The following is a 72,089-nucleotide window of genomic DNA, read 5'->3' as shown; positions in this document are numbered from 1 at the left end:
GTAATACTCAAGATCTCCAAAGTCAATTTTAAACAAAGTCTCAACTTGCCTTTCTTTTTTGTTCCTGTATTTTTATAGAAATTAATAATTGCAAACTTGGTTTTGCATATTTAATTATCTGAATATAGGTGTTTAGATGTAGAATAACCAGGTATGTGAGCATAATTGGGTAATTGGTATCAAAATTACATCACTTCAACATCATGTAATAATTAAAGCATGTTAATTCACCTAACATGTGATGCTGTTTCCTAATGAGCAGATTGTTACGCAACTTAAAATCAGTGGTGCAAGGAAGCCAGTACAGTCAGCTACACCATATCATTAAGACATTTACTGCCAATACACTGTACTGGAAAAACACATTTTCAGAACTGCAGGGCTCTCTCGGGAATTGCACAGGTGAAAGGAGCAGAACATGGGGCCTCTGCTCTGAGGAGCCAGTGCCCCATGCCAGCAGCTCCTCCGGTGCGGAAGTACCATCCCCAGTCCAGCCCCCAGCCCTTCTACACAGCTAGATCTCCTGTCTGGGGGTCTATGCAGCCTCACCAGAGGACAGGGCTGTGGATGTGGCTGGGGGCAGTACAGTCCCGCCAGAGGAGCTGCTGGTGTAGGGCAATGGCTCCAAGGAGTGGCGGCCCCATGTTCTGCTCCTTTTGCCATTGTGGTTCCGCTGATAGTGATTTCTATCCATGGATATCTGCATTCATGGGTATAAATTTGTATCCGTGCAGGGTTCTAGTCACAGAACATTTTTGTGTGTGTGTGTGGGGGGTAGAGTTGGCAGGTCAGTACCGCACCAGTATGAGTTAAAATCTACTTGTACCACTGATTATAGTTTAGGTTGAATAATTTTTTTTAAAAGGAAATCATATAAAATATGCATGAAAAATGTTGTCTTTCATGACTTCATACTCTTGAGCCCATTCTCTTCAAATGTGATAACACAGTCTGTTTCTCAGAATTTAGATAAATCTGCAAAGGAATCCACATTTCAGGAGAAAAGAAACCAAATGATTCTTGAGTTATACACATGCAGAATTTCTCATTTGGAACATATAGTAGGAGGTTTTTGTTTATTCTTTCAACCATGTCTAAATAGATTTTCCTGATACTCATATATCACCTCAAGGAACAAACTAATCATGGAAATTTTAACCCAGGAGACATTTATTTGAGGGAGTCTGAACAATTGAAAAAGGAGGTTTATATTGCACATTGCATTTCAGCCTTACCCCACCTGTTTTAATAAAGCTTATTAAAGTCTTATATGATTTAATGTTATATAAACTATTACCATTTTCTTTTTATCAGAAGATCTTAATTAAACATGTTTTCCTTTATTCCATACATATGCTGGATCTGTATGGTTGCCTACATAAAAAGGTCAGCTATAGCTTATTTGCTGTATTTTTGAGGATTTTTCATTGAAATGGGAGTATTTAAATGTGGAAAGAGTTTTGTTATTGCTTTTACATGTAATCTGATTAATTGCATTTGTCAGTTATCTGATTATATTTACAGCATTCCAGAAAAAAAAATGACACAATTGACAGGTGTTAGGCTAACTATGGTAGTGAAGTTCAGTGTCACTGTTAATAGCAAACTGTGACACCTACTAATTGAGTAAAGATCACAGCTTCCAATGGGTAATCTAAGTTTATTTGTTATAATTTCTGTCAAGAGATCACAGTCTTTATACTGCTTTTGAGTTCATGCTGATATTGATTAGGAATGAGAAAATAAAAAAAGCTGGGTTTATATTTCTTTCACCTCCACTACACTACATATGCCCTTGGCTGGCTTCAAGATGTCCCTGTTTCCTAGTTAAGGGCTTCAAGGATATCACGAACCATGATTACTTCTGCTATCCGCAGGTGTTAGAAAAGCTTTTGTTATTACTTTGTTGCTATAGATGTTATCAGTGCTCCTTTTTCTCTTCACCTTTGAATAAAACAGGTTTATGGAACAAAACGTCCATAAGAAGGACAAATTCTGTATTTTCCTTCTCTCTTTACCTTCTTCTTGCTGTGCTCTCTTATCCTACTTGCCCCATTTAATCCTCTCTCTATTTCTCACCAGTTGACTAACTTTGTCAAATGGGCACCAGGAATGAAGAAAGAGTGCTAACCTTATCTGCTTCATTCAGCATTAAGTATTACTTATCTTCTCTGCCAGTTTCAAAATAAATACTTCTATTAAAAGAATACCTGAAAAATTATGATTTTTTTTAATTGGGACCAAAGCAGCTCCTCCTAAGCCAATCAATAATTAGTGTGATAAAAATCTCATTAGAATGCCTGACCTGTATCCTAATTAAGAAAAAGAAGTTCACATAAAAATCTCCTTACAGCAGGCTCATTATGTACCCTGATCCTTCAAAAACAAACAGGCTATACATCATGTTGGGCAGACCTTAATTCCATTTGCTGTCTTTCTTAAGTGTAATAGAGAATAAGTCTAAACACAGAATGCTAGGTTCAGTGCATCTTCAATAGAGCTAAATTGGTCTCATTCTGCTCTTGATTATCTGGATAAAACTCCTATTGTAATCAATGGGATCAGATAGCTCCCTCTAGAATCTGAAGTCCCCAATTTCATAGTTACCTATTCTGGAACATTCCTGACGAAGACAAAACAAAAATGAAAAACAAACAAACAAATCAGGAGTGTGTCTGTGAAGGTCTATGGAGAAGAATTCCAGAAGTGGTAGGAAACTTGGAGAGGCATAAGTCATTCATTGGAGTAAAAGACTGTATGAGAATCCTTCAACAGGGCTTCATCTTAAGACCTATGGTGAAAGCTGGAGATGGAAATGGCCTGTGATGAGAGAAGCTATGTGGACACTTATGCTTGTTGTTGGGTCAATAAATGAATCTTTAAAAGAGTGTAGGAAGCTCCCCTCTGCATCTGAAGGATTTCATAGGAAGAGCTTATGGATATAGAGAAGAGGAGTATGGTCTGGGGACAGTTAAGGACTGTCTTGTTTTGACTTTTCATTACTCTAGAAGAGTAATAGTTTATCCCTCCAAATGAACCATAATCTAGTCACCTATCAGCAGAGGGAGACTGTGGACCGGTTATGGGAAAATGAGACATGAATGGCATGAGGCTGGAGAGATAAAAGGTCTGTGAGTCCATAAGACTCTGTTATTTCATCCTATTTTACCCTTCTTTTGGTTTGCGTACACATGTATATAATGGCATTAACTGTGGATTTACATTGAGGGCTGCCCTTTGGCATTAGAGAACTGGATATTTAAGATGACTAACTGCCTGTAATGACTGAGCTGAAATAAAGTAATACAAGATATCAATGTAAATTATGCAATTACGTTAACCCAAAACTGTCATCACTTCCTTGGGGAGCAGGGGGAAGAAGGAAAGGGGAATGGAATGATGTGAAATTCAGCTTTGAGGTGGAGCTGCACCATTATGACATAACACAGATTTTTTTTTGCATCGGTTACTACCAAAATCTGGGTCCTCCCTTGAGTCTAATAATTCAGCTTGGGACAGAAAGACCAGGTAATTGGATCAAAGATGGAATCCTTAACCGGGGTCCTGTGAGACTTGAAACATCATGATCTGGACCTTCCTATGTCAAATGTTACCTGAAGAGGCTAATCCCAGTTCAAGTTGTACACATCAGGGAGGTGGTAGATATTGGAGGTGCTTAAATATTTTGTAAAGCATTACCTTAATCTCACTACCTGCATTCTTTCCCAGGCTTCACCTCTTCTCCATTTCATCACACATAAACCAGTTGTCCTAACTCTGAAAGCTTTTCACTGCTAAATTCCACCCTCTTGATCAAATCTAATATGTTGCTGAGACTTCAAGCTCTACCTCTGCTCTTTCAGTAATGCTAGTCTTCATTTCCCATTAATCCAATTTCTTCTCTTTTGTCCATATATTTCCTTATGTTTGGAATAATTTCCATAGAAGACACTGCATTATTCCTCAAACCTCTCTATAAAATTACCGCTGCTGTGATACCTACAAAATGGTAGTTATTTAGCCATTTTCAAGGGTGCTGACCATGGCATTTCTTATCATGACACACATAATTTATTTCACTCTTAGAAGAGGTTTTTTTTTCTTCTCCACCTATTTTCTCATCACATTCTAAGAGCACAGTGTCACTGGGTCAGGGATTGTCACTCTTAATGCATATGTTTACTATGTCTAACACAGTGGTGCCCTTATCCCTGATGGGGATTTCTTAATTTTACTTCAACAGAAAGAATTAGTTTGGGGATAGGTAGTCAATTAGCCTCAGATAACTTTCATGTACCACAGCTTTTTTCTGTGAGGATGGGTTCACTTGTACAAAACCAATGCTTCCATGTTTTTGGCAAACATTTATTTTTAGTTGGGTCAGACATTATTACCCAGTGGGGTTGTGCTGGTAAGAGATATGATTAAATTAATCCTGATATTTCCATTGTTGTCTCTGATGTGATTTTATTTTTTATCGCCCCTCCCCACCTACCAGTCCAGGCACAGGGTCAAGAACAAATATGATTAGAGATACTCCATATGTTATGGTCTGGGATGGAATTTCACTACTGTGCACAGCTTTAAGATTTTCCAGTATCTTTGTATGTGGAAAGGTCAGGATGAGGAGACCTCAGTCTGTCAGCCCAAATCCTAATTTGACCAGGGAAAATAGTGGCACTTTATCTTGGAGGATTGAGCTGTGAAATAGAATGTGATTGGAACTGAATCGGATGAGTTGTTACTCCCAGATAAATAAAGAGTTTTTAGTAGTTGCTCAATAAAGTTCTGGCCATAGCTTAAATCAATCTAATAGTGTGGAGTTTTGATTTATATTATGCTGTCTCTTCAGCAGCAACAGCATTGTTGTACACCCAACAGCCTATGCAATTCTAGAAAGAAGAAATCTCTTGCATTTATATAAGTGCAGATAAGCATACAGCAAGAATGCCTTTCTCACACTAAACCTATCAATAATCTTGTAAAATGAATTGTGCCCTCTGGCCATTAGGAGACTATCTGAAGAAGATAAATGCTATATAAGGTTGTGGTATCTCTGCCTCAAAGCTGCCTACATAACCCAGTAGTCCTGGGGACCACCATGGCTGGCAGTTGCCCCCGGTAATGTATATACCTTGGAACTTCACTGCCAGTAAGCCAAGGGAGAAGGATGTATGTGATGGCCACAGGATTGCCCATGGCTCCAGAGGATTTCATAGTTTGGGAGTGAAACCTCTGGCATTTTTAAATTTGGGAAAAATAAGCTCTACCTCTCCAACAAGAGAATATAGAGTATCTCTGAGGCTTCTTCCTGCATACTCTAATTTTATGAGGGTTTTTTTTCTGTGTGTTTGTTGGGGGGGCGGGGCTTGTTCTGAGCACCTGATATCTTGTCCTATGAAACTTGCTTTGAGGCATTCTGCATTGGTATGCCTTGCTGGCGTACAGTGACACTGAAAAGATTTGTCAATTTTGCCTAAGACAAGTAGGTACCTTTGCATTTGAGTATTTTATTCTTTCCTAATATTTTCTATAGCAAATACTGTACCTCCCATCTGCAAGAAAAACAAGAACTAATTGGAATTCTTACTTAGGAAACTGTGAAGACTTGGGGTACCATTAAAAGCAACAAATATGAAGATCCTAAAACTGAGACACCCATTCAAAGTGCATTCTCTGAGAAAATTTCTGATGAAGTTTCTTCATAATGATTGCCAAACAAAACTGGCCTTTCAATGAAAAATCCACATTTAAAGAAGATAAGAAATGTTGACATTAAAGATGGCATGCTCTCCATAGCTTTTCCCCACCCCACACATTTCTAATAGATTAAAAGAATAGCACATATAATACACATATTCTAACTTATAACATTTAAATATAAAATTGGAGGATTGCTAATGATAAGATTAAATGCTTTGCTAGCTATATTTTAATGATTTGTAATTATGGATAGCAAATGAGCACAGGAGTAGTAGGACTTTAGCAAAAGTCTTGCGGGCATATTTTTGGTTTTGTCAATTCTTCTTTTATATAGAATTGCTGATCTTCTTAAAATTATATTGTTGCTGACAGAACAAAGGTAATATGTTGGGTTGCAAGATGTAAGTAAGAAGTACACTGGGGTAGGCAACCTATGGCACGTGTACCGAAGACGGCACACGAGCTGATTTTCAGTGGCATTCACACTGCACGGGTCCTGGTCACTGGTCTGGGGAGCTCTGCATTTTAATTTAATTTTAAATGAAGCTTCTTAAACATTTTTAAAACCTTATTTACTTTACATACAACAATAGTTTAGTTATATATTATAGACTTATAGAAAGAGACCTTCTAAAAATGTTTAAATGTATTACCGGCATGCGAAACCTTAAATTAGAGTAAATAAATGAAAACTTGGCACACCATTTCTGAAAGGTTGCCGACCCCTGAAATACACAAATTTAATTATAAATTTTTTTAAAAAACAACTTTTTCTGGGAAGGCTGAAAACCAGAGTTATCTACGACAATTCTACCCAGAAAATCAGAAACCTAGCAGAAAAAAAAATGTAGAATTTTGGTAACTGAAACTTGCATATGCATCATAAATGGGTTACCTAAAACCTAAACATTTGATATGTTAAAAGCCCATTGAATGAAGATTAATCTGCAATGTCAATGTATAAAAAACCTAAGTGAACACGGGCCAAACTGGAGAAACAGTAGACCAGAAACTGAAGGACAGAACTGAAGGACTAGACAAAGGAATCAAAGAGGTCAACAAATATCATGGAAAATGGAAGGGTTTCCCGTTGCCTGCTGGAATGTGGTAACTTGGACCCATTTACCAAATCTGTTTTGTGTGTTATTATCTGTCTGGCATACACGTATGTTCAGACACTACAAGTAGAAATAATTATGTATGAAATTTTATAAAAAAGGCCAAAAATTGATTAAGACTAAATTGAGTGGACTTGTGACTGAGTTTCCCAAATTTTACTCCCAACATGCAGTAATGGAAAATAATATCTCAATGTCCCACTTACTGAATTCAACTATTTGCTTTAGTGAAATTCACCCATAGGGCAACTAGCAGAAAGCTCATCTATACACTTAAGTCCCCTATAAACCATGAGAGTTCATTGCTGATGTAACTGAAGTGAAACCAACTAGGATGAACCAGATCTTTAATTTTGATCAAGTGACACTATTCACATTCCTATTGCAAAAAAAAAAAAGTGCATTATACAAGGCTTATACCATAATTTGTTCTTGAGTTTTGTTTTGTTTGGGTTTTTTTAAGCTAATATTTTTATTTTCCTTTATTTTCCTTTTGGACTTTTCTAAAGGAAATGCATAAAATCATCTCTTTTTTGTTGTTAATTATAAGACTTAATTATGTCTCAATTACAAGTGGCACTTCATATTTGAAATTTCTTATTTATGAAACGTATATTACAAACCACCACTCTCTGGGATTGTCAACACTATTGAGGCACAGCTGCAGTGCTGCAGATGCACTGCTGTAAAGCTTCAGGGTAGACACTTGCTATGCTGACAGAAGGAGTTCTTCCATTGGTGTAGGTAACACACCTTCCAAAGAGGAGGTATGTAGGTCAATGGAAGAATTCTTCCTTCCATCTAGTGCTGCCTACACCAGGGTTTACATTGGATAAACAGCGCTATGCAGGGTTGTGGATTTTTCACGCCCTTGGGTGATACTGCTGGGTTGACAAAGCATTTTAGTGTAAATCAGGCCTAAGAGTCACCTGGAATCATTCAGGTTCTGATATAAGATCAAGCATGGGAAATGCCATGAAATGTCTTCCAACAACTCCTTGGGAAAAAAATCCCTAGAAACAAACTGCTTTCTGTTAGATCTTTATAATGTCTGTTAATTTACAGTACCACATGGTGAACTCATAGAATGATTTTATAGTCATTTCAATTAGGGGAAGTTGAAAAATGTCATATCACATTTAGAAACAATCATGTGATGCGACTGTTCCTTCATTTCTCCAGATTGCTAGCCCTAAGGTTCCTGCAGTGATCAAAGCTATTTTAGTAGCAAAACCACCAGAGTTCGTAAAATGGTTCACTTTGATTTGATGCAAATCTGCAGGGCTATATGTAGATGGCATTATTCGGGATAAGTTGCAGACATCCAAAGGAACAAAAGGAATAATAGAGTTCTCTGCAATTACAGATGCATCTTTTACACACACACACACACACACACACACACACACACACACACACACACACACACACACACACACACACACACACACACACACCAGTTAAACCTCTAATGCTATGTTTGAAAAGTATACTTTTCTCATTCCCAGCAAGACTACCTTGCTGTGGAATTTAAAGAGAGGAAATCAATTGTTAATTAGTTATATTCAGCACATAGTAAGTGATATTTCTTCCTAAGCTGTAGTAAAGAAGACTGTGATACTAAAGATGCTGCTATCTAGGCCCATTGTAACCCAAAGCCATTATTTTTGAAGGAAAGTATCGCAAACAGATGCATTAAATATGATGATATAATAAAAACATCATTGTATTACCTGGTCAATGCCAAAGACAAAACACATGAAACACTATCTCAGAATCTATTTTCCATTCTAAAATGGCAATGTGAATTTATAATGAATCCAGGCATTATAAGCCATTTTCTAAACAAATTTAATTAGAGGTAGGCTCAAACCAATGCCCTGGATCCAAATTTATGTTTGAGCAGGGAACTTGGATTTGAACGATTATCTTCTGAAATACAATGGTGTCATGTTGATAATATTATGAAAAGACTCAAAACTCAAGAGTTACATATGAATGCATAGTTTTCATTCTGCCCCCTAGTGTATATGTATTCCTTTAAAGCCTTAAAGTACATGAACACATATAATACTATAGTACACGCAAATAATAATGAATTTTCTGCTGTATTACAGTGGCTTATCTAAGCTTTACAGAAACATACAGACATCAATTCAAAATTATATTTTAGTTAAATCTTACAGGAAGTTGTTTCTATGTTTCCACTGGAATCTGTCTACAGTTGAAGCTGTATGTAGATGTCACCAGATGCTATTTACTCTGTGTCAGTTGATAATGGTTACTTGTACAACTCATGTTAATCTTTTTCCAAGCAATAAAAGGCCATAATCTGCTCTGAAAAGTAGCAATCCTGAAAATTTCTAATGATAAAACTCATACATTTTTAGTTATACTTAAAATTTTAAAATTAGAACACTGCTTTGATCTAAATACAACCATCCACCTTCTCTCTTCCTTTATCCCTCACAAAAATTGGGGAAGGTGTTTTCAACTCCCCTGCCCCCAAGAAAAAAAAAGAAAAAGAGTTGTTTGGATCCAGTGTTGTATTTCAGACCGAGATTTTTAATAAGGGGCCATCTTTGCTTAAACACTTTAAAGATTTTTCATTTAGCTGAAAATATTTGTCTTACTACATATTTATATGGCATTTTTGGCTGACAACAATATAGTGAGACTCAGGTAAAATCAGGTTTCCTACAGAGAACACTCATCTAAAGTTTTAGTATATATTTCTCTTCTGAGCCCTTCCAGAGAATCTCTTTCTTATGAAGGTATACATTATAAAATCTAAAGCATGATATCATTGCATAATGCATTTCAGGTTGTAATATTATAATATATCTAATGAGACTATGCTGAAAATAGTCATCTTATTTAGTAGGCACCTATTTCCAAGAGCTTCATTTGTGGTGGTGATGGTGTGGTGGACGGGGAAGTGGGTTGGGATGCTCTTAACATATAATGTTGCCAACTCTTGCAATGTTTTTACTGCTTCTCAAAATATTGGGGATATTTCTTAAAGCTCCAACTTCTGGAGTCAAGTGATTATGTGAGAATCTCGACTCTGATTTTTGTAAGGGCCTAGCCCTCAGTTTGATGAGTAAACATTTTAAAAAATGAACCCTAAAGGCTCAGAAACCAGAAAGTGACATTTCAAAGCCAGATCCATGATTTTACAGTCTGACTCATGAATTTTTGAATACTTGAGGTTGATAATCCAGAAATATTGCCATAGAAATTATATAATAAATCAGAAAGCTTTAAATTAAAAAAAAAGAACTTATGATGTTCTGGATTTTCAGTTAAAGTTCCATAAACATGTAATATTATGCAATTGTAGGCTCCTCAAAAGCTAGTTATCATTTGGCATTACAATTAGAAGAGATCGCTAAAGAGAACAAAACACAATTAAAACTGTAGTTATTACACTTCATAGAATTCCAGAAAAATAATTATAACATAATGTTGTTTTAAACTGCTGAGACTATTCTGGTAACAAGCATTACATGAAATAAATTCAAAACAGTTATAGAGGACCTCTATTGAGGATGAATGGAAGAACTTTGGAAGAAGTTTAATTTTAAAGATATTCCATGAACAAAGGAGGACACAGATAAACTTTATCACAAACTTTGTGGTGCCACAAGTTATCGTGGCCATGAGCTGTTAGCACTAATGTGAATAAAAATCAGAAGTTCAAAGGTACTACTGCTTGGAACATCTAAAATCTAATCATACTTATGTGCTTACATTTTTATCTAGGTACTTAATTTCAGGCAGTTACATTTGGAAAATCTTGCCCATGTTTTTTAATGAAACTTATTTTTTTTATCACAACTTTATTTCAAAAAATGAATTCCACAGCAAAATCTGCATCCATGTAATTGCAGATACCCAATACCCTGCTCATATGACTCTAGGCAAAACCATTCAATTCTGAGGACAAAACATATGCATTATAATTTAGATAGAGAAACCCTATCAATTGTATGAGTTTTCAAAATATCAAAATTTGTCACTGGATATTTGACTTGAGACTATCAAAAGCAAACAAGCAGATTTTGAAAATCTTTCTATTGGCACCATAGGCTTTTTTGACTTTCTACCTAAGACCCAGTGTCAGTTACCTACCTCTAATGCAGGGCAACTCAATTACGCTGGATGCACTGAAGGAATGCCATATCTATCAAATTTACCTAATAGCCATTTTAAAACAGGAAATATCATATTGAATACCGCATGCAGTTCTTGTCAACCCTCTTTTAAAAATATACATATTGGAATTGGAAAAGGTACAGAAAAGGGCAACAAAAATGATTAAGGATAAGAAACAGCTTCAATGTGAGGAGAAATTCATAAGATTGGGAATTTTCAGCTTGGAAAAGAGACAGCTAAGGGGTGGAATGTGATAAAGGTCTATAAAATCATCACTGGTGTGGAGAAAGTAAATAAGAGAGTGTTATTTACTCCTTCTCATAACACACAAACTAGTGGTCAGCATATGAAATTAAGAAGCAGCAGATTTAAAACAAACAAAAGGAAGTATTTCTTCACACAACACATAGTCAACCTGTGGAACTCTGTTCTATAGGATGTTGTGAAGGCCAAGACTATAACAGTGTTAAAAAAAGAACAAAAGAGGTTTATCAATGGCCCTTAGACAGAATCAGCAGGGACTATGTCTCTAGCTTTTGTTTGACAGAAGATGGGAATTGGTGACAGGGGATAGGTCACTTTTTGATTACCTGTTCTCTTCATTCCCTCTGAAGCACCTGACACTGGCCACTGTCAGAAGATAGGATTCTGGACTAGATGGATTTTTGGTCTGACACAGTATGGCCATTCTTATGTTCTATGTAGGGACTTTTGGGGGGAAAGTCATCTAGACACTCGAGAAGCTATCCAGGATGAGTTAAAAGCCACAGAGCTAGGGGAGAGTATTGAGAGATCTTGGGAATCTGTTGGTGCATAAAGAGGGTGACAGGAACTCCTAAAGAACAATGAGGAAGAGAAGAAAACCAATAGAAGTGAAGTAAGTCCAATAAAAAATGCAATAAAATGGCTTAAAAAAACACTTCAGTGATAGCACAAACTGTCACAAATATCCACTGGGTTTGGAAAAACGCCTTTTGTTATTGACTATCTTGAGGACCCTTATGTCTACTTATATGCTATCTATCATCACCTTGAGCCCCTCCAAGGACTTAGGGGTTTATTTTCACAACTTCCGTGTAAGTAAGAAAGCAGTGATATCTCTGTCATACAGCTGATGATCTGAGACACAGTGAAACTATGTCTTGATCGAGGTCTCACAGGATTTCTATAGCAGAGTATGGAATTTTACCCAGATGTCTAATCTGTCCATTGCATTAACCCTAAGATCATTCTCCCTTCTTTACCTTTCTTCAGATGTGTCTCCATGTGCTGAAATCTCATTGGAATTAAGAAGACATTTATTTCGGTCAGAGAAAAGGGAAAACAGAAAATGAATTGCTAACCTTTGAAAAGGTTATACATCCATTTAAATATATTACTTATGCTTCCAGTTTTGCTTAGAGTGAACATGTATCACCACCCTTGTCATGCTACATGCTTCGTAGCCCCTTGTTAAATTCTCAAGGCTTTCTGGATCTGAGAGGTATTGATACTTAAGTATCTCACAAAAGCTACAAGTCAAACCCTACTATGTCATGCTACAAACCTAAATGCCCAGGTTTTAAGGACACAGATTTAGCATCACTCTAATTCACTAACAGCCACACTGTGGAAGTTGCATTCACATGTGGTTGTATTAGGTTATGCTGTGAAGGCCAAAACTCAGGCTGTTAGGGCCCTTCCACTTCTTAGTAAAAGCAGGTGAAAGAACTTAATAAAATCAAGAATAATAGCATTGGCAGCAGTTTTGAGATCTGGCCAAAACTTCCTGAATTTAAACATTTTTAGTGATTTTTTTGTCAGCCTTCTCTCGTATTTTAGACCAGGTATTGAGCTGATGAGAATCTTTTGATTTTTAAAACATAAATACTAAAGTTGTCAAAATAAATGTTAACAGCTTTTATCATCTCTAGTAGGTATATTGAATGTACAAAAAGTTTACCTATCCATATTTGATATAACACCTAATGAACTAAGGTCCTAGTGACTGGAAGGAGAACAAGATAAACATAATTTTACTTTGTTTTCCGTTTAGCCTAAGAATTATCCACCACTATTTAAGAGGATCCTGCAAACATTTACATGACTGAGTAGTGCCACTGATAATCAGTAGAATGTAAACCTTTTCAGGCGAGTCTACTTGTTTTCCTAATATAATAAGCTGTTAGGTGCACAAAGACATTAATTTTATGGAAAATTACATGAAGTGTCTGAGTGAAAAGAATTTGCAAATTAGGACTAATTTAACATAAAAATAAAGACAAAATGAATAAATTAAAGTTGGGAGGATATTTCAAATATACATGTGACTTTACAGCCTTTAATCCCATTATTAAACATTTGAGGCCTGATCTACAGTCTCTACACAGGATCCTGCAGCAGCTCTTACTTAGGCATAACACTTGCTGAAATCAATGGGACTATTTGCAGTGCAAGCCACAAACCTCCATGAATCCTTTGGGATCCTGAAAGTTTAAAGACTCTCTTTAAATGTTATTACTGATGTTATCCTGTTTTTTTCTCTAGCTGTACAAAACAGTTTAAAAAAAAATCATGTGCCGTAAATTTATACATGAATATTTGAAAGAACAAGAAATACTTTCTGGTTCCCTGGGGGAAGCCCCCTTTCTATTCTTACATCAAATATTCAGGATTCATTAACCATCCTTTTAGAATAAAGGGAGAGAGAATAGCTGCTGAAATCAGGGCTGCCCGGGGGAGGGAGGGTGGCAAGTGGGGCAATTTGCCCCAGACCCTGGGCCCCACAGGGGCCTCCATGAGAATATAGTATTTTATAGTATTGCAACTTTTCTTATGGAAGGAGCCCCTGAAATTGCTTTGTCCCAGGCCCCCTGAATCCTCTGGGCAGCCCTGGCTGAAATATTCAAAACAACTGATGAAAGCAAAAGTTTGTTTTCAAAGGAAACTAGGATTTTTTTTAAAGTACTGTATCTTGCTTTTCCAAAGCACTCGAAGTATCTTGAAGCATCATACTCTATAATCTCATCCAATCAACAAAAAACCTACACAAACAAACAAGCAAGGAAGCGTAATTAAATAAATAAAAACCATAAAAGTAAGAGCTTTCTAGCTGTCAAACTGTTATTAGCAATCCAAGAAATTTTGGCTAATGTTAAACTGAAGATTTTTCTGAACCACGAAGATATACACATGTTTTCTTATTGGTATAATTCATTCTTTCACATTCTCTCCCTAGATAGCACTGGATCATACCCATTAAACACATCTGATTGTGTTAACACATTCCTGGTTCATAGATGATATAAGAACTGTGTTATGGAGAGAGTGCTTCTCAATTGCTGGGCATGCAATGGGAGAACACTTACCATATTTCTTACTACATTATCACCACCTGTATATCAGTGCTACTTCAGTAGCCAGATGAACGGGGATGGGGCCATGAGCTCAATTTTAGGTACTTATAGCTCCCATTACTATAGTATATGAGTTCTTCATAATCTTTAATGTGTTTATTCTTATATCACCCTTATAAGATAGGGAAATATTCCCACTTTACAGATGGGGAACTGAGGTACAGAGACAAAGATATCAGCTCCGAGTCCCCCAGGAGATCTGTGGCCGAACAGGGCACTGAAGTTGGATCTCCTAAACCCCACGCTAGTACTCTAACCACTGTTGCATATTTATTGTTCATCTATGGAATTTAGAATGTGTGGTGTTTCCTGCCCACTAAGGAACTGAAACTGCACAGTCTTTAGAAGCACTGCCCGCTGGTCTCAGGATACTGCTGAATGGTCAGTTCCTGAAAAAGCCAAAATTCTTTGAGCTGGGGCAGTTTCAACTTTCTTGTGATAGGACTCTGTGTACCAACAGAAGAAATTATAAGAACAGGGAAGCAGAATTATGAGTGAGTCTTCCTTCTATCACCACTTGCATTAGGATATGAGTAAAATTCCAGCTTTTTTGGGTTGAACTTTGCATCTGTGCTTGTTTGCAATCAGGTCTTCGTATAGCTGCAGCATAACTTAATCTGGCCTCATAACAAAGTCTGCCCCTCCCCTTGAGTTTAGGTCTGGTCTGAATGTTAAAGTCAATATCTGCTTCCGCCAACAATTTTTCATGGAATGATTCCCTAGGGTTTTTTTTTTTAATTATTGAATATCAACCATGTAGTTATCACTGAGCAGCTATTCATCTAAACAGTCTCTGGAGTACTCCCCCTGACCCCATGCCAGCTGCTTAGTACTTATATAAGTTTCCCATACCCAGGTTCCTAACAAATAGCTACTGCCAATGACGATCACTGATGGAGAAGATTCATATGCTGAATAGTACTGCTAAGAAATATTCATGGAATTGCACCTTTGTCCAAAAATACCCCCAGGTTCACCAACTAAATATTATCTGTGGATCAAACACTGAATGTTGAATAACCCTACTTCTAATGCAGATCATCCATATTGCAGCCACCACTGGCTGGGGTAGTGCCACCAAACACTCCTTTGGTTAACTGCTTTAGTTGAATAATGTGACTAATGTCACAGTTTGTGAGCATTGCTCACAGTACTTTCATTTAATGCATTGTATCAAGGCTGGGGAAACAGTTCTGCATGACAAAAGAGAAGTAACAGCAGTGATTCAGTGCATAATCAACTTTTATTGCCTCAAATCATATTTTCCATACAAGACAGTCCTTTGGAATTGTGTGTGATAAGCCTATAGCTAAGGGAGGGTAGGCTCACTTTTGAGAGTGTGAGACTGGTACTGCTCCAGCGGCTAACATTTAGCCACCCTCACTGGTCATATCATAGGTTAATGGATCTGACCATATTAGCTAAAGTAACAGCTCTTTAATTCTTTTGCCCAAGGAAAAGTGCTGATTGTACAGATTAGAATGACTTGACACGGATAGCCTATTGGCAGGAATCCACAGCTGGAATGTTTGATATTCTTGTTCAAACATTTCTTAATTTCTTTGGCCTCCATTACCTTCTGTATGGGGCTTGGGTTTCATTTAGGGTGACCAGATGTCACGATTTTATAGGGAGAGTCTCGATATTTAGGGCTCTTCTCTTATATAGGTACCTATTACATTTCCTGATATTTCATACTCACTGTCTGGTCACCCTAGGTTCAATAAAGGGTTATGTCACCACTTGCCCTGCAACTCTGAGTGTCCTACAATGCTTTGATGCTGTAGCTCCTGGCCTGGGATGTTCACAGCTAGCCTACAGGCATGCAGGTCACTCCCTTAGTGTCCATGTGCTAGATAGCACCTGGTACAGCAGCTCTGACCCCTTAAGGCTCTCTACAGCCCCACAGCTCCACCCTGGTTTCCACCAGCCTTGGTTACAATCAGCAAGGTGATCCCAACGCAATCCTAGTCCCAAATTTTCCCCAAACTGTGTACTTGGCAATGTCCAGCCATCTTCTGGACAATTCAAGGAAAAATGTTTGTTTGTTCCTTTAAAGCGATGTAAGCACATTACAGCTTTTTAACTTAACTGTGCTAAATACACCCTTCATTAATAGTAAAAATACAACACATTTATTAACAACAGAGCATAGTTTAAGCACTGTCAATTAAAAGGAATAAAGTTAGCAAGGGTTACAAGCAAATAAAAGTGAAAGCACACATCTAAAAGGCTAAATCTTAATCTAGCAAGGTTCAAATATTGTTCAAGTTTGCTCATCTCACAGGTTGTTCTTCCCAGCCATGGCTGACTATCTCTCAGTCAGGGCCATCCACAGAAATACAAGATGCTGGTTTCCCTTGTTTTCCTGGAGATAGATCTTTGCCTAAGCAGATTTCTCATCTATTTCCAAAGACTTCAAATCCCTTTTGGTTGAAGGACGTATCTTTCTCAACTTAAAAGAGGTCTCTCCATTCCCTCCTGTCTGGCAGAGACATTTTTCTCCATTTTCAATTACAGGTTTTAGAGGATAATAAAATTATCTATATTTCCTAATATAGTGTTAATACAATGACATTAATCACCAGTGTGTCATTAGCTTTTATAGCACAGTAATATTATATACAATCAGTTGATTCAATTGCTTATCACTTAAAGTTCAGCTACTCCTTCCCTGTCTTTATAGACCAGTAAACCTTTCAAATGGATTCTTCTGAAGGTTACCACTCGAAGTAAAGTTTTTCTAGCTGTGAGGAAGGCAACATAGAGTCTGGTAGTGAAGGAAGCTCCATTTTTTCTTTCCCCACTGGTGTTTGCTAAAATGCAAATTGTTCTGTTTCTTGAAATCTCCCCCACTCTTTCTAGTTTGATGGTGCTATTTACTGCTTGTATGCAAACTGATCTAAATCTACATTTCGTTGGCTAAAGCAGACAGTGCTTATGAATTGCTTGCAAAATATATTTAAGAATATAATTCTAGCGCATAGTCATAACATTTTGTACACACCCTATGCATACATCATACCATAATATTAATGATTAGTGAGTTGTTAGTTTCCCAATGATATATTCCATACCGCCTTTTTTATACAGATTATGGCAGCAGTGTGTAAGGTGTAGTGAGCATTTCAGGCCTTACAAGTGCAGTTGACACCAATTAGTGAACCATGAATGGATCTCTTTGTCACACCTTCACAAACTACTCCTGTTTGAGGAGTAAGAAACTCTATAAATCTGCACTGACCAAAAGTATTTTGAATACTTCTGCCATTATCAGAGGTGGCTTGTTTCTCTCCTCAGAGAGAAGTAGCAGGAGACTTGACATTTACCTCCAATGCCAGAGGATTCTCAAGACATGTTGTCATAAACACATAAGTAAGAGTTAATAGAACAGAAGTACTTCATATCTCTTTTGCCTGTAAAAGTTTAACAAGATCAGTGAGCCTGGCTGTCACTTGACCAGAGGACCAATCAGGGGACAGGATACTTTCAAATCTTGAGGGAGGGAAGTTTTTGTGTGTACTGTTAGATTTTGGTGGTTGTTCTCTCTGGGTTCTGAGAGTGACCAGATGTGCAACCAAGTTTCTCTCCAATCTCTCTGATACAGTCTCTTATATGTCCAGAATAGTAAGTAGTACTAGGTAGATAAAGCGAGTTAGGCTTATGTTTGTTTCCTTTATTTGCAAATGTGTATTTGGCTAGAAGGAGTTCAAATGTGTATTTTGCTGACAGGGTTTTAATTTGTACTTGTATACTTAGGCTGGGAGGATATTCCCAGAGTCTATAGCTGAAAGACCCTGTAACAGATTCCATCTTAAATTTACAAAGATAATTTTTATTGTTTTTTCTTTCTTTAATTAAAAGCTTTTCTTGTTAAGAACCTGATTTTTTTTAAATTCTGGTGAGACCCCAGGGGACTGGGTCTGGATTCACCAGGGAATTGGTGGGGAGAAAGGAGGGAAGGGGGAGAGAAAGGTTAATTTCTCTCTGTGTTAGGATTACTTTCTCTCTCAGGGAGACTCTGGGAGAGGGAGAGAGAAGGAGGGGGGAAGGTGGATTTTCCTCTCTGTTTTAAGATTCAAGGAGTTTGAATCACAGTGATCTTCCAGAGTAACCCAGGGAGGGGAAGCCTGGGCGAGGCAATGGTGGGGGAAAGGGTTTTCTTTCCTTGTGTTAAGATCCAGAGGGTTTGGGTCTTGGGGTTCCCCGGGCAAGGTTGTGGGGAGACCAGAGCGTACCAGGTACTGGAATTCCTGGTTGGTGGCAGTGCTACAGGTCCTAAGCTGGTAATCAAGCTTAGAGGAATTCATGCTGGTACCCCATCTCTTGGACGCTAAGGTTCAGAGTGGGAAATTATATCATGACACATGTGAACATCAGGCAGTCCACAGAGGCATGTTCCTATACGTTAGTTCCAAGGTCCCATCAGCTTCAGATTAGTAGGTCTTTTATAGGAGTTGACAGGGATTGTCCTGCTCACAGCTGTCCCTGAAGGCCTCATTCAGAATTTGATATCATGGTTGGGGGTGGAGGAGGATGAGCAAATGTTTTGGATTTTGAAATGGAAAGAAATCCATACTAGAGAGAGGGCCAGGGAGATAGCCAAACTCCACTGATGGAAGGGGAAGGAGAACCTTTATAGGTGTTGGGATTTTGTAGTTCCCAGTGAGTCTGATGCTGGGTAGAATCAAGGGACTTTGATTCAGTGCAATGTAATGCGATGTGATTCAATGCAATGTGATTCGATTCAACAAGGCTTTATTCAATATGTGCACAAGGAGAGCCCCTGGTACAAAGGATAAGACAGAGTCCCTTCAGCAAGGAGTCCGTCTCCTTGCTATTTTATAGCACATGGCACTTACATAACAAGTTACATGACATGAACCTCTAACCAATCAGAGTTAACCTTTCCATATATGGGTTTGTTTATCACATGCTCATAGTTCTTCATTCCACATGCTGAGCTCACCCCCCGCCCCCTGGCATTCTCTAGAATGTTCCTAGGCTGGTGAGCCACAGCATGCTTCCCTATGCATAAGCATCCTGCAAACCACATTTTATCCAAAATGAACACAAGCATACCCTTCGTAGGAGAATGTGGCTATCCCTGGACCTGAATTCTCTTTCTGTAAAGCTACAAACCATTTGGCATAATATGGATTGGGCCAAGTGAAAAGAAAAGTTCTTCAGAAGCATCTCTCTACACAGGTGGATAGGTCTCATCTACTGCAAATGCTGTCTGCTTCCTAAAATCTTCCCCAGGTGGTGACCTTTCACTTGAAGTATCTTTACTGAAAGTTTATATGAAATGTAAAACTAACATCTTACAATTTTGAAAGTGGTCTCATAAGACTAAAATTGAGTATCTGAAACCTGTTTTTTGAAACTTTGTCCATGAAGGTCAGTTGTACCATGAAAGTCAGATAAGTAGTTCCTTTATTTACTAATGGCTGTGTTTGCCACCATTATTCAAGCGAAAGCTACCTTAGATCATGTCTACGCTGCCCTGCAATTCAGACTACAAGGGTGTGAATACCAATGTACACTGAAGTGCCACACTGTAACTTGCCTATGTGGATGCTAGGGGCATGAATTAAAAAAATCCTAGTCTGCATTAATGTAGTCTTGTTTAAAGAGGATTACATTAACAAAAAATAGAAACCTTTATTTTGCGCCCACAGACTCCCCATGGGGGAGTTACAGCACAGCACTTTGGAGTGCATTGCAGTTCATACTCCCCTCATCCAAACTGTGCTATAATGTAGCTATGCCCTTATTCTTCAATCAGATCCACTCAGATGAGCCTCCTTGTGAAGTAAGGTACTGTCATGGGTCTACTGGGCTTCTTTGTGTGTGGGCCTTTATGTAGTCTCTTGGGGACACCCCTATCTGGCTTGATCTAGAAGCTTTTCACAAGGGTGATCTACATGATTGCCACACTCTGGGTCAAGTTTCAGCACCCCCTGTTTCTTTCTTGTGCTTCAGTGGGGGACCAAATGAGCTCAGATTCCCATGGAGACTTCTACTCCTTCAGAGAGCAAAGTATTTAGTAAATATTTGCAGTAAGGCAGAACAGTCTTTTAAAAAAAAGATAACATTATTAATCAACTTAAATGCAGCATGTGTGAGTCCTTGTGTCAGCATGGAAAAGATGAGCTTAGACAGAGTCTGTATTAACAGAAGCAACTGCCCCACTATTCTATGACAGAAGGGAACCCCATTAAATGATTTTTCAACAAGCTCTAATCTTGGCTTAATTTTGGATGCAGACCCGGAACTACAGTAGAAGCAAGCTTGGATTATTGGGGTGTCTGACATTTATATATGTATAAACATATATAAATGTTGTCAGACACATATCATCTCATATCATCATAGGCAGCTACTATGTGTATGAGCCAGTACTATTTGGTAAGAGCCACTCAGAGGAAAAACTAACCCAATTAACATTATTATGTTGATATAATTAAATCATTGATATTAGTGTCTAGACTTGGATGAAATCTTTGACTGAAACTTTTGGGGTGAGAAATACAGATTTGGCAACACAAAAACACTCCATGAATTTGTGAAAATTTTGCCAAATTGTTCAGTTGAGAAATACCTAATTTTTAAAAACCCTCAAAGCATTTCAAATAAAAAAATGGAAACAACATTTTTATTTCAAAATTTGCTTTAATTTTATTTAGAAATTTAAAGACATGTAAAATTCACACAAAAATAGTTTCAGCCTAACAAAATGTTCTACTTAACCCAAAACTTTTTTTCAAATTTTTGTAATTACCAGTAAACCAAAAAATCTATTATTTATCCATCTTTCCTGATGACAACAGAGGAAAATAGAAAAAAACAAACCAACTTCTATGTCTTAGAAGTAGGGAACAAATACACTAAAAAAAGACTAACTGAGCAGGGAAAACTGTTTTCTGATTTCTAAGAGGATAAACACAATGGAGAGTTACAAGATTTTTTTTTAAGAGTAACTGACAGGTCAATTTACTAGCAGATGTCTTTACAAATGCAACAGAGTGCAAAATCATGATGGGGAAAGTGATCACGAGGATTTCATTATTCTATTTATTTTGTCATTGAATGGAAGTATGGTCTGGATGAATTAGAACAGTGTTGGCAGTTCTAATCATGGTTCCACCATTAACTCATGGGCCATCGTCAAGTCACTTAACCTGTCTGGGTTTTCCCATCTGTAATATGTGGGATGATACAGGATTAATATCTGATAATAGTACTAGGTATGGTGTAAGGATTTATTAATTAGGCTTTGATTCAGTAGCTCACTAAACTATGTATTTTAAAAATAGTTGCTTAATCCCATGGAAATCAGTGAGATTTAAGCATATTAAAATCCTTTGCTGAACTGGGGTCTTTACCACACTCTCTTTTGAACAAATGACATGGTATATAATGTATAGAATGCCTAGGGCTATACTACACTGTAGGTATTACAGTGGCACATGTATGGTGCCACAGCTATGCCAATGTTGTGTTGTAGTGTAGAAGCATACTACAGCAATGGAAGGGGTTTCCCCATTCTTGTAGCAACTCTACCTCCCCAAGTGACAGTAGCTAGATCAACAGAAACATTTTTTGTTTATCCCGGACTCATCTACGCCAGCATAGCTGCAGCACTCAGTTGTATGGATTTTTCATCCCTCTGTGATGTAGCTATGTAGACCTAAATTTTAAGCATAAGACCAGTCTAGCATATCCATCACCCTAATAACTAAGCACCAGAGGAAATGTGTTCCAAAGCATTATAGGTAGACATTACTACAATTGATAATCCTGTATTAACTCAAAAAAGATGATCACTTTGAGATGAGATAATTAAAGTAGGGAGTAATGGCAGTTTACACTGTCTTTGGATATGGACTTTATTCTTCAATACCTATAACTCATTTGAAGTATTAGAATTATTCACCAAGACATATTGGGATTTGCATTATGATTACATAATACCATACCTTGGATCTATTATGAAGCATAAACTATGCTGAAATTATTCATCCTTATCTATATATGGGTTTATTAAAATAAATACATCTGGCTCCTAAGTATAAAATTAAAGTATAACATTTATTTACTGCCTTAAATAAAATGAGTCACTTTTAACAAAAATGGAATTTTAACTGTTGTGTTTAATTATTTTTCCTCACAATAGTAGTATCTCTTTGTAATAGCATGACTACAGTTTTCAGTTTGGAGCAGTGGACACCTTTTCTTCTAACATGCAAAAGTTCAGCACATAATTACACTTTAGCTTTTGTCCTTGTTGTTGTCGTTGTTATTTATCTTCAGATTTTGAAATCAGTCATTTGGGTAGAGTGTTAGTGTCACTGTTTACTAAAACAACTGCAGATGCTGACTTCTCAGGACTTGAAAGCATTCCTGTCACATTGTTTTCTTTAGGGCCATAAAACTTGATTCATAATCCCTTCCTTATGGAGATGCCTGGCAGTGGTAATATAAAAAGGTTATCAGGGTTCCTATTTTAAAATGACTTTAAAGTATTTGTAGAACTATTACATGGCCATTTCAATTTGCATCTTATTTGCAGATTACTCTCCTAAGAGTATGCCAGACAGTCGCCATAGAACAAAAGAGGCTGCAAAGCAGGTGAAGGAAGGAGGTAAGATAGAGTCCGAACAAAAGTCACTTTCAACGTTTATTGCCCAAACTTCCAGGACCTATAATATTTAATAGGATTATGACTTGCACACTTTTGTTTTTCAAATTCACCAACCCCCTAGTCCAATCTACCACTTTCTTTTAAAAGATGTCTACTCCAGGCAACTTTACAAAAACAAAAATGACAAGCCCCTCCCTGCCCCAACCCCCAGTTCTATCACTAGTTTTTCTAAGCACCCACCAGTGAGAGCTTCTAGTGTTTTTTATCACTGTTAGTTTAATCTGCTGGCTCAGCTGAACTGGTGATAAGAATAGTGAAACATGTAACTCCTTAATGTAGAGCAGGAGTTGGCAACCTCTGGCACATAGCTCGCCAGGGTAAGCCCCCTGGTGGGCCGGGCCAGTTTGTTTACCTGCTGTGTCCGCAGGTTCTGCCGATCAAGTCTCCCACTGGACATGGTTCGCCGCTTCAGGCCAATGGGGGTTGCAGGAAGCCGTGACCAGCACATCCCTCAGCCTGCGTCGCTTCCTGCTGTCCCCATTGGCCTGGAGGGGCGAACTGTGGCCAGTGGGAGCCACGATCAGCTGAACCTGCGGACGTGGCAGGTAAACAAAGTGGTCTAGCCCGCCAGGGTGCTTACCCTGGCAAGCTGCGTGCCAGAGGTTGCCGACCCCAATGTAGAGCAAGTCTTCATGTCTATGATGCCAGCTTGCCAGGACAGTTTCTGAAGCTGTGAGAAGGGAGTTTCCATGGATAGATCAGGAGGGTTTTCCAATTCAAGAGAGTGGCAGTTCCATTTCTGTAGGTGAAGGACTTTGTCATTTGGAGAGACCAACAGGGTTTTCATTGTGCAATACTGAATAGGTTTGGAGTGAGAAGCTGGGGACATACCGTGGGCCCAGAAGAAAAGGGAAAGAGAAATACAAACAACTACTTCATAAAGGTTTTCCAAATTTGGCAAAATTCCTCTTTTGGTGGAATATCAGTTTGAAGTCTTAAATCAACATTTTAAAGAAGTGTATTGAGGGCAAAAACCTGACTTAATAATATTTCTCACTTTGTTTTTGCTTGTAATATTTCATGTAATGGTGCCAAGGCTGTTGCCATATTAGGCAGAAATTTATTATAGTAGTTAACCAGTCCTAAGAATGAATGTAACTGTGACATTTGTTGGTGGTGGTTCTTGAAGAATCATCCTCTCTTTTTCTGGTGATTTCATTTGGACCTTGGAATCAATTACAATTCCAAGGTATTCAGCTGAAAGCATGAGAAACTCACATTTTTCTCAATGTGTTCTTAGTCCATGGTCTTTCCAGAGTTGCAAGTCAGTGTCCAGATTTCAAAGATGATTCTCTTGATCCTTTCCAGTAACAAGGAGGTCATCCAAATACATTTAAACTAAGTTCAATCCCTTCAAGAACTCATCCTGGTATTCAGGAACAGGGCAGGTGCTGATGTGTTACGGAATAACAACCTGTTATAACAAAAAAAGCTTTTTTGTGCGTTGATTGTGAGATATTTGTGAGATGCCAGTCTCCATTTGTAGATATGCATTGAGCAAATCCAATTTACTGAAACACTGTCTTCCAAGGGTATGTCTACACTGCAATTAGAGATCTGTGGCTGGTCTGGGCCAGCTGACTTCGGCTAAGGAGACTTGGCTTAAAGGGCTGTTTAATTGCCATGTAGACATTCAGGCTTGGACAGCAGCCTGAACTCTGGGACCCTCTCCCCTTACGTGTAAACATTAAGAGTCTGAATAATGTAAGATAAGCTATTTAATTACTTAAATAAATGTATATAGATATAGAGTATTCTCCTGGTTAGCAAAAAGAAACATCATGTTTAATTGCAAATCAACATGTTTCAATGATTAACCATACAATGCAAAATCAACCTTTCTTTAGGAAAATAATAAAAGTACAAATGCAAAACAGTATTAAAATTGATGCTTTAAATCAAGATTTTCTGCTTGCTGATTTACATCATGATTAAAATAAATCAGTTCACCCTAAGTAGCACAGTGGCTTGGTATTCAGAAATGCTGACACCGAGAGTTTCACTTCATTATCAGGAAGAAAATATGAAAATAAAAGGTCTGATTTTAGGCACCTAAGCTTAATTATTTTTCCTCTTAATGCACCGGAAAGAGAAGGAGGGAGGAGATGCATTTCTGCGGGTTTAGTTAATGCCTTTGAGTTAAAACATACCTTCAGCTCTTTTGTTATGTACTTCATCTTTACAGGCCCAAGCCATATATCCCACAGATCTGTATGAACTGTGCTTTTAGGTGCTGTAAAACATTAAAGTAGAAGTATTCCAGACGTTATTCTTATAAAATGCTTCAAAGTGCCTCTGGACAAAAGCCTTAGCATACATAAGACCAGGACTCAGGCAGTGTGAGTGCCATTGAAAATCAGCACATGTGCCGTCTTTGGCACTCGTGCCGTAGATTGTCTATCCCTGATTTAGACCAACCAATTTACACAAACTGCTTCATTTCTTAAGAGCTCAGCTCATGAGATGATATGATTATGTGAGAATCTCAGCTTTAAAATGTAAAAGCAAGCTTCTAGACTTTACAGTTGCAGAAAAGTTTGAAATCATGAATGTTAAAATGCCCAAAATCTGAGAAGTCCAATAAAGCAAACCCAAATTCATTTTGTTCAAAATCATGATTTTTTGCATGACTTTTGAATGCTTTTGGTAGGCAATACTGCTATCAGCAAGGCTTTTTATTACAAGAGATGCTTAATACTTTGTTTTAAACGTTTAAAAAAGAAGTATGGGCTTTCAGAATATCTCAAGCTAGATAGACACATTGGAATTCACTGCTGGAAAGTCGGAAACTCTACTTCATTACTGATTGAATTGCTTTGTATGTTATTTCGTGTTCCACATCATCCCCAATATCTGTAGAATGACTCAAATTAATCCTTTGGGTAATTCAACTGAAGCTTAGAGAGTTCCATCAGGGATTTATTTGGCACATTACCTGGAATTAATGCCATTTTTAACTTCTTAAAAATATTCCAATTCATAACTATGCCAATATAGACAAAGATTATCACATTAAAAGCTACATACATTAATTGACATTGTCATCACCTTAGCTATTAGACTAATTATACAGGATGGGAAAGTCTTTACCCAATTTTCATTGTCTTAATCTATAAAACTATTTGCTGTGAAAAAAAGTCAAAAATGAAATGTCTTTCCAAACAAAAAAAAAAGTGGGGTGCTGCCAAGTGTTTTCTGAACTGACAATCCTCCAAGAGCAGTGGTAAGTAGTTTTCAAGAACAATTCATTTGATACTATGTCAGAGATGGTCTTTCCATTTTAAGGGCCACATCTTGTCTCCAGCAGTACACCTCACATACAGCTTGCAGAAGCTGCACACCTCATGTGGGATTTCTCTGCCTCTGATGCTTATGTGGCTCTTCTGTGTATGTTTCATATGTTAGGTGTACAGTCTGAGGTGGGTGTTTAATATTTAAATTGCTACCCAATAACACCCCATTCTCATACACTGAATCACAGATTTCATCCAGCTCCAAATGGATACTTACGGAAATTGGAGAAGAGATGAAGTCAGGGGAAGCACTGACTATACATCCCAAATTTGAAGATGTGAAAAAAACAGTCAGGCAAGGACAAAGCTGACAGTGAGTTAGAGAGAATAATTGGGTAAGAAAGCTGGGAACAACTTTCCCTGGTTGATCATTTTGAGACACAGGCTGGCAAAGTTCACTGAGATGAAGAGCCCTCCACCCTGGAAATCAGAGAGATAGAGAGAGTGTGTTCTTTGGGTTAGAGGAGGGAATAGTGATGAGACCTACAATAACATTCCACTCCTTAGGTCCCACGTCTCTTTTGTGGAGAACAGTCTTGGATCATAGCCACTCCTACCAACTGCTGAAGTGCTGCTGAAATTGTTGCAGTCCAAAGTATAAAGTAACTCCTAGGGCTTATACAGGAAGGAGAGCGAGGACAACACATCTGTAGGGCTGGAGAGCTCATTGCTTAGGTCAGAGCACCCATGTAACACAACTCTGGTTCCACTTCACTGTGGAGATGACATTTAGGCTTTGTCCACACTAGAACCTGAATGACAAAATTTTTGACCCCTCCTCTCCCAAATGACAAGTTTTGCCGATGAAAAGTTCCACTGTGAACAGCACTTTGTCATCAGGAGAGCTTGGCACGGCTGTAGCGGCACAGCTGTGTCATTAAAAGATGCACACTGTAGACATAGCCTAAATCTTCTCTCCTTAGGCACTGGGCTGATTATCCGCAGGATTGACTGGATTAGTGTGCAGCTGGTCTGTGGGGTTTACATGCTTATTTGATGTAGGTTCCTCTTATCAGTTTCTAACATTTCCCTACTCAAAGAGGGTTCACTGAGGACAGTTTGAATAGTATCCTTTATCACCTTTCCAAAATAGGGTTGCCAGGCCTCCAGTTTTCAACCGGAACACCTGGTCAAAAAGAGACCCTGGGAGCTCCAGTTGGCACCACTGACTGGGCCATTAAAAGTCCAGTCAGCAGCGCAGCACGGGTCTAGGGCTAAGGCAGGCTCCCTTCCTGCCCTGGCTTTGCACTGCTCCCAGAAGCAGCCTCCAGGTCCCTGTAGCCCCTCGGCACTTGGGCGGCCAGGGACTGGGAGGCTCTGTGCACTACCTCTGCCCCCAGTGCCAGCTCAGTAGCTCCCATTGGCCAGGAACTGTGATCAATGGGTGGTGCGGGGAGTGGCGCCAGCAGGCACAAAGGCAGGATGCACCTCGCAGAGCCGCCTGGCAGCCATGCACCTAGAGGCCGCAGGGACCTGGATGCCACTTCCTCAGAGTTGCGATACCTCCAGGACCCTTCACTCCCTCCTGCACCGCAACCTCCGGCCCAAGCCCTGAGTCCCCTCACATACTCCAAACTCCTCTTCTCACACCCCAGCACAGAGCCCACACCCCCAGCCAGAGCCCTCACCTCTCCTGCACCCCACCCCGGCCCAACCCGGAGCCCCTTTCTGCACCCCAAACCCCTCATCCCTGATCCCATCCCAGCAGGAGCAATCACACCTCCTGCACCACAAACCTCTGCCCTAGCCTGGAGCCCCCCACACCCTAAACTCCTCATCTCTGACTGCATCCCAGAGCCCATGGCCTCTTTCACACTCCCAAACTTTCAGCCCCACCCCAGAGCATGCACCCCCAGTTCAGAGCCCATTCCCCCTCCTGTACCCCAACCCCCAGCCCCAGCCCAGCGCAAGTGAGTGAGTATGCCGAAGAGTGAGCAACATTTTATCTTGGCAGACATTTTTATCTTGTTGATTGATTCAGACTACAGACAGATTAGTGGAACAGTTTTTTAGAGACACTTAAGTATGGCTTAAGAGCTAGCATATTTCTTTTGAGTCACCAGCAGAAACTGGACAATTTCTTGCTTGTCTAAAGGAACACACCACATGTTATTACCCAGGAGTCACCTGCAACTCTTTTTATGAAGCGATCTTTAAGAACCTGTTTGGACCTGCTACTTTTTGATGTTGCTTCACCTGTAACCAAATCCCAAGCCAAACTGATGACATGAGATTCAGCACCAATTTTTTTTTCAAATAGGAAATTCAGTGTGGTCTTGCAACTATGCTTGTGGAGTGAAATAAGTGTCTGGAGAAATTGTAAAATGCAAGAGATCTGTTTTGTTCATTGTCAAACTATCCAATACTACTTTATGGAAACAACATATGACTGGTTGCAACCTCGACAAGTAGCAGAGTCTGGGGATAATTCAGTAGGACTTTCTATACCTCTAATTAAACCTTCTTCCATTACAACTCCTAATTCTGATGGCTTCTTGGAAGAAACTTTGGTTCCAGATCCAGTTGACTCCTTATCACCAACTGCTCCTGGTTGTCAGAACAATACCTCACCACCTTCACTACATTATTAAAAGAGAGTGAGAAAATCAGTGCTATGCTTAAACTTATAAGTTGTTTAGCTAGTAAGTTGTTAGAACAGGGCAGAAAAATCCCTTGTCCCTTAAGAGTCTGCAATAGTCCACACGTAACTTTAAGTTAGGTTATATAATGATTTATGTTAGCCATGATAACATGAAAAAGATATATACATATATTAAAATAGAGTGGAAAATATGATGTCCTTTCCCCTTAAATGTTGGGCACTCTGGAATCACCATCCCCAGTGCTGAGCCTCACTTTTGTTTGCTTTCTGTTCTGTTGTCTCTGAAACAGATAGACAGAGGGGGATATGATTTGAACATAGCTGTCTTTTTCACAGCTGTGTCCAAATATAACAAACATAATTTTAATGTTTTGGTTAAATCTATCTTAAATGTTCTGGACACATAAACTTTTTGGTTTCAGAGTAGCAGCTGTGTTAGTCTGTATCCGCAAAAAGAACAGTAGTACTTGTGGCGCCTTAGAGACCAGCAAATTTATTGTAGCATAAGCTTTTGTGGGCTACAGCTCACGAAAATCTACTACATGCATCCAACGAAGTGAGCTGTAGACCACGAAAGCTTATGCTACAATAAATTTGTTAGTCTCTAAGGTGCCATTCTATAATTTTTTTTGATACATTTTATTTTATCTTACCAAAATATGTTTTGATTTTAAAAATAACTGATTTATTAAACAAGGGAAGTTCTGTGTTAGTGAATTGAACTGATTGTTTTGGGTCACCATGTCATTCAAGATTTTAGAGGTGTCAGATCTCATCTCACACCAAGTATTTATCCATATCGTATAGTAAGTTTAGGCCTCTATCATAGGTAGTCAATTTCCAGTTTCATACTAAATCAGTTTAATTGTAAAAATAAACTTGCATTTCACTAAATAAAAAATAATCCAGCTTAAATTTAAAAATCCATTTTTTAAATTTTTTATTTTAAAATAATTACTTTTTACCCTCTCTGAATCTAGTAGCTAAATATAAATATTACATGCCTAACTCTAGGCACACAAGTATAAAATAACCAACCAACAAAAACTTTAGGTCTAAACTTATGTGAATGTCCTAACCTCCACGGGCTCTTTCAGCCAAAACTAAATTCCATAGGCCCTTTGCAGCTCCACAACCACCTTTTCATCACTGCTTTTTCCTTCCTGTTGGGTTCCAGCAAACTGTACTCTGGATCTTCCTTTTAACTGTTTTGTAGAATTCACTTCAATTCAGCTAGGGAAACAAGAATGCAAGATTTTCCACTCTTTTATGTAGTCTGGGTCACAACAGCAGGGATACCTCTCAATGCACAAAACTGTACAAAGGGACACCCAGCAAGGAGGCAACTGTATGTGTTGTATTCCCATTTAATGTGTGGCAGTGAAGAAGGTAGGTCAGGGATGCAAGATGAAATGAGGGGTCTCCTTAAAAAAACTCAAGAATAGTTGCCTCTGTGCTTCAGTTGGGGGCACATATGCAGGAAGTCTCTTGTTGTTTATGTTAAGCTGCATTTTGGTTCTCCCAGTGTTAAATCCAAAACAGTGTGTTGCCTTTATTCATTGAAGCAATTTTGAAATTAATCAAATATTCAACAAGTAGCTGTACAATGAATCTCCCTCAGGACTGGAGTGACATACTTATTCACTTGGAGTGAGTAAAATTCTAGCTGCAGCACTTTAAATAAGTGGGAGTTTATGCAGTTTTTTTCAGGAAGCCATAAATTAAAATATTATAATACAGTAGTTACCAAGGCACAGCATCAGCCAGCAACAACATTAACCAACATTCTAGCTGTGTTACAATTAATATGGTCTAGTAAAAAGATGCCTTCCCTTCTTCCAGGTCAGATGGAATTTGAAGGCTCCTCTAACATACATACTTAATATAACGATTAATTGTATATGTGATGACTGTCAGAGGATGAGGCAAATGGTGTGGAATCCACTCAAACTTAAAAAGGGAACTTTAAATATTTTGTGACTTAAGGACAATGGCTTCACTTTTTCTTGCATTTATTTCACGACCGAAAAAAGATATAGATCATTCTGGGTCTTATTTTGTGATTCCCAGCAAAAGCCCTGAAAATTGGGAACAGCAAAAGGGTCTCTGCAGGTGGGTAACCTAGACCCACCCTCACTGTATGTAACAAAACTGCTGTGGTTCTGCTGTACAATAAATATGGACTCAGATAGCCCCTGTGGAGGGTGTAGCCAGAGCCAGGCCACAACATTTTGGTACATAAGGCATGAAGCTCAAATGATGCCCCCATGCCTCCTTACTTGGGCCAAAACTTTGAAAGGTATCAATTCTGCCTTCTTCTGTTCTACTCCTCTCATGGTACTGCTCTTCTACCTACCTCAATAAAGGAGAACGAACAACTTAAAATGCCTTTTTCAAAAGTTTTAAGTAACACTTAACTTTCAAAAGCCTGAACAGTAAATGTAACTTTTCTTGTCTGCATAGTAAACACTGGCATTTTTAGCTGTTTGAATAATCAACGTGGTGCTTTTTGTGCCTTCTTGGTTGCAAAGATTTGAACTGCTTCCTGAAGGTCCACAGTCTGGGCCAGCTCATGCTCTATTGAGATGGTTTCAAGGCCGACCAGCTTCTCCTGTGTCATTGTAGAGTGTAGATGTGTTTTTATTAACTTCAGCTTGGAGAAACAACATTCTCCACCAGCAACTGATACAGGAAGTTTTAAAAGTATGCAAAGAGCAACAAAAGTATTTGGAAAGAGGGTAGCCATCTTATTTGTCCACATATATTCCAGAACACCTTTGGAGTTGATCCTACCAAAATATATCTTGAAGGGGCTTTCAGTTCATCACCTAAATCACTCACGTCAATATCGGCATGTCATCATGTGTCAACACTGTCTCTAGTGCCCTGCATTGCTGGTGTAGGTCTTCTAAAAGGTATAGTAAGGAGTTTTGGAATATCATACATCATCCCAAATATACTACTGTGTTCCTTGAGCTGCATGAAACATTTTTCAACTGACTGTATTGCACAATCTAGCACCTGGTTAAAGAATTCAACTTTGAATTGTTGTTAAGGGTCTCTTATGGGATTCTCCCATGCTCCTAATCAAAATGTCTTCTTTGGTGATTGTTGTATTCTTAAATGGGTGAGAAAATAGCTTCAGTGTGAATTTCCTCTGCCAAGTTCTGTGCACTCTTCAGAAAGTTATGGTATGTAGGTATGACTTTGCTTTGTCGATTGTACAATTGCTCCAGATATATCAAGGTGAACACGTTGGAGTCTCTTGCTTACAACATTTATTTCAAAAAGTATGTCATGCCACAACACTAAGCCACACAGAAATCTGAAGTTATGTATGTTTCTGATGATTCCATTTACCTCTGCCACTGTTCTCCCATGAACAGTTTCTGTCATAGCATTATCCTCCATAAGGACAACTATGGAATCATCTATCTTTCCAATTTGGTGTTTATGAGTTTTATCACCTTCACTCGACTTTTCCATCATGTGGCACTCTGTGGTTTCAGTGTCAGAGAGGATATTCCCAGATGTTGCTTCAAAATTTGCCACCAATGAGTTGATGCAGAGAAAAATACATAGATGAATTACATCAAAAAAGTCAGCAGCCTCACTAGAAGTTGATGCTGCATCACTGACCACCAAGTTCAACGAATGAGAACTGCATGGGATAAAAAAAGCTCCAGGGTTTAACTCTTGGATCCGTGTCTGCACTCCTCTGTTCTTTCCTCTCATGTTGGCACCATTATCGTAGCCCTGACCTCTCATGTAAGCTGTCGCAATTCCCATATCTTCCAGCTTTTTAAGAAGCACATTTGTCATACTATCTCCTGTAGTACCATCAATGTCAATAAATTCTATAAAATGGTCTGACAGTCACCATTGCAGGGACATTTTCACTAGGTTCTGTTGTTGTTACAAAACACACCATTAAAGTAATTTGTTCTGTATGACTGATCTCAGGTGTGCAGTCCAGAATAATAGAGTAATATATTGTTGACTTCAGATCTGCCACAATCTTCTGTTTGACTTTTGTTGTCAGTAACTGTATAAACTCATTTTGAATTGTTTTCCCAAGGTAGTGGTGTGTGTACATTTCTTGGGTGGTGACTCTTCTTAGATGCTCCTGGCGTACAGCATCAAGCTCAGCCATCAGCTCCACAATTTTAAGGAAGTTTCCATTTTTTTGGCACATATAGCTGATCTGAAGTGCCACACACTGCTAGGTTTTGGGTAGCAAGCATTCTCACAATGGCAATGAGCCTTTTCAGAACATTTTTGCCAGTAAAGAATCTCTGATGCAATCTACTCCTGATGCTGATCATCTATGATGGCCTTTAATCTTAGTCACATATCAAGCTCTTTCCACCTATGGAATGCTCTCTGGTGATTTGCTGCCTTCTCATGGCACGCTAGATTTCTAGCTAGATTTTTCCAGTCTTTTTTTCCGGTAAAATCCAATGTAGCTGGAACATTAGACAGGAAGAGTTTGCAACAAAACCAGTACTGCAGCATTCTGGGTTTTTTAGTACATAAGCCATGGCCTCTCCACTTTGTCACCATTGGGGATTTTGCAGCAGTAATGTGTTGGATGAAAACTTCTATTTTCATTGTCTTTGGGGAACATGAGGTTTTTAACTTGCTGTGGCCCATGCAGTACAAGGAAATCCCTCAGGCTACTGCTCAAGTGGGTCCACAGTCCTTGATCATCTTGACCAGTGGTTGGCAACCTCTGGCATGTGGCTCACCAGGGTAAACACCCTAGCGGGCCGGGACAGTTTGTTTACCTGCCACGTCTGCAAGTTCTGCCGATCGGCAGCTCCCACTGGCCACAGTTCGCTGCTCCAGGCCAATGAGATCAGTGGGAAGCCGTGGCTAGCACATTCCTTGGCCTGCACCACTTCCCGCTGCCCCCATTGGCCTGGAGGGGTGAACCATGGCCAGTGGGAGCCGCGATAAGCAGAACCTGCAGACACGACTGGCCCGGCCCGCCAGGGTGCTTACCCTGGTGAGCCACGTTCCAGAGATTGCCAACCCCTGATCTAGACTTAAGGAACTAAACTCAGCAACAGCTGCTTCTTGCGCCTCCACAGCGCTATTCTCTGATCTACACTTTTCTTCAGGAATGTGCATGGTTACATCCATTTGAGGTGGAGATATGGATGCTGCAGTAGCTGCTAGGTCACCAGCACACTGACTAACTGGAAGATCAGGCATGTCCTCACCACTCACATCCTCACTGGGGCTGCAAGGCTCACCGTGAAGATCTGTGTCTATGAATCTCAGGAGAGCTCCTTCCTGCTTGGATAGAAAAGCTTCCTTTGCTTTCTTTCTTTTTCTGAATGCTGTCCCACAGGGGCATTTTCTTCTTTCACTCATGACTGTTGTTCTGTGCCAGCTATAGTGGCTCTCAACACTCAATTGAAAGGGACAAATAAGCAGGCTGGTAGCAGGGCCTGAGTGAGGGAAGAAATCAGCATCTTAAGGGCCTAACTGGCTCCTACTACTTCAGTTGACTGCCTGTTCTCCTCAGGTGGGTTCAGGGAAGCAGCAGGAAACAGGAAGCTCCCTGAGAAGCTGGTTTTAATCAGTACAGGCTCCTGGGGGTGCGAGAGAGGTATATAAAAGGTTCCTCCTCCTCTCTGTCCCTGCAGCTCCTGCTGCTTTCTGTTATTCCCTCTCACTTTTGTCCTGCCTGCCTGTTATGTCTCTTGTGCCCTTCTTCCTCCACCACAGCACTCCACCATCTCTGTGCATCTAAAGCAGAGAGAATACATATGCACTAGCAGCAAACACAATTTTCTAAACTCTGGGTCTTAGTGGCGCCCTTCCGCTGACACTAGCAGTCTGTTACCTGTGGTGGCCTCCTCAGTTTGCCTCATAGTAAGGCCAGCCCTGAGTGTAGCCCTTTAATATGTCCTGGAATGCACAGGCCTTTCTATAATGCAGTGTGAATAAGGATTTAAGGGCAGGACTCTTAGCTCACCATTTTTGTGGAAGCACAGGCTTCTCTCCTCTCCTCAGTGGCTCTGCTACCACTTTGCAGCCTCATTCTTAGGTTCTGGTCTTGGAATAAGATTTGCCTTTATATGAGAAACAAAGGCTGCAGAATGTATTGGGGTCATCTGAATGTTTTCATGCTAATTTCACATAAGCAAGTTTCATGGTATTGTGACTTGACTTTGTTGTGACTTCTATACCATTTGGCTTTAATTATAGTTAGACTGTTTCTTCTCCTTTGTGAAAGACCTATATTTTCCAAGGCAGTGTAATCTCTGGCATTTTAATTAACATATCTTGCAAGACTACCTGACCTTAATATTTTTTGTAATTGCCTTACTAACTATAATAACGCTTCTCTATATGCTTTCCCTTTTCAGTGCTGTGCTTGCTATGCTTATACACACCTACTTTATTGCTAAACTGAGCACTCTGGAGAAGACTAAATGAGTGCTTTCTCTTAGCTATTCTTTGGTCTCCTAATACAGTTTGTGTATCATTACTTGGCATAGTGCTAAGCAAATGGATAATCAAAGATATGTAAAGAAAAGAGCAAGTTCTAGAAATTACTACATGCAGAAATGATTGACGTTTGGTTGTGGCAAATGTAGCTGCAAATAGAACCTCACTGGAATGGTTAAGCTCGAACTTAGGAAGATTATGTAAAGAGACTTCAAAGAGTTCAGTGTCAATAAAGCAGCTTTACAAGGTTTACATGGGATCTTACACATGCAGACCCAAATCAATCAATCCTTACTGTAAAGTAATGCTGATAAGAATTACAGAAATTTTATTTGCCTGCCAAGACTCGCCCCTGGTGAGTGGACCAGCGGAATTTTTGAAAGGCTGTGGAAAAATAGTTTAGAGAATATGACCATTATGTTGAAACAGTGTGACATAAATAGTGAAATATTCAAATGTGATAGTTGTGGGGACTAATCAAAGTCCTGTGTTGATTTATATATTATTACATTTGAATATTTCACTATTTATGTCACACTGTTTCATCATAATGGTCATATTCTCTACATTATTTTTGCACAGCCTTTCAAAAATTCTGCTGGTCCACTCACCAGGGGCGAGTCTTGGCAGGCAAATAAAATTTCTGTAATTCTTATCAGCATTACTTTACAGTAAGGATTGACTGATTTGGGTCTGCATGTGTATATATATATATTTGGCAAATACACATAGTTGCAGTGTAATGTTTGAAGCAAATTTGTCTCTAAATTATTACAATGTGTACTAAGCATGGTGCTAGATTTTTTTGTTCTTTCATCATATATGAACTACTACCAGCTACTGCTCTCTTTTATTGTGATACTCTAACTAGTTTATTAGTGCAACGTGTCTGTCTTTGCATTAATTCAATATATTATTGTCTCAGACTCTGCTTCTTCCTAGTAGGAATCTGCCTATGTCAAATCTAGTACATTGAAATGGGCATGAATCCTAAACAATCTGGGATGCCTTGGTGGAAGCAAGCTCCTCAGTGGGTTTCCTTCTGCCCACAAAAAGTCACCATCAAACATTTCTAGTAAGACAATATCCTAGATGAGGGATCGGCAACCTTTGGCACGCAGCCTGCCAGGTAAGTAAGCAGTGGGAAGCATCGGCCAGCACATCCCTCAGCCCGCACTGCTTCCTGCTGACTCCATTGGCCTGCAGCGGCGAACGCAGCCAGTGAGAGCTGAAGCTGTAGACGCGGCAGGTAAACAAACTGGGCCACGTGCCAAAGGTTGACGATCCCTGTCCTAGACTCTTCACAAACTGCTTACCAGGATTTAGTAGGCCTGAGGAACAATCTCTTATTTTCCATGAACATAGAGCAAGCATGTGTGCACATAGTTCTGAACCCATATATAGCTAGAGTTCCTGAAAATAAGGATTTTTTTTTAACAGTCCACTGGCAATTTACAAATGTCAAATTACATCTTAGGTCAAACAAAAATCAAAACATTTTGATGTTGACCATTTGGTTTACAAACATTTTGTTGGAGCTGAATCTGCATTTTTCACCAAAAAAGAGTTTTGTCTGAAAAAAACTTCACCCAACTGTATAAGTAACAGATAATATGGTCAGTAGGGTAATGAAAGTCTAAGGAAATGCTCCAGAGCTGCACTGAAAGGATAGTAAAAGAAAATGACACATTTCCACCAAATTTTTCACATGTGAGCAGCACACAGATCAACTCTTTCCCCAGTTCTGTTCAATATTTACAGGCAATTCCTAGAAAAAAGGGTAAGGCTTCATGGACTCAAATAATATGTAGATGTCAGACAGCTCTCCTTTACAACCTACAAAAACACTACTGCCTCCCATTTTCCTCACGTGTGTCTGAGATCAGTATGTGGATAAGGAAGAACTGGTCAGTTAGTGGGGTTATATGTGTGGACATAGGGAACATTTTAAACAGCTCACTGCTAAGTGCAGTTCACACTGATCAAGGATGCAGGCTTATGTCAAAATTGCAAATCTGAATGCTCACTTGCCATTTGTGAATTTGTTTATTTCTGCACAGTTAGCTGTTTGAACTTGTAGTGAAGGCCAGACTGAGGCACCTCAGAAATTTTTGCCCCGATAAAGAAATATGGATGATCAGATGAAAACTTGCAATGATCCTGAGAAGATCATCTGACATACATGATGACACCTATATTACTCTTCTTAGACCCTGATTCTCATTTACATAAAAGCTACTTTACACTTTTATAGCTGTGCAAGGGGGCCTTAATGAGTGAAAATATAATTTACTCCAATCTTATCACCACTTCAAACTGCTCTGGCATTGGGTAAAATAGACTAAGTCTGGGTGAGAATCAGGCATACATTAGTATATTCTGTAAAGTCAGGAATGGATTTTCCTAGGATCTACAAATAATTACCAAGTTTTTCATAAAATTTGTGGGGCTGTATGTAATCATATGGAACAAAGAAAGGATAAAGCCCAAGTTTTGCTGTTTAAGAGATAATTAATACTGTTAATTTTGTCACATAAAAAGTTTATGTTTGTTACCAGGAGACAATCACATTGCACAACAGGATACTTCAATATCTCTGACTTGACAATCATTCTCTGTGAATCAGATATGAAATTATCTTTTTTTTTAACAAATTCTACAAGTGTACATTGTGCCTTATAAATACATAATAGAAAGAATGTTTGTTTGTGTTTTCTATATAACATCATCTCCAGATTTTCTGGAGGCAAAGGGATGACAGCAGGATTCACCAAAACTTCCTTTAAGGAGGAAAGGGAAGCCATTTGGCACTACAAAATTGGGAGGTAGTTCCAGGAAGAAGGCAAAAAGCCAGAATCTGTACTCTGTCATATTTTGAGCTGTTTCAAAATAATTTGTTCTAAGTGTCAATTTGCAGCCACTGGAAAGGTAAACAGCTCCAGAAAATATAGCCCTCTGGGGTGACTTGCATAAACTGAACCAGGGTAGTCTTCAAGGAGAGACAAAATAAAGAAAAAAACTCAGGGTTGTAACACTGAGTTTAAACAGACTCAGGGGAGCTTATTCCTGATCCAGCAAATGGACATTACCTCTTGTCCAAGAGAAAGAGTTGGAAAGAGTGTAACTTGCCAGGGCTGTAAAAACAATGTGAGATTTGTGGTACATTTTGTGTGTATTTCAATCCCTTTTTTGTTGTGTTTTATTTTCTCTTTGTAATTTTTATCCTGAATAAATGTGCTGCTTGGAAAGAGCAGTGTGGTAATTTATAACTGCTGGCACACACTGTTCATAGCCCTTGGATAAAACACAGCATCTGGGATGGATTCAGTTAGACTTGCTTGCTGGGGAGAATCACAGGGAACTGCAGCCTAAAACATTCACTGGAAAGAATGGGAGATGAGGATCTCTGCCTATAGAGACAGATGAAGACTAGAGACCAGAACAAACATTCCTAGAGCAGACCACAGAGAGAGCCAAAGAGTCTGTTACTCTCAAACTCCAATAGGTTCTTTGGAGACTAAGGTGCTTTTGAGAATATAATCTGATACCTAAATGATTTAGGAAACTATTCGACAAATTTACCCTCCATGACTAAGCATCAAGTAAAAAAATATGTACTCGGCCTCACAAAATGTCAGTTGTCTCTTTAGGGAGCAAACCCCTGGAAATGCAAAGTTATAGTACTCACAGAATCAGTAGGTCCATTGCTACATGAGAACAAAAAGCAGAAGTACTAGTCAATTCTCTGATCTCCCAGCAGTTCCCGAAATACTATAAAATGACATGCTGGATTAAAGAGTTAACTGCAAATGGTTTGGTTTCTTTTGTTTTGTTTTAAACGTGGATGTCTAAATTTAGGCATCAAACACCTGCATATACAGAACTAAAAATGGGACCTTTCAGCAGTACTTAATATCCACAACTCCCATCTGGGAATAAAATTTCAAGAAACTTCTCTTCTAGACTTTGTCAAATTTATTTATTAGTGTTCCACGCTTAGATCAGATAACAAATCTTTAGGGGTTGGAGAACTTAGTGGTACATTGTAGCATCCCAGTTCAATGAAATACATGTGGTAGGGCAGATAACCCCCACACCGGTCAAGAAGGCATTAAAGAAATCTTGTGATTACAATCAGCCTCAATCTGCTGCACCTGTGTGGCTTGTCAGGCCTGCAGGTGGGTCCCTAAATAAAAGGAACCCTGACCAAGTCAGGTGGTCTGAAATATGCAGAGCAAGAACTCCTAGACTAAAGCAATGAGATATTTGTGTAAGAGCACTGCTATCCTGAGCCCTCTGAGAAAAGATCGGCTAGTTTGTTTTTTTTGTTAAAAACCTCAAGACTAACACTTTGCCATTAAATAAACCACATCTGAGACTTCCTGTGGAGCCTGAAAAACTGCTTTCCCTTCTTTGCATCAGAGAGGGATCCTTGCCCCTCATGGACCATATAAATATTTTCCTTTTTGTTTGGACTGTTTTATGCCCTCCCATACATCCCCAATAGGTACAGCTAGAAGACTATATCCCAGGACTGGAAAACAGAATGCTATCACCCAGGGAATGAGCTACAAGGTAAGTGAGGCTTCAGCCTTCACTCCAACGGGGTGACCTCAAGACACAACCTTTGACAGCATGATATATACCAATTTGTCTTCTCTGATATTCTGTAGTGCTAGTGGCCTGCCATAGATGAAGAAGAGTAAGGATGAATTTCAGTACTCTTCAGAAGGACCGTATAAGGCCTATATATCAATTAACTCCCTAAAAAATGTGGCTTAAATTGGAACTGAAATATTACCTAGACCTTATGCTGGCCTGCTACATGTAAGTGAATTTCTACACATACAACACTCTTTTCCCTATACTAATATGCATTAAAGTATAGCAACCCCATCTGCCATTTTGGATGAATAATTTGTATTTTATGTCTTATGTGAAGTGATGTCCATAAAGATGTAAATCTTCCCAAAAGTCTGATACTTTTAAAAGCTGCAGAAAAAGATAATGGTCAGAAGACATCTTCTTTCTACACCTACAATCCTGCATGGTAAACTTTTACCTACCTATTGGGCTTATATATATATATACACCTCTACCTCAAAATAATGCGGTCCTTGGGAGCCAAAAAATCTTACCGTGTTATAGCCAAATTCGTGTTATATCGGGTGGCGTTATATCAAGTTAGCGGTGTATATATAATCTATACTGTAATTTGGATATAAGATCCAAAATATAAATTGACAAACTTTACCACATAATATAACAGGGTTTCTCAAACAGGGGTCGCTGTGTTTACCTGCCCCATCCGCAGGTCCGGCCGATCACAGTTCCCACTGGCCAGGTAAACATATTGGCCCAGCCCACCAGGGGTTTTCCCTACACAAGCGGTGACCCCTGTTTGAGAAACTCTGTAATATAATATACTTTAATTTCTAGGTTTCCATGCTTGAGGGTGTCTGACAAACTTAAGAGTAACGAAAATTAAAACCTAATTAAATTTAATCAGCAAGTATTACTTTTCATGGCAATTTTCTTATCCCTGTGAGACATCATCTAAATCAATAGAATGTGAGATAAACGTATTGTACACTTCAGCTGGATTATACCCAGTTTATTTAAATAAGAGTGCTTTTGAAGGGAAGAAATATAAATCCTGCCTCTGTCACAAAATATGTCCTTCCTAACATTTTGTTGAGAGAAGTAATCACAGAAGACAAGATGTACTCATCTACATTTTTATGCACCCAAACTTATAAAATCCACAATATAAATAGATATTTCAGTCACAATGGGACACAACTGACCTTTCACAACTATAAAACTTGAATATCATGGGAACTTTAAAGGTGACTTAGTGGAGTTTTTCTAAAAGTAGAAACCATAGATGCTTAGATGAAGGGCAGTCTGCATGAGTGTCCTAATGGAAGAGCATCAGAGTAGTTATGACCTTGTGATGCTTTTTCTTTCTCATGCAGATCCAATAACTATTGACTTACATTGCCTGTGTTTTTTTGGGATCATTCCAAATAAAACGATAACTTAAAGTGTCACAGCAGAGATGGTAACTGTTTAAATAGCACACTTTCTCAGAAGGAAAAAGCTAGATTGAGTTAAAGGTGTTATGGAGTATTTGCTTTCAGTTATTAGGAATATAAAAGCCAGGACTTTCAGAAGATGTTTGAATGAGGCAAAAGCTCATTTTACTATTATGTCATTAGTTTATACTGAAAAACCTGTCTAATTCTGTCTCTAACATATATTAATGACATGTAGCTATGTGGATTCTCAAGTGAGAATCTTGAATGTCTACATTTGACAATCAGGAAAATATAATCTAAAAATCTGGCATAAAAGGTAAGTATCCTGATAATTTGTGTGACTAATGTAAATTTGGAGTTAAATATCTTGGTACTGTCCCTGCCTGCAGGTATATGGGATCTTGGGGAGCAATTACCACACAGGTGGGGTGCAAAATAAACTTTATTAAGAAAATGCAAAAACAGGGAAAATTTAATAGTGAGGGGTATGGGGTTTGTTAAGGTAGGCAATTGGGGAGGGAGTTCTTTTAGTATAGTATAGGGGGTTTCAATAGTGGGGTACAATACAGTGGGGTACAATACAGTTGGTAACCAATTAACACTGAAGTATAAATGTAACAGGTAGCTAACAAATTCTAGGTAAAGGGTGTGTCACAGCAGCATATAACCAACTAACAGTTATGGGTAAAATGTGTTAATAACCAACAACTCTAGGTAAAAATGTGTCACAGTGGTGTAAATATAAAATGTGAGGTGTGTGAGAGAGAAAAAGGGTAACCAATGGGGTTTTATGCTAGACTTCAGTAATACAATTGAGGTTTGGCAGCAGTAGGAGCGGGGTGAACACGTGGGGGAAGGGATTAAAAGAGAGAGAGAGAGAGAAAGGCAGTGGTAGAGGAATGAGGTTAGGGGATGGGGGAAGAGGAGCACGTGGTGGAGCAGAAACCAAAGATAGAGGCGCTACAGAGGGAGATTTAAACTCAGGGAGACACAGAGAGCAGACAGGCTGCAAGTTTAAACAGCAGAGAGACTGCAATGAGTGACTGGGGAGCTGGGGGGGGGAAATTGGGGCAGTGGGAAGACAAATTCAAATAGTAAAAACCTTATCTATCCCCTAACTTAATCAAACTTATATAAAATGACAAGCAGCTACAGAATACAACCAGGCAATGATTTTCTAAACTTATCTTAACCAACAATTAGGCAACACAACAAATATCACAGAAACTTACAAGCTCTACAATCTTAACAAACTATGACTTATTAAATTAAAAAAAAACAACAAGACCTATGGTGCACCTTATGCTATGGGGAGGTTACAGAGGGCAGAGTGGAATGTATCCAGGACCCAGCTCCCAAGGAAGCCAAGGGATGGTGGCTACAGCGGTGGATACAGCTGAAAGCAGAGAGCCCCAAGGCAAAGCCCACAGGAGCAGAGCTTAGCAGTGGCAAAGAGCCCTGTAGTTTAAGAGAGGTTTTAAGACACAGACCAAGGTTTAGCTTGAGTCTGTGTGCTGGGGAAACAGAGCCAGCAGCTAAAATAATAAAATAAAAGTATAAGCATGTGACTAGGAGAACCAGGCAGAGGAAAAGACGGGCCAGCGGTGGAGAAATAGAACTCAGGAACAGGTTTGCTGAGTTGGGAAATGAAGATGGAGCACAGCAGGCTGCTGAAGGACAAAGGGCGAGGAAGAAGAGGCGAGCAGCTAGTCCTGCAGAAGGAGGAGAGGAGTCGATGGAGACGACACCAAGTACGAGCCATAGGAGGATTGTAAGGGCGAATACAAATCAAAAGGAATTGCGACCACCTGCTGTGGGGGATAGACCGCAGAATCGCACTGTCGCCAGGAAAAGGCAAGTCTACGTGATTGGAGACTCTTTACTGAGAAGAGTTGATAGGCCTGTAACTAGACCTGATCGGGAGAACAGAAGGGTGTGCTGTCTGCCAGGGGCTAAGATACAGGATGTGGACCTGAGGCTGAATACGATCTTAGCGGGAGCGGGAAAGAATCCGTTGATTATCCTTCATGTGGGAACGAATGACACGGCTAGTTACTCGCTGGACTGTATCAAGGAGGACTATGCCAGACTGGGGAAGAGGCTCAAAGACATCGAGGCTCAGGTGATCTTCAGTGGGATTCTGCCGGTTCCTAGAGCGGGGCGACGAAGGAGTGACAAGATTATGGCGATCAACAGATGGCTTAGGGAGTGGTGTTATAAGGAGGGCTTTGGGATGTACAGTCACTGGGAAGCGTTTACGGATAGGCGACTGTTCGCTCAGGATGGACTTCATCTAAGCAAGGAGGGAAATAGAATTCTAGGATGGAGGCTCGCCGACCTCATCAAGAGAGCTTTAAACTAGGAAGTTGGGGGAGATGGTTGGGAGATGTTCGGGAGATCTCCACGCTGGAATATAACCTGGAGAGGAAAGTTAACAAAGTGAGAGGGGATACCCTTGCGGTCCCAAGATTTGATCCAAGGAGGAATAGTGGAGTAGAAACCAGAGTAACGGGTGATGCTGGTGGTAAAAGGTCTCTGCACGACGGGGGAAAGAATGTCACTGATGCCAAACGCCGAAAATTAAAAGGTCTGTACACTAATGCGAGGAGCCTAGGCAACAAGATGGAGGAACTGGAGTTACTGGTGCAGGAATTGAAACCGGATATTATAGGGATAACTGAAACCTGGTGGAATAGTACTCATGACTGGAGCACGGGTATTGAAGGCTATGTGCTGTTTAGAAAAGACAGGAAGAAAGGCAAAGGTGGTGGAGTAGCCTTGTACATCAATGATGAAATTAACTGTAGCGAAATAAGAAGCGATGGAATGGATAAGACAGAGTCTGTCTGGGCGAAAATCACACTGGGTAAAAAAGCAACTAGAGCTTCCCCTGAGATAGTGCTTGGAGTGTGCTACAGACCGCCGGGATCGGATTGGGATATGGATAGAGACCTCTTTAATGTCTTTAATGAAATAAACACAAAGGGGAAATGTGTGATTATGGGGGACTTCAACTTTCCGGATATAGACTGGAGGACGAGTACTTGCAAGAATAATAGGGGTCAGATTTTTCTGGATGTGATAGCGGATGGATTTCTTCATCAAGTAGTTGAAGTACCTACGAGAGGAGATGCCATTTTAGATTTGGTGTTGGTGAGCAGTGAGGACCTCGTAGAAGAAATGGTGGTAGGGGACAACCTTGGTTCGAGTGATCATGAGCTGATTCAGTTCAAACTAGATGGAAGGATAAACAAATGTAGATCTGGGATTAGGGTTTTTGACTTCTCGAGGGCTAATTTTAAAGAGTTAAGGAAATTAGTTAGGGAAGTGGATTGGACGGAGGAATTAGTGGATTTAAATGCGGAGGAGGCCTGGAATTACTTTAAGTCGCAGCTGCGGAGACTGTCGGAAGCCTGCATCCCGAGAAAGGGGAAAAAAAACATGGGCAAGAGTTGTAGGCCAAACTGGATGAGCAAGCAACTCAGAGAGGGGATTAGACAAAAGCAGAAAGCTTACAGGGAGTGGAAGAAAGGCAGGATCAGTAAGGAAAGCTACCTTGGTGAGGTCAGAACATGTAGGGATAACGTGAGGAAGGCTAAAAGCCGCATTGAACTGGACCTTGCAAAGGGAATCAAAACCAATAGTAAAAGGTTCTACAGCCACATAAATAAGAAGAAAACAAAGAAAGAAGAAGTGGGGCCGCTATACACTGAGGATGGAATGGAGGTTAAGGATAACCTAGGCATGGCCCAACATCTAAACAAGTACTTTGCTTCAGTTTTTAATAAGACTAGTGAGGAACCTTGCGATGGTGGAGGGATGATAAACAGGAATGTGGATATGGAAGTGGATATTACCGCAACTGAGGTAGAGGCCATACTTGAACAGCTCGATGGGACGAAGTCGGAGGGCCCGGACAATCTTCATCCGAGGATATTAAAGGAACTGGCGCGTGAAATTGCGAGCCCGTTAGCGAGAATTTTTAAGCAATCGGTAAACTCGGGGGTTGTGCCGTATGACTGGAGGATTGCTAATGTCGTTCCTATTTTTAAGAAAGGGAATAAAAGTGATCCGGGTAATTATAGGCCTGTTAGCTTAACGTCTGTAGTATACAAGGTCTTGGAAAAAATTTTAAGGGAGAAAGTAGTTAAGGATATAGAGGTCAATGGTAATTGGGATGAATTGCAACACGGATTTAGTAAAGGTAGATCGTGTCAAACCAATCTGATCTCCTTCTTTGAGAAGGTGACGGATTACTTAGATAAAGGAAATGCGGTAGATATAATTTACCTAGATTTCAGTAAGGCGTTCGACACGGTTCCGCACGGGGAACTGTTAGTCAAATTGGAAAAGATGGGAATGAATATGAAAGTTGTAAGGTGGATAAGGAACTGGTTAAAGGGGAGACTCCAGAGGGTCGTATTGAAAGGTGAATTGTCAGGCTGGAAGGAGGTCACTAGTGGAGTCCCTCAAGGATCGGTTTTGGGACCGATCTTATTTAACCTTTTTATTACTGACCTTGGCACAAAGAGCGGGAATGTGCTAATAAAGTTTGCAGATGACACCAAGCTGGGGGGTATTGCTAACACGGAGAAGGACAGGGATACTATTCAGGAAGATCTGAACCACCTTGTAAACTGGAGTAATAGAAATAGGATGAAATACAATAGTGAAAAGTGCAAGGTTATGCATTTAGGAATTAATAATAAGAATTTTGGATATACGTTGGGGGCGCATCAGTTGGAAGCGACGGAGGAGGAGAAGGACCTTGGGGTACTGGTTGATAGCAGGATGACTATGAGTCGCCAATGTGATACGGCTGTTAAAAAAGCAAATGCGATTTTGGGATGCATCAGGCGGGGTATTTCCTGCAAGGATAAGGAGGTGTTAGTACCGTTATACAAAGCGTTGGTGAGACCACATCTGGAATACTGTGTGCAGTTCTGGTGTCACATGTTCAAGAAGGATGAATTCAAACTGGAACAGGTTCAGAGACGGGCTACAAGGATGATCCGAGGAATGGAAAAACTGCCTTATGAAAGGAGACTCAAAGAGCTTGGCTTGTTTAGCCTGGCCAAAAGAAGGCTGCGAGGGGATATGCTTGCTCTATGTAAATATATCAGGGGGGTTAACGTTAGGGAGGGAGAGGAATTATTTAAGTTTAGTACTAATGTAGGCACGAGGACGAATGGGTATAAACTGGATATTAGGAAGTTTAGACTTGAAATTAGATGAAGGTTTCTAACCATTAGGGGAGTGAAGTTCTGGAACAGCCTTCCGAGGGAAGTAGTGGGGGCAAAAGACTTTCCTGGCTTTAAGACAAAGCTTGATAAGTATATGGAGGGGATGTTATGATAGGATCGTTAATTTGGGCAATTGATCTTGGATTACCACCAGATAGGTCTGCTCAATGGTCTGCGGGGAGATGTTGGATGGAACGGGAACTGAGTTACTGCAGAGAATTCCTTCTTGGGTGCTGGCTGGTGACTCTTGCCCACATGCTCAGGGTTTAGCTGATCGCCATATTTGGGGTCGGGAAGGAATTTTCCTCCAGGGCGGATTGGCAGGGGCCCTGGAGGTTTTTCTCCTTCCCCTGCAGCGTGGGGCACGGGTCGCTTGCTGGTGGTTTCTCTGCAGCTTGAGGTCTTCAAACCAATTTTGAGGATTTCAATAACTCGGTCCTGGGATAGGGGTTGTTATAAAATTGGATGGGTGGGGTTCTGTGGCCTGCCTTGTGCAGGAGGTCAGACTAGATGATCAGATTGGTCCCTTCTGACCTATGAGTCTATGTGTCTATGAGTAAAGTTTTACAGAGGGATTCTTACCAGTCCCCAAGGCAGCAGCAAAGGCAGAAGCAGCAGCAACATCAGAAGAGGCAAGGAGGGTTCGGTACAGTCTCAATAATCAGGAGATCTCTCAGGTAGCAATTCGTTCTTCGTGGGGTTTTTTTTTCAAAAACGGGGGTACGCTCAAAAATAAAACGAGAGCGGAGAAAGGACCCCCCAGAACCCCTGGCTGATCAGACCAGGCAGCAATGCAGGAACCTTTCTGAGGTGTGTTTCAAAAATGTCTGGTTTTAAAGGCAAACTTGGGCAGTTTCCCACCAGTAATCCTGATAGGCTCCCTCTGTCACAGGGGAGGGGGCACAGGGGAAAAACTGAAGGTAAGCCCAGAGACATGCCTGGACATAGTCCTGTGCAATAGGTGACTCAAGAGCACATGAGACTATGACTCATGCCCAGGATCTTAAAACCACAATATGCCTTGCAGCTCTGGACATTGCCTACCCTACACCAAGCCCAGGTTCAACTAGGTGATAACAGGACTAACCCTTTGAAAAGGGCAGTGGTCCCACTTAGCATGCAGCACAAGTGGCCCTCCCTTTGAGAAGGGCAGTGGCCCTGGTAAACAACTTAACAGCCGGGGAAGGGCGGCCACAGGAGAACAGAAAACAAAATGGAGTCTGGGGAAACAAAATGGAATAGGGGAATAGCTGTAACGGACAGGTACCATTGTGAAACACAGGTAAAAGTATCTTCACTCAGATGTACTGTTGATCCTTATTTGAAGTATGGATTCTATTATAATTACATGTTCAGCATACAGATGCCATTTGGTGTTTTTCTAGAAGATATGCTCTAGGGATTATTTTAGGGATGTTCTTTTATCTCTGTAATACAGAAGGTCAAATTAAATGATTACAATGATCTCTTCTGGCCTGGAAATCTTCTAAGACTATAGGAATTCTTCTTATGAAATACAGAGGGTGAAATCCTGTCCCATATGAAGTCAATAGTACTCTTCCCACCAACTTCAATGGCATCAGAATTTCACCAGAATATGCAAAAAAGATCTGCAGAAGAATATGCTAAAATAGAAAAATATTGCATCAAAACCTCATCAAATTATTCTATAAAATAGATCAGGGATCGGCAATCTTTGGCACACAGCTCCCCAGAGTAAGCTGGTTTATTTACCTGCCGCCTCTGCAAGTTCAGCCAAATGTGGCTCCCACTGGCTGTGGTTTGCCATCCCAGTCCACTGGGGGCTGCAGGAAGCGGCATGGGCTGCGTGCCAAAAGTTGACAATCCCTGGACTAGATCTAGGCATGTTATTCTGTTATATCTACTCATTTTAGCCTTCTTATTTCCTGTTGGTGGATCATTCATGTATGATTCTAACTTCTGAAAATCTAATCTTCTAATAGAGCTTGCCAAAAAAATTTCATCAGAATACTATCTGATTGAAATATGCAGTTTTCTCAAAATAAAGCATTTTGTGGGAATGTTTTTCATCAAATTTTGATGAAGGGGATAAATTGTCTTGACTCTCTTTTTGATAATGTCAAAATGAAACATTTGACTTCTTAATGTATGTTTTAATAATAAACTTCAAAATGTCAAGTGTTGATTCTTCTTGGAATTTCCATTCTGTGGGAAAATACTGAAACTTTGGCTTTCCGTTGCTATTCAGAATTAAAACAGACTTTGAAACATTGGAATTTCCATTCTGTGGGAAATTCTATTTTCTGACAATCTCTAAATTTTTAAATTTGAATTAACATTCTTTATCCTGAGTTGTTAACACACTGTTCCTTTAGCGTCCCCTTATTTATTTGTGGTGTATATTTATTCACCTAACTTTGCATGACATTCTTTCTCCTCCTCTGGTAGAACTTTCTGAAGAGTAGACTAATAAATCAAGAATACTAAATGGCCAATAATGAATATAGTGATGAAAATTTCTGTTTTTATACAAAAAAACCTTCATTTGCAATATCCATTCAAACCCTGCTCTTGCTCCCTTTGAAGTCAATAGCTAGACTTCAGTGGTGAACAAATGTGTGATCTAGTCTCTTGCATGACACTGAGTGGATTAACACAGTGAAAGAAGTTGTGTCTGACATAAAACTACAGATCTATGATCAGTTTAATGGGGGGAAATTTTAATTTAAATTGATTTCATTTAATTTGCTTGAAAATGGTGTAAGCAAAAAAGTTCTCAATTTACTTTTTAAAGTATGGTATTATTTTAAATGACAATGGAAAATATATATAGATAAATTAAATGTAAACAATGTCTTGCATTTAAGTTATAGAACACCTGAACAGATAAAAGGTTTGCAGAATGTGCAAGCAATATTTCCAGTATTAAAAACAGGAAAAATGTGGTATACAAGTGTAAAATCCTGCATGTTAAATGCACTCCAATTACATTGGAGGAGAATGCACTCAGCACCATAAAGAACTGGGTCCTATGTGTCTCTGCTAACTTAAGTGCAGCATCCAGACTTCCAGTCCTTTTACTAATCATTAGACCACAGTGGCTTCATATTTGCTGCATGTTATCAGTTTCGGCCTAAACCCAGGAACTTTATGTTATGTTTCTTCTCCCAGTAACAATATGACCACATAGAAATGTTGGTTCTGTTTAACCAAAATGAGAATTGAACCATATGAAATTTCATGAAATAGGCAAACTTTTTGTCTAACAAAGAATTACTTCTTCCAAGCAGTACCTATAATTTAGATGTCACTTCTAAATGACTAGATTTATGGATGGATAAGGAATCCTTAGGGCTGGATCCCCATCCCCCATTGCCAGTTTTGATAAAAGTGGAATCCTCAGTTGCACAAGGGACTTTCCAAGTAATATATAGCTGGTGTAGCCAGAGACAGGGTAGGACCACCAGGGACCACAATTTGTCTCTCCACCTCTATGTTGCCACAAGAAGCACGTGAGTATGCATATTATGCTGGATGTCAAATTAATATTGGACAACTGTTACATTCTTGTTTGGATCGGAGCATTTTTGTTTTTACTAACAATGTTAATAAAACTATTGAAAAGTCAAGTTTTTCTTAAGTGTGAGTGTTGCAACTGTGTACATAGGGTTCCCAGACAAACAGTAATTCTACTACTACTGTGTCTGATGCTGGTACTAGAAGTTATTATTATGTAACACAAACATAGAAGATGTTTCTGTTCCTGCCTGCAGGTATATGGGATCTTGGGGAGCAATTACCACACAGTGGGGTGCCAATTAATTTCTTTATTAAAGGGAAAAGGAAGTGGTGGGAATTTAACAATGAAATACTATGGGATGGGGTGTATAGGGTGTTTACAATAGACAATGATGGGGGGGTTCTTCTTACTGAACAGTGTAGGGAGTTCTAACAGCACAATGGGATACAGTACAGTCAATAAGCGTATCAAAAAGAAATGCAAAATAAAATGGTAGCTTCTATATAAAATGGTCAACAATCTTAGATAGAATGTATTAAGTGGTTAGTGGCCTTATACACAATGTAACACAATGGTATCAATGCAAATACAAAGTATATCAGAAAAGTGGAAGCAACCAATGGGGTGTTATAATTACAAGTAAAAAGTGAATATAAGTGAACTTATGCAATGTAACGGTATAAAAGAAAAGTAATGACTTAATTTGTGAGGCTAGGATAGCAGATAATCTGTCAAGGAACAGGAGGGGGGGAGTGAATGATTAGTGGCAACTGATGAGAGGAGAGTGCGGCTGGAAGCAGCACAGAGACTCTGAAGCCCGGCAGGGTAAGGATAATGGAGCAGCGTGATGGTGATCTGCGGTAGGAGAGGGGCAGCGGAGAAGTGTAAAGAAGGGCTAGAGAGAGGTTTAAGCAACAAGCGGACACCAAAAACAAAGGGAAAAAAAAGCGGCAAAGGGTTTGGTAAGTTTCACGGGGGAGAAGCACCAAGGGGTTTGGGAAGTTCGGAGGGTGATGCAGACGCGGGGGAAAAACCAGACATGAATTCAAGCAGCAAAAACCCTATCTACAGACACGGAGAAGTACACAGAGTGGGAGATTGGAGCGGGGGAAAAACAGACACGAATTCAAGTGGCAAAAACCTTGTCTATAGACACAGAGAAGTACACAGAGGGAGAGATTGGAGCGGGGGAAAAACAGACACGGGAAAGTTCAGGGAGAGATCGGGACAGCGGGAAAACGAATTTAAGCAGCAAAAACCTTGTCTATAGACACAGAGAAGTACACAGAGGGAGAGATTGGAGCGGGGGAAAAACAGACACGGGAAAGTTCAGGGAGAGATCGGGACAGCGGGAAAACGAATTTAAGCAGCAAAAACCATATCTATCTTAACCAACGACTAGGCAAAACAACAAATATCATAATTCTAAGCAAAATTATAACAAGCAACTATACGGAGCAACAAAACAGTAAATTATAACAAGGCAGGTGAACTTACAAGCTCTACACTCTTAACAAACTATGACTTATTAAACTAAAAAAACCAAAACCTATGGTGCACCTTATGCTATGGGGAAGTCACAGAGGGCAGAGTGGTATGTGCCCAGGATACAGCTCCCAAGGAAGCCAAGGGATGGTGGCTGAAGCCAAGGAATACAGCTGAAAGCAGGGAGCCCTGAGGCAAAGCCCACAGGAGCAGAGCTTAGCAGAGGCACAAACTTATTTTTAGCAGCAAAGTGTCGTAAGTTTAAGAGAGGTTTTAAGACACAGACCAAGGTTTAGCTTGAGTCTGTGTGCTGGGGAAACAGAGCCAGCAGCTAAAGTAATAAAATAAAAGTAGGGAAAGTTTTACAGAGGGATTCTTACCAGTCCCCAAGGCAGCAGCAAAGGCAGAAGCAGCAGCAACATCAGAAGAAGCAAGGAGGGCTCCGTACAGTCTCAATAATCAGGAGATCTCTCAGGTAATTCGTTCTTCATGGGGGGGCGGGGGTTCAAAAAATGGGAGTACGCTCAAAAATAAAACGAGAGTGGAGAAAGGGTCCCTCAGAACCCCTGGCTGATCAGACCAGGCAGCAAAGCAGGAACCTTTCTGATGTTTGTTTCAAAAATGTCTGTTTTTAAAGGCAAACTCAAGGGGTTTCCTGACAGTAATCCTGATAGGCTCCCTCTGTCACAGGGGAGGAGGCACAGGGAAAAAGACTGCAGGTGAGCACAGAAACATGTCTGGGCAGAGTCCTGTGCAATAGGTGACTCAAAAGCACATGAGGCCTATGACTCATGCCCAGGATTTTAAAAACACAATAGGTTTTGCAGCTCTAGACATTGCCTGCCCTACACCGAGCCCAGGTTCAACGAGGTGATAACAGGACTAACCCTTTGAACAGGGCGGTGGTCCCATTTAGCACGCAGCACAAGTGGCCATTCCTTTGAGAAGGGCAATGGCTGTTGTTAAACAACTCAAGGGGCCCTCCCTTTGAGAAGGGCAGTGGCCCTGGTAAGCAACTTAACAGCCAGGGAAGGGTGGCCACAGGAGGAGAACAAAAACAAAATGGAGTATGAGGACAGCTGTAAGAAACAAAATGGAATAGGGGGATAGCTGTAACAGACAGTTTCCATCAACATACATGCACACTCATTGTCTATGTTGTGTTACTTAATGATTTGAGCTGTCTGAAATTCACACACACACTGAAAGAAAAACCTCCTCAACACTAAGAAAGACCCAGACATTTTCATTGCTACCTTCTGGGCAATTAATTTTGTAATTCTGAGGTTCTGGGCAAACTGTGCTCTTGTTCAACAAATCTGTTAAGACAAGCGAAAGGACTTGACTACATGGGCCATCTGTATCCTGGGATTGCAGCATGAGAGGTTGGGGGAGCAGCATCTGCAGGGCCCTGCTTCCCCTTCCAAGGGAATGGGCATACCCTTAACTTCCTTTCCTGCACAGGTTATCCAAGAATGGATAAACAAGACTGTGAAATAGTTGGACGTTTCACTTCAAAGTTTCCCTTCGCTTCAAATGGAACACTAACTTGCTTAATGTTAACTGCATGTTTCACTGGGGCCACAAACACAGAATTTCATTTATCATACATTGAGTAAATGTCTAACTACAAATAAAAAACATCAGTATAGCTAGCAGGGAGATCTTTTGTATGGATTTTAAATTAAACACTTGGATTTTTTATTTCCAGTTTTTCATCAAAACTGAATTTGTTTGTTGAAATTTTAAAATTTATTGGATTTTTCTTTGCTTTAACTTTCCACAAATTTTTCTTGAAAATAGTTCAAACAGCTCTACACTGCAGTTTGTGAATACTACAGTCTTTCTCCTCTCCCTTCTCCCCAAGTTATATTTTCATAAGCGTAAAATTTTGACAGTATGATTTTAAAAATCATCATATTCTTCATGGAATACTTATCCCATAACCCAGAACTTTCTGGTTTCTCATGAGTTGATTCCTACATACACAATGCTGCTTACAAAATTTAAGTCTGTTCATGATTTATGCTGTCATCTAAACTTCCTGATAGAGCCATAAACCTATAAACCATTTACTTCTTTAAACAATGTAAAATATTTTGCTCTTTCTGCTGCACTGCTTGCTATGCATGAGTACCTTGTCCCCACCTGACTCTTCCCCTCATACTTTTTTGACCATATCAACTGAGGCACTTTCTGCTTCACAAAGTGTTCTGTCTCCTGCACACACAAGCCTTACTCTTGTCATAGATAGTTCCAATATGCCCAAGTAGAGTTGTCAACCATAGACTTCAACCTTTAGGCAATCCCATATCCTGAGCCTAGGCCACTGAGCATCTTGAGGATAAGGCCCAATACCTGGAACTTGACTTGCTATTTTATGGCAAGTCAGTGAAGAGAACAGAGGGTAGTTTGATATGCTCATGGTAGCCTGTGTTACTGAGGATATGTGCAATATCACTCTCCACTGGATCTGAGGTTTCCTAAGGGCTGATGGTTTCAATTCTAGGTATACTGCATTGTTCAGACAGCAATGTGCAGCCAAGGTCAAGTCATTGTCTGCCAGAGTGGGGCAATCTCCAAGGCAACCACAGACAATATAAAGCACTACTTTTTGTTACTGCCATGTACAAACTTAGCGAAGAACTCAAAAGAACTCTTAAAATACAAATTGAAAATTTTAAATTGTGGGTGTGCCCTTTCCTTCAAAGGAAACTACACCATGGCTGAAAAATTCTCAAAATGCTTGTCCATCATAACTTTCCTCTTCCTCAGGTCTGGCTTCAACCAGCTGCAATCCATGCAGTGATTTTTTTTCTCAAAGCACTGGGTTATCTGGGTAGTAGTGGTATGGCCTTATGTGGTGAAGTATAAGTAGAGCTGTGAGTCATTATCATATTGCTGGCATCTGAGTCCATGTTGACTGACCAGTTCATTTGACAGGACCAGAGACAGAACTGAGATTCCAAGTGAGGAGTCTGGTGTTGGAAGTACAATTTCCCATCAGTCTTCTTTGAGTGTGTCCCTCCAGGAAGGTCTCAAACTATTTAGTACATTCCAGGGAAATGCCATTTCTTTCAGGTGGGACAGCAGTATCTCATGGTCAGCAGTGTCAAATATTGCAGAAGTTCATCAGGATGAGAATGGATGCTGCCCACCATTCATTGACAGCTGGAAATCATCCATATCGTGGCCTGATTCTATATTGTCAGATGTAGGATATGCGCTTTAGTGAATTCACTAGGATTGCACTGCTGTAACTGACAGCAGAGCTCAAACTTATGTGGTCAGGATCAAACTATGATTGGCTGTTTCTTTTGTATTGAGGTAGGCAAGGGGAAAAACACATGTAAATGAATAAGGAACAGGGTTCCTCACTGTGGTCCTTTATACACAAAAAGGAGCTGGGGATATGAAAAACTTACTGATGGGACTATTCATATTATTCTAGGATTAAGTGCTGTTATTGAAAACTCAGCTAGATATTCCCTGGCCCTCACAAGTTTTTCCTATTTGGGGAGCAATATTATGGGACAACAAAGCAGAAATGAAATTTTGGATGGAGTAAGAGAAAGGAGATGTGAGGTAAGAATGAAACAGAATCTTGAAGAAACCACTAGTAGAAACTATAATTTACAATGAAGAAGTAGAAAGTGTGAATGAAGATTGTTGTTTTTTTCAGAGACAAGAAGTATAAAAACAGGACCATAGTAACAGGAAAAGACTAATACATACATGGCCTGTTGAGCCTTGTTCAATTAACCCTGGGACACTTTTACTTAAATTATATCAACCGAATAAAACTAAACCTGCAAATATTGCTGATGCTAGAGAGTTTCTGTCCCTCAGAATGATTCTCACTCTAGAGCTCTTTTACACTGATTTCAGTTGACTATCTCTGTAGCTTGTTCAATATTGCAACAATTCTTTGAGAAACGAGATTCTAGTTGGAATGTTTACATATAAGTCCACTACTTTAAATTGAATCCATGATCTTGTTATCAGAAGGTGAAACTAAAGACTTACACTGCTACAATTATACTTGAACTTATTTCCATAGCTCTTTAGCAGAGTATGACGGGATGTAAAGGAGACATGGATACAATCTCAAGTCTGTGGTTCTCTGTGGTTGGTAGAGGATAATGAGGAAAGAACATAAGATGAATGTATCCTGTAAACAGTTCACATGGAAGAGATTAAAAAGAATGGCTGGTATTGAACTAATGAGAAGAGTACCTTAGTGCAATAAGATGATATTGTTAATATTGAGAAAATACAGGAAAGGGTGTCTATTCTGAAGATCACTATGCTCTGTTTCATCTGCATTCTGTCATATATTTCATGTTGTAGCAGTCTTGGATGATGACCCAGCACGTGTTGTTCATTTTAAGAACACTTTTGCTGCACATTTACAAAATGGAAAGAAGTTACCAATGTGAGATTTCTAAAGATAACTACAACATTCCACCCAAGGCTTAAGAATCTGAAGTGTTTTCCAAAAAATGAGAGGGACGAGATGTGGAGCATGCTTTCAGAAGTCTTAAAAGAGGAACATTCTGAAGCGGAAACTTCAGAACTCAACCATACCCCCACAAAAAAATCAACCTGCTGGTAGCATCTGACTCAGATAATGAAAATGAACATGCGTCAGTCCACACTGCTTTATATTGTTGTTGAGCAGAACTCATCATCAGCATGGACGCATGTCCCCTGGAATGATGGTTGAAGCATGAAGGGACATATGAATCTTTAGCCCATCTGGAACATAAATATATTGTGATGCCAGCTACAATAGTGACATGAGAATGTCTGTTCTCACTTTCAGGTGATATTGTAAACAAAAAGCGGGCAGCATTATCTCCTACAAATGTAAACAAACTTGTTTGTCTAAGCAATTGGCTAGACAAGAGGTAGGACTGGGTGGACTTGCAGGCTCTAAAATTGTACATTGTTTTATTTTTGAACACATTGTTTTTGTACATAATTTTACATTTGTGAGTTCAACTTTCATGATAGAGATTGCATGACGGTACTTGTATTAGGTGAATTGAAAAATACTATTTCTTTTGTTTCTTTACAGTGCAAATACTTGTAATAAAAATAAATATAAATTGAGCACTGTACACTTTGTATTCTGTGTTGTAATTGACTTCAATATATTTGAAAATGTAAAAAAATCCTAAAATATTTAAATAAATGATATTTAATTATTGTTTAGCAGTGCAATTAATTGCGTGATTAATCACAGTTAATTTTTTAAATTGTGCAATTAATCTTGAATATTTTGTTAATCACTTGACAGCCCTCATATAATGCAATATGTACTGGTTACCATGTCATGGTAACAAAGCTAACTTTGTACAGTGATAACAAAAATACAGAGAGGCACTTTTTTAAAAGAAGTGCTTTGTTTCATAATATATAGCGATTATTACATGCTCCTTCCTAAATAGTAACTCATTTGAGGTGTAAATGTTCTTTTTTATATGAACATATTGAGATCACTTTTGATTAATGTGTGCTGTGAACAGTTTCTGGAGAATGACACTAAAGAGATGGGCATACTGATTTCCAAAATCCATTCCAGTCTTGATATCCATAAAGTAACCTTTGATTTCCCCCTAGTATTTTAATATGCAGGATGGTTTCTTTAATTTAATTCTTCCACTGAAGCATTAGAACAGTAACATTTTACTTGTATTTATGCAGCTCTGTAAATTTCCTGAATGGAAAATACTCTGATTCAAATTTGTATCACACTTTTCATTCCCAGCATTCCTCTGGCCATAGTAGCACATTTTCTGTTTAACTACTCATGGATTTATAATCTCCTCTGGACGTCCAGTGGTAATTTTACATAATTATTCAGAGCAGAACTTGGCCCTTAATTAGATTTCTTCTTTCTTTCTTCTTTTTTCTTTTACAAAGAACTGAGGTCCAGTCCCCAAATAGTGGGAAACCGAGCAGCCAGAGTGTACTACGTATTGTACCAGCCTGACCTCCACTGGACGAGTAAGACCAATGAGGAGGGCCCTCGTTGAGGGGGTAGGTTACACTGCTCTACAGCCAAAATGCTTCTGAAATAAATGTAGTCCAACTTTACTAATTCTGGGTCACTGAGAATGAAAATGATGCTTAAAATTGTTGATTGACTCTAGTTTTCAAGATATGCTATTGGGTCAGTATATACGACCCTTGACTTGGGAATGGCGGAGGATAAGTGAGTTATAAAGGGAAGGGATCCCAATTTAAACCAGAAATGACTAAAATACACCTTTGACTGGATCTATGAATAAATCTATGACTGGGTTTGGACAGTACTTGCTTTTGAGGCAAAACAATGAATGATGCAATCTGAAGCTGGTATTGCATCATACATGATATGAATTGCATCATGGTATTCCTAGAAGTCATGGATGATGCAATCATAATGAAGCTTACATCACTCTGCTGAACAAATTGCCCTAGATCAGCTCTAGAAATCATACAGTGTCGTGCTCTCTTATTTGTCAGTGTTTGATTTTGCAAAGGGACACATTTCTGTTTAGCCAAAGTGAGCAGAGATGCCTCGTACTTGTGTGAAGAGTGCAGATAACTTCTGCTATGTTTGTGGTGGAGTGACTTTTGCATCACAAAAGCGCAGTATAACCACTCTGGTTAAGAAAGCCTATCCCCTTTATTTTGGCTGAAAAATTGGAGATCAGGACAAGAGGTGGGCCGCACACATATGCTGCAACACTTGTGCAACAAATCTTCACCAGTGATTGAACAGGAAAAGGAAATCTATGCTTTTTGCAGTGCCAATGATTTGGAGCCAACAGATCATACCAGCAATTGCTACTTCTGCATGGTGCCTCCAGTTGGGAAAAGTGTGTCAAAGAAGAAAAAGTGGACTCTGCATTATCCAAACATTCCATCAGCTATACGCCCAGTACCCCATGGAGAAGGACTGCTGCTTCCTGATGCACCAGAATCATTCTCACTTGAGTCAGATGAGGAAGAGGAAGAGGATGAAACTTCTGGTCCTGAACCATCAATGTCACAGGACCCACATTTTCTCCCATCCTCCTCCTCTGAACCACACCTCATAACACAAGGTGAACTGAATGACCTTGTCAGGGATTTGAAACTACCCAAGAGTAAGGCAGAGCTGTTGGGGTCCAGACTACAGCAGTGGAATCTCCTGGCAGGCTATCAGGGCAAATGGAGCCCATCAATGCTTGCAGACTATTGCTGGACAGTGACAAGAGATGCTCCATTGAATGAATACAAGAGACAAGCCAAGAAGCGCCGAGTAGACACTGAATAGGACTAAATTATGTACATAACATTTTTTTGCCTTTTGTTTTATAATAAATTTTATTTATATAACCCTTTTGCTGATTTTTAAAGTGTTACGTAAACAGGACAGGTGAAATATCATCATGTAAAGCAACCATAAACACATGAAAAGACCTAGGTTTACAATTTATGATTAAAACTCTACTATCTACACAATATACATAGACATGAAATGTAAAAACTTAAATATCTTAGAAACAGTAGCCGATCAGTTGTTTTAATTGTCATATTTGAATTCAGCACATCAAAATACATAATAAATATCACTTTTTATCTCTGAAGCAGATGACTTATCAAAAATTTTAGACCAGTGTTATCTGAATGGGGCTGTAGGATTTATCCCTAGATTTTAGGAGACTGTTGGATCATCATACTATGGGAAAAGAAGCAGTTTTTCCTTCTTCCTGAGCTTTCCATATCTATTAATGTTCTACTTGTCGGTGAATCAGAAATCTAATCTCAAAGGGGGAAAATTCTTGAAAAGTTTAAAGCATAGAAGTGCTTTTGTGAGGCAAGAGACTGAACTTGTGTGCCTTTTATGAAAGCCATAAGTTAGATGGGAAAGACTTACTGGGTCATCCTATCCATTTCGATGCCCAAAACAATAAAGGACTAGTTCTCTAATTTTTAGTATTTGGCCAAGTTTAGATTTACATGTCCCAAGAACAGACCAATCATCACTTTGTTTCAGTGACAGTATTATAATAGTCAGCAAACAGGAAACAAATGAGTGATGCAGATCTCTTTGAAAGCCAGAGCCTTTACTGTCTTGTGACAGGTCCTGCTACTAAACAACTTAAATACATAAATTTTAATATAATCACATTGTATTTAAATTTATAACTTAAGTAAAAAAATTAAAGTTGGAATAGTAAATATATAAGAATAGCTACAGTTCTTGTTTGAAAGATATTGGATTGGCAACATGTCCCACAGTGCAGTCAATTGACAAGGACAATATACCATAATTTTTTTTCTCCTGTGCCTTATTTCTAATTGCTACATTCATTTGATGCAACTGACATTGCCAGCTCAAAAATCATGTCGTCCCCCCCGCTCCCACAATCATGATTCAATAATCATGGGTGAGAGTCTGGGTGTTGTGTATTTGGTTGTTGTGGTAATAGAATCTTGTTGTTGCTACTGCAACTGAATTAGATTATATGGGGATAGCCCAGCCAGTTTTGGCTGGTTCTTGTTAGTTCAGTGTGTGGCAATATATGGCTGGTTGCAAGGTTTACAGCTCCCTGTGTCTCCAGTGATTTCTTCCTAAAACTGCTGACCGCAGGGATATAACAACGTGGTGATGAGGGTGGGATGTCTGTGCTGTCCCAGCAACAGAAGGAAGTAGAAGTCAAGATACAAAAAAAAAAAAACAAAAAATCAAAACACCTTTTTGCTGTTGGAAGGGGGTGAGAAATGGCTTGTTGGCACTGACTGTACAAACTGAAACTAAAACCATATACATACAGGGTCAATGGAACCTCTTGAGGAGACTATAGTGCAATGGTCTGTATATACTGAGCATTTTGAGCTTTCTGTTATTGCAAATGACATTACAGAAGTGAAGCAGGTGCCAATATTCTTAATTATTGTAGGGGCTAAAACCTACTCCCTGCTACGAAGCTTACTATACCCTGTTAAGCCAGAGACCAAATCTTACAGTGACATTGCGGAAATTGTGGGGTCCCATTTTTCTGTACAATTTGTAGCAACTTTGAAAGCTTGCAGAATACGGTGAATTTAAGGAGATACTAAATGATGCCCTACGTGACAGATTAGTGTGTGGCCTGCACAGTGAAGCTATATGGAAGTGCTTATTGATAGAGGCTCAACTTACCTTGCAGAAGGCTGCCGACATTGGATGTTGTGTATTTGGTTGTCACGTTTTTTGTTCCTATGGCAACTGAGTTACATTATTAGGGGATAGCCCAGCCAGTTTCTGCCGGTTAGGCAAGCTCTGTGTCTGTAAATAACTGGTAGTTTTGTTAGCTGTCTGCTGTGTGGCCTCAAGGGATTTCTTCCTAAACTGGTTGCCCCCAAGGATATAACAAGTGGTGACGATAGATGGGATTCTGGTGCTGCTCCAGTAACAGAAGGAAGTAGAAGTCAAGGTAAAGAACAAACAAACAAAAAAACTGCTTGTTTGTACTGACTGTGAAAGTGAAACTAAAAATCATGACTACTCTGACCAGGCCACTAGAATCTTTTGATGAGAATATAGTGCAATGGCATGTGTATACTGAGCGTTTTAAGCTTTTTGTTATTGCAAATGACATTACAGAAGCGAAGAAGGTGCCAATATTCTTAAGTATTGTAGGGGCTAAAACCTACTCCCTGCTACGAAGCTTACTGCACCCTGATAAGCCTGAGACTAAATCTTACAGTGACATTGTGGAAGTCCTGGGGTCTCATTTTTCCCCCAAACCACTGGTAATTGCTGAAAGATATCAGTTCCACAAAAGAGACCAAAAAGAAGATGAAATAGTTGTACAATTTGTAGCAATTTTAAAAAAGGTAGCAGAACACTGTGAATTTAAAGAGATGTTAAATGATGCCCTGAGTGACAGGTTAGTATATGGTCTGTACAGTGAAGCTATACGGAAGCGCCTACTGACAGAGGCTCAGCTTACATTACTGAAGGCTGTTGATATTGCTGTCTCCATGGAATTGGTTACAAGGGAGGCGCAGTATATCGGTGCATCCCCTAGGGTGCAAAAAGTGTCACAAGAACCTACCCACAAAACTGTGCAGAGTCAGGAATGTTACCACTGTGGTAAGCCAGGTCACTAGGCATCAGAATGCTGGTGTAAGGACCTGGTGTGTCGACACTGTGGCAAAAAGGGACACATTAAGTGTGCCTGTAAACAAAAGAAAAAGAGGCCTGTGGTCTGGCGGACAAAAAGAGGAACCCTGCATACCGTAGAGTAGACGCAGGATGATCAAGGTGACACCTGATCACAAGAGGAAGTACCACTGCATGTTTTGTCTTTGGCAGTGGGCTTACATGAATACTGGGTAACCCCGTTGTTGGATGGCAAACCTATATGCATGGAACTGGACACCGGTGCAGCCATCTCACTGGTCTCTGAGACTGTGTATAAAGAAAAGCTACAGCATCTTCCGCTTAAGGCAACAAAAACTGTTCTGAAGATGTATACGGGAGAAACTGTGCCCACGTTGGGCACTATTGATGTTAAGGTGAAGCTCAATGGAGAGGCTGCTAAATTGCCACTGTTTGTGGTGAGAGTTAACTACCAAGCCTTAATGGGTTGGTCTTGGCTTGGGAAGATTCAGCTGAACTGGGCAGAAGTGCACCGAATGACTAAAGAAGAAACCAGTCTAACCCCAATACTAAGGAAACATGCTGTTGTTTTTGGAGAGGATTTGGGAAGTATGAAGGGAATCACTGTGACATTGAACATTAAACCTGACAGTCCACCAAAATATCTGAAAGCCCGAACTGTGCCATATGCCATCAGGCCAAAAGTTGAAGCAGACCTGGAGCGCCTGGTCACCAATGGAGTCCTAATACCAGTCACCCATAGCTCATGGGCCACTCCTATTGTTCCAATAGTGAAGAAAGATGGCTCTCTCCGGATTTGTGGTGATTTTAAAGTCACTGTCTACACAGTGTTGTGTACAGAGCAATACCCACTTCCCCGCATCGATGACCTCTTCGCAGGCCTGGCTGTGGGACAAAAGTTCAGTAAGATTGATCTGAGTCAAGCATATTTACAGATGCACATTGAGAAAAGTCCCAAGAGCTGTTGACTATTGTGACCCATAAGAGCTTTATCGATACTGTCGCCCACCCTTCAGAATAACGTCTGCTCCCGCCCTGTTCCAGAGGGCTATGGACCAGATCTTGTGTGGCTTGTCAGGAGTTCAGTGCTTTCTGGATGATATCCTGGTCACTGGAAGGAATGAAGAGGATCACTTATAGAATTTAAAGGCTACCCTACAAAGACTGGAAGAGTATGGCCTACGAGTTCGCAAAGACACGTGTGAATTCTTCAAGCCCTCTGTTGAATATTTGGGACACATCATTGATTCTATAGGTCTTCATAAGGCCCCTGCAAAAGTTAAAGATATTGTGGAGGCTCACCCACCTTGAAATGTAAGCCAGCTGCTCTGGTTTCTAGGATTACTGAACTATTATGGAAAGTTCATCTCACAGTTAGCCACACTGCTAAAACCACTTCACGAGCTCCTTGGGCAGAACAAAGCCTGGAAGTGGACTGAAGCCTGTGATGTTGCATTTAACAAAGCTAAGGATGCATTGCTAAATTCGAAAGTTCTAACGAACTTTGATCCATCCTTACCCCTACAATTGGCCTGCGATGCCTCCCCTTATGGAGTGGAAGCAGTCGTGTCACACATTATGCCTTTGGGAGAAGAGAGACCTATTGCTTTTGCTTCACGCACTCTAAGCAAAACAGAAACTAACTACGCCCAAATCGAATGTGAGACATTAGGAATTGTTTTTGGAATTCGGAAGTTTCATCAGTACCTGTTTGGGCGGAAGTTTACTCTTCCCACAGACCATAGACCTCTGACATCAATTTTTGGACCCTACACAGGCATTCCCCCATTAGCTGCTAGTCATATCCAACATTGGGCATTGTTACTTTCAGCACACACATATGAAATCAAATATTGGAAATCCACTCTGCACAGGAATGCGGATGGTCTCTCAAGGCTTCCTTTCCCATAAGAGGCTTTATCGATACTGTCGCCTACCCTTCAGAATAACGTCTGCTCCTGCCCTGTTCCAGAGGGCTATGGACCAGATCTTGTGTGGCTTGTCAGGAGTTCAGTGCTATCTGGATGATATCCTGGTCACTGGAAGGAATGAGAAGGATCACCTAAAGAATTTAGAGGCTGTCCTGCAAAGACTGGAAGAGTATGGCCTATGAGTCCGCAAAGACAAGTGTGAATTCTTCCAGCCCTCTATTAAATATTTGGGAGACATCATTGATGCTACAGGTCTTTGTAAGGCCCCTGCAAAAGTTAAAGCTATTGTAGAGCTCCCCTCTTCAAAATGTTAGCCAGCTTTGCTCATTTCTAGGACTATTGAACTATTATAGAAAGCTCATCTCACAGTTAGCCACACTGCTAAAACTACTTCACAAACTCCTTGGGTAGAACAAGGCCTGGAAGTGGACTGAAGCTTGTGATGTTGCATTTAACAAAGCTAAGGATGCATTGCTAAATTCTGAAGTTCTAACACACTTTGATCCATCCTTACCCCTACAGTTTTCCTGCGATGCATCCTCTTATGGAGTGGGTACAGTCGTGTCACATATTATGCCTTCAGGAGAAGAGAGACCTATTGCTTTTGCTTCATGCACTCTACGCAAAACAGAAACTAACTATGCCTAAATTGAACGTGAGGCATTGCAAATCATTTTTGGAATTCCGACATTTCATCAGTACCTGTTCAAACAGAAGTTTTCTCTTCTAACAGACCATCAACCACTGACTTCAATTTTTGCACCCCACACAAGTATTCCCCCGTTAGCTGCTAGTTGTATGCAACACTGGTCATTGTTGCTTTCTGAGCACACATATGGAGTTAAGTATCGGAAATCCACTGCATGGCAATGCGGATGGTCTCTCAAGGCTTCCTTTCCCAGTCAAATGTCAAGATATTGCACAGAAGCAAATCTTTTACTTTGAACAGGTAGAGAATACACCCATCACCACTACTCAGGTAAAGAAAGCAACTCGAGTTGACCCAGTATTGTCCCAAGTTATGGACCTGGTGATGCATGGAACATCTTGACGGACCTCTCTGGTCTCACCTGACCTTGTTACCTACATGTCCAGGAGGACAGAGTTATTGATCCAATCAGGTTGTTTGTTGTGGAGATGTGTCATTATGCCACCACCACTGATATCACAGATGTTAGAATAGCTACATTCCGGTCACTGTGGAACAGTGCGCATGAAGGAAATTGCACAAAGCTATTTTTGGTGGCCTGGATTGGACAATGCTATTGAAGAGAAGGCAAAAGCTTATATGTCATGTCAGGGTGTGAGGAATGCACCCCAATGGGCAGCCCTACACCCATGGGACTTTGCTGGCCCACTTGAAGGAAGTATGTTCTCGATGGTGGTAGATGCCCATTCTAAATAGTCAGAAGTCTCTATAATGCAGTCCACTACTGCAGAGAGTACTATCCAAAAACTGTGAGGACCCGTTAGTCGTTTTGGTCTGCCAGAACAACTTGTGAGCGACAATGTACCGCAGTTCGTCTCTCAGGAGTTTCAAAATTTTATGAAGGCAAATGGGATACACCACATCACGTCAGCACCATATCATCCATCCACCAATGGATTAGCTGAAAGATTTGTGCAGACAATGAAACATGCTTTGAAATCAGCAAGGGGACAACACTCCATTCGAAAGTGTCTGGATACCTTCTTACTTTCCTACAGAAACACACCTCATGCTACGACCCAGGCATCCCCGGCCTTTCTAATGATGGGACGACAGCTGTGCACTTGCTTTGATCTGCTGAAACCTTCTGAACCCCGACAAATTGTGCAATGTCAGCAGCAAGATCAAGTCATCAGGACTGCACCCAGAGGAAAAGACCGAACCTTTAGCCCGGGACAGCTGGTTTTGGCTTAGAATTATACTTCTGGAGCTAAATGGATCCCTGCCACTGTCATCACTCAAACAGGACCTGTTTTCTACACAGTCCAGACTGCAGAGGATCTCATCTGGTGTGTGACATGTAGATCAGCTGTTGCCAGTTCTCAGGACAAATCTTCAGTTGAGTTGTCTGACTTCACCACTTCCGACGAGACATCGAATCAAGAGTCACCTGTTCCTGACTTTTCCCCTCCATTACTGCTGGTGGCAGAGATACCCTCTGCCTAGAATGAGCTGATACCACATCTTCACCCATTCACCCTACTAACCCTGAGCCCATTGTCAGGCCCGTGCCCAAGACACTTTCAGGTGCAACAATACCAGAAGTCTGCTGTAATCCACCTAGAGACAGAAGGCCTCTTCAGTGGCTGGATCTTTAGCTAGGGTGAACCCCTAGTTACAGGGCAAAAAAATCCATGGGGTTTAGCTGGGAACGGAGGCAGTCTACCCTCCTTTTCTAGTTTAGTGTTTGTTTTATTTAGGGGATATACTTATTTAAGGAGGAGGAATACTTTGTGTATTTGGTTGTCATGGTAATAGAATCTTGTTGTTGCTATGGCTACTGAGTTAGATTATTAGGGGATAGCCCAGCCAGTTTTGGCTGGCTCTTGTTAGTTCAGCATTAAATGGCTGGTTGCAAGGTTTATAGCTCTCTGTGTCTCCAGTGATTTCTTCCTAAAACTGCTGCCTATGAGGATTTAACACTGTGCTGTGCTTCTGAGAGACACAACTCACAGACCAGGGGAGGCTGGGACTAAGGTCACTTTAAGTTGTCCCAAGTTTGGTCTGCTCAAAGGCCTCTATTTTATACAGCAATGGGGGCTTGTCCTTGGCTGTCTATGTACTGCAGTGCTGCCAGGATCTTGGCAGCACTATGTGCTATTTGCCCATACTTGATATACTCCTTATGTCAGGGCCTGCAAGGGGGTCCTCAGAAGGCTGCTTTATGGCTGTCTTAATTTCTGTGAGAGAGAATCCTCCCCCCAAAAGAACAGTAGATAGTAGGACCTTTTATGTCATCTCAGCCTTTCTGCTTAGTATAACGGGTCCACAGGATCTTGTCCAATTAGACTTTAAAAAAATACATTATAGAACTTTTATTTGCCTTCTGTTTTTGAACCTTTATCAATCACATTTTTAAGCTTTTCACTATAACTGTGAGTGTGACAACTTTTTCAATGAAAAATTACTTTTTCACCATAGTACTTAATATTGTTGATGGGTGAGGTTCATATTATATATATTTGAAGCTTTTAAAAATAGCTAATTCAGGATAAGAAGACAAAAGACAAAAAAGCCAAAAATGAAACAAAACCATGGTTTTCAGCAAGGACTAAAAGTATTACGTTCTGCAGCTAGTGGTTTATCCCTATTACTCTGGGGAAGAAGCCTATAAGTTAAGATCTATAATGGTGGCCAGCAGATAAGATATTTTTCCCTCTAAAAAGCTTGTATCTATATTTTAAACTATAGATTCATCACAGTGAAATGGTTTAATTAGGCCTATGGGGAGAATATTGGCTGGGCCAAACCAAACAACCTAGTCATGGGCACTTTTTGTCAGGTTTTTATGGAAAGGCCATTGTAAAGTCAGGTTGTATGCAGAGAATAGAAGATACAATTAAAACCACGCATTATGCATAGAATCATAGAAGTGTAGGACTGGAAGGGACCTCAAGAGGCCATCTAGATCAGTCCCCTGCACACCACACAGAATGACATAATAACCAGAATACTCCTGACAGGTGTTTGTCTAACCTGTTCTTAAAAACCTCCAATGACGGAGATTACACAACCTCCCTAGGCAATTTGTTCCAGTGCTTACCCTGACAATTAGGAAGTTTTTCCTAATGTTCAACCTAAACCTTCCATGCTGCAATTTAATTCCATTGTTTCTTGTCCCATCTTCAGAGGTTAACAAGAACAATTTTTTGCCCTCCTCCTTGTAACAAATTTTATGTACTTGAAAAATATTACCATATTCACCCCCCAATCTTGTCTTTTCCTGACTAAACAACTCCTTTTTTTTTCATTTATTCCTCTATTTTCTAGAACTTTTATTATTTTTTTCTCTCCTCTGGACTTTCTCCAATTTGTCCATATATTTCCTGAAATGTGGCACCCAGAACTGGACACAATACTCCATTCAAGGCCTTATCAACATGGAGTAGAGCACAAGAATTACGTTTTTGTCTTGATTACAACACTCCTGCTAATACATCCCAGAATGATGTTTGCTTTTTTGCAATAGTGTTACACTATTGACTCATATTTAGCTTTTGATCAACTATGACCCCCAGATCCCTTTCCACTGTACTCCTTCATGGGCAGTCATTTCCCATTTTGTATGATTGTTCCTTTTTAAGCAATGGCTCTGGAACACTTTTAATAGTGAAGGTGATGAAAGCCAGCCCCCTTACCCTTGTCCACCTCCCACCCCCAAGCTAAGACTGGGAGCAGAGCTGTATCTCTGAGAGGTGGGGACCCTCACACAAGGGTAAGGGGGCCAAGGCTGGGGCCACAGCTGGGGGTGGGCATTGGGCCAGGAGTGGAGTCCCTGTCATGGAGCTGGCAGCCAGGACCCCACCTAACACCTTGGGATGCTGCAGCACCCCACACATAGTTCCTGAGCTTAAGTTCCTAAGTGGAGTACTTTGCATTTGACCTTACTGAATTTCATCTTATTTACCTCAGAACATTTCTCCAGTTTGTCCAGATCACTTTGAATTTTAATCCTATCCTCCAAAGCACCTGCAACTCCTTCCAGCTTGGTATTGTTCGCAAGCTTGTAAAGTTTGTGAACTTATGCCATTATCTAAACTAGGAAATGCGCAGTATGAGATGAGAACTGGGGCCACTTTATCTTTTTCCATGGTTTAGATCAGAGATCATCAAACTTTGGCACACAGCCCATCAGGGAGATCTGCTGGCTGGCCGGGATGGTTTGTTTACCTGCAGCATCTGCAGGTTCGGTTGATCGCAGCTCTCACTGGCCACAGTTCACTGTTCCCAGCCAATGGGGACTGTGGGAAGTGGCGGCCAGCACATCTCTCATCCCGCACCACTTCCCGCACCCCTCATTGTCCTGGAACGGTGAACCATAGCCAGTGGGAGCTGCAATCGGCCAACCCTGTGGACTCTGCAGGTAAATAAACTGAGTAAACAAACAGAGTAAAGTAAAAATAAAAACTATGTATTTCCTTTCTTCAGTTTCAGCTGCAAAGTATCCTAGTTGAGATGTCTGAAAGATGGTGAAATATATTAGATAGGTCCAAAGAAAAGTGTATTGGGAGTCCTCAGTGTAGAGTTGATAAATTCAGGTGCCCAATAAACTGTGTAGGGGACAGAAGAGTATCAGATACAACTATAATAAAAATAATATATTCCCTTAACCGGGCATTTTGACGTAAGTAGATCAAGACTCGTATTCCCCTTGATTTCACCAACTCTCTGACTTGCATGTGCTTAATTTAATCTGAAGATGTTTTTAATTTAAGAAAATATGAAATATTTTAGGTAATTTATTTCTATTCTAAGTACCATAGACGGAAAAATAGCTCTCTCTGAGACACACTGAAATAGAGTTTGTCACTGTATGATTGTTGCATGCTCAAGATATTACTTTGAATCATTAAGAGGCCTTTTAAAAACTTCCCTTAGTAATTAATTCATCAAGTGCCTGTTCAGGTGAGTATTATAAACTGCTTGGTCTTTCTGCAGCAAGGAATGTCAGTGCCACTCAAGTTGTAACATAAAACCTGTAAAAGTTTTGTGTTTCCACCTTTGTCTAAACAACCAGCATGTCCTCATAGATGATTTCTTTGTTACTTCAAATTGCCCTAAGCCATTTTAGTCTGTTAAGCATTCATTGTATTTTGATTGCCTTCAGTTGACATCAAATGGGATTCCTCAGCTTCTGTCATCTAATCAATATCTTCACTCATCCTGTCCCATACCTAAAATAACATAATCATTCAGACATACATTTTGTGATGGATTATATATACTGTAAGTGCATTCAAGAAAATATCTATATCTATATCTATATCTATATCTATATCTATATCTATATCTATATCTATCTATATCTATATCTATATCTATATGACAGACGTCCTGCCCACTGCATATATATATATATATATATTCCAGAAAAATATGAAGCATATATAACCTTCATCTTCATCTTCTGCTCTGTCTGTTTCATTTTTTTCTTTAATGCACTTACAACGAGACTGGATAATTATCATAGAATATATGCTAAAGGGAACAGTTCTTTGTTAAGGAAAGGGATATGATAATCTAAATGATCTCTTCCATATGTTTCTGTTATTCACAAGGAATGCATGTTCCAAAGAGCATTAGAGAGTGCAAAAAAGTTGCTAGAGCACTTTATACCAAAAAACAATTGTTAGAGTAGTAATGCCACCACTGAGTGCCAAAGTCAATAAAAGAGATAGTGGACATGAATTTGCCTTTTTTTTATTCACAGATTCATACCCAGGATTCTGTGCCCATGGTTATTTTCTTACTTATTTTCTTATCAGCATCCTAGATTTCTCGTTTAGAACGTTATTTGTACAAAATATAACAAATAGGACTCTAAGTAGACATTATACAATTCAGTTTTACTACATTGTTCATTCATTTCACATCTAACTAATACCACTTGTGGGCATTTGCATTAATTGACGTACAAGGTATATAGAATCTTTAATTCACATCTACCAAGTTACTATTAAGAGTTAATGATTCCTTATTTTACTAAAACAATGAGGAGTCCTTGTGGCACCTTAGAGCCTAACAAATTTATTTGGACATAAGCTTTCGTGGGCTAAAATCTACTTCATCAGATGCATGGAGTGAAAAATACAGTAAGCAGTATATATATTACAACACATGAAAGATAGGAGTTGCCTTACCAAGTGAGGAGTCAGTGGTAATGAGGCCAATTCAATTCAGGTGGAAATGGCCTATTCTCAAATGTGTTTGTTGGATAACTATGTTCCTTCAGTGGATAAGCAGAACTCTTGAAGTCTAGTTTCTGTTGAGTATGCTCACACTTGAGTTCAAGACTTTTATTGTGTGACCATTATACCAATATTCTGTTCCATGAATATTCCTGAAACTGGTGCCTGGGAAAGAGAGTAAGCCCATTCTGCGCTCTCCTCACAGCAGGACAGCTTCTATCACACAGAGATGGGCAGGGCTCATTGCTCTGAGTGTTATGGCCTGGCATACAGGGTCTCAGAACCATTTGGGTTTGTCTTGGCTTTTCCTCTTTCATGACAGGGAACAGGGGAGGTGACTGAGCAAAACTGGAGTAAGTAGCATTACAGCCTGGTGCTTGGGGCTGCAATGCTGCTCAGCTTCTACAGCAACTAGCCCAAACTCAAGTAGTGCTGAGACTCTGTACACCAGGTTCCAACGCCACTCACTTCAATTCCACAAGTTTGGGGGCCTTGGGAAAACTTACCTTTTGCCCGGAAGGTGGCCATGCATTAAGATCTGTTGCTGAATCACCTGGCAACCTCTTCTGACTTTGGGGGTAACTATTTGTTTGAGGGGCTCTAACCTGTTGCATATGTGTGTTTGTCCTTGAGACTAAATAAAGTGGAAGTCGTATGTGAAAGTACTCTTGTTCTCTGCTGCTTGCACCAACCATCTATCGGCTTGATATGCTGTGTACCCATTGATTTATTTCCTAACAAAGAGTAAAGAGCTTTGGGTTGAGAAAAAAACCCTGGGTAATATATACATCATTGTTTTTATAAAGATCTTATTAAATAAATAAATAAATGAAATAAATTAAATAATGCCACTTCGTTAGCATAACTCAAAGTATATAAAAGGAAATTATGGATTGAATAAGAACTTTAACTTTGGGGATACTATACAGAACTTTATCTCTAGTTGTGCTAATTTGTTCTAGTAACGTTTTTAGTGTATGCTTTACAGAGCTGCTGGTTGGTTCTATTGGTATATGACATCCTTTAAGTTTCCTTGTCACAGTGAGTAAGATTACTGACTCTCTAGCTCGGGGATGGAGAGAAGCAAGAGAAATCCTGACCAGTCAAAAATATCCAGATTCTTCACTGCTTTATCTCTTTTGTAGTTATTAATCTGCTTTGCACAGGAATAAATGATTTCACAATAGTAAATATATGTGTACTCAAAACTCGTCAATCCTTCCCTCAAAAATTACTTTCCATCCATCTTCCCTTCTTCATCCTTTTCTCAATCTGTCTTTTTTGCCTGTCGCTGTCCTTTGTCCTTTCATTTGTCTTTCCTACTAGACCAGAGTTACCATGAACATAACCTGAAGTAATCTAAATTGCAGTAATGTAACTTGCAAGATGATGCACTCAAGGACTA

The sequence above is a fragment of the Gopherus evgoodei genome, chromosome 1 (genome assembly GCF_007399415.2).
Source record: "Gopherus evgoodei ecotype Sinaloan lineage chromosome 1, rGopEvg1_v1.p, whole genome shotgun sequence".
Lineage (NCBI taxonomy): Eukaryota > Metazoa > Chordata > Testudines > Testudinidae > Gopherus > Gopherus evgoodei.
The sequence above is the reverse complement of the archived record's forward strand: the minus strand, read 5'-3'. Positions refer to the sequence as shown.